Source organism: Oryx dammah, unplaced genomic scaffold (assembly GCF_014754425.2).
Source record: "Oryx dammah isolate SB20612 unplaced genomic scaffold, SCBI_Odam_1.1 HiC_scaffold_2, whole genome shotgun sequence".
Lineage (NCBI taxonomy): Eukaryota > Metazoa > Chordata > Mammalia > Artiodactyla > Bovidae > Oryx > Oryx dammah.
Window position 1 is genome coordinate 117340801 of NW_024070186.1, and position 72089 is coordinate 117412889.

Sequence of the window (72089 nt, forward strand, 5' to 3'; positions counted from 1 at the left end):
TTATGACCAACCTAGACAGCATATTCAAAAGCAGAGACATTACTTTGCAGACTAAGGTCCATCTAGTCAAGGCTATGGTTTTTCCTGTGGTCATGTATGGATGTGAGAGTTGGACTGTGAAGAAGGCAGAGCGCTGAAGGATTGATGCTTTTGAACTGTGGTGTTGAAGAAGACTCTTGAGAGTCCGTTGGACTGCAAGGAGATCCAACCAGTCCATTCTGAAGGAGATCAGCCCTGGGATTTCTTTGGAAGAAATGATGCTGAAGGTGAAACTCCAGTACTTTGGCCACCTCATGCGAAGAGTTGACTCCTTGGAAAAGACTCTGATGCTGGGAGGGATTGGGGGCAGGAGGAGAAGGGGATGACAGAGGATGAGATGGCTGGATGGCATCACTGACTCGATGGACATGAGTCTGATTGAACCCTGGGAGTTGGTGATGGATAGGAAGGCCTGGCGTGCTGCAATTCATGGGGTCACAAAGAGTCGGACACGACTGAGAGACTGAACTGAACTGAACTCAACTTAGAGTGGCCTTGGTGTGTGTTTTGGTGTTCTGGATCATTTACAGGACTGAAAACATCTTGATCTAGCAGCTTTAAGTGCCAGACTAGTTCCTTGCTGTAAAGGGAGCTTTCTCATTCTCAAGTGTAATATTTAGTTAATCATAAGGTAATAGATAAAAGTAGTCTGAAAAGCACACACATCCATACTGAGTGAATCATTAAATGAACTTTAAAAATAATTTTAAACACAGTAATTTATTTTATAGAGCCATTACATAGTATATGCTTTAGGCCAGGAACTTTCTAAATATTGTTTCATTCAAATTCCATAAAATAGGTATTACTACTGTCTCAATACTAAATATCAGGAAACTGAAGACAGAGAGATTAAATGGTTTGCCCAAAGATGCACAACTAGTAGGTAGTAAAGCTGAAATTTAAAACTGGGAAGCTGGCTTCAAAGTTTAAACTCATTACTACCATGTGGTGCTACTATTAAAAGCTAATTCTACTTTTCTAGACTGTAATTTTCATATTTTACATGTAGATTATGAGGAAAAATTTGACCCTACCACCAATCTACTGAAAATTTGTTTTCTTTTACCTATGACCACTCCCACCTCCTGCTCATCATTGATGTTCTAAACCTTAACACAATTCGGAGTGACTTGAAGAAATGAAATAGCACAGGCTACTCTGGGCTAAACTGTTGTATCAGCTATTAGTCAACACATAAGACGGAGGAATAGGGACAGGCCAAGCAGAGGACAGAAAAGAAACTGAGCTAAGAGAGATCAGCCTGAACTAACCCCATGAGAACAAAAGTTTGCATTACTAATTACTTCTACTTTTCAAGTTTTTCTCTTTTTGTTTTAATTTAAGGTTTCAATACAGCTATTCAGCCTTCAGTTCAGTTCAGTCACAAAGTTGTATCCGAATTTTTGTGACCCCATGCAATGCAGCACGCCAGGCCTCCCTGTCCATCATCAACTCCCAGAGTTTACTCAAACTCATATCCATTGAGTCGGTGATGCCATCCAACCATCTCATCCTCTGTCATCCCCTTCTCCTCTCACCTTCAAACTTTGCCAGCATCAGGGTCTTTTAAAATCAGTCAGCTCTTCACATCAGGTGGCCACGTGTTGGAGTTTCAGCTTCAGCATCAGTCCTTTCAATGAATATTCAGGACTGATTTCCTTTAGGATGGACTGGTTGGATCTCCTTTCAGTCTAAGGGACTCTCAGGAGTCTTCTCCAACACCACAGTTCAAAAGCATCAATTATTTGTGGCTCAGCTTTCTTTATAATCCATCTCTTACATCCATACATGACTATTGGAAAAACCATAGCCTTGACTAGACAGACCTTTGTTGGCAAAATAATGTCTCTGCTTTTTAATATGCTGTTTAGGTTGGTCACAACTTTCTTCCAAGGAGTAATGTCTTTTAATTTCATGGCTGCAGTCACCATCTGCAGTGATTTTGGAGCCCCCAAAATAAAGTCTGCAACTGTTTCCACTGTTTTGCCATCTATTTGCCATGAAGTGATGGGATCAGATGTCATGATCTTTGTTTTCTGAATGTTCAGCTTTAAGCCAACTTTTTCACTCTCCTCTTTCACTTTCATCAAGAGGTTTTTTAGTTCTTCTTCATGTTCTGCTCACGTTCTGCTGTAAGGGTGGTGCCATCTGCATATCTGAGGTTATTTATATTTCTCCCAGCAATCTTGATTCCAGCCTGTGCCTCCTCCAGCCCAGCATTTCTCATGATGTACTCTGAGTATAAGTTAAATAAGCAAGGTGACAATATATAGTCTTGACATACTCCTTTTCCTATTTGGAACCAGTCTGTTGTTCCATGTCCAGTTCTAACTATTGCTTCCTGACCCAAATATACATTTCTCAAGAGGCAGCTCTGGTTGTCTGGTATTCCCATGTCTTTCATAATTTTCCACAGTTTATTGTAATCCACACAGTCAAAGGCTTTGGCATAGTCAATAAAGCAGAAATAGATGTTTTTTTCTGGAACTCTCTTGCTTTTCCCACAATTCAGTGGATGTTGGCAATTTGATCTCCGGTTTCTTTGCCTTTTCTAAAACCAGGTTGAACATCTGGAAGTTCACAGTTCACGTATTATTGAAGCCTGGCTTGGAGAATTTTAAGCATTACTTTGTTAGTGTATGAAAAGAGTGCAATTGTGCGGTAGTTTGAGCATTCTTTGGCCTTGCCTTTCTTTGGGATTGGAATGAAAACTGACCTTTTCCAGTCCTGCGGCCACAGCTGAGTTTTCCAAATTTGCTGGCATATTGAGTGCAGCACTTTAAAACCATTTTTTCATTTCTTTTCTTTTTTCAACTGGAATTCCATCACCTCCACTAGCTTTGTTCACAGTGATGCTTCCTGAGGCCCATTTGACTTCACATTCCAGGATGTCTGGCCCTAGGTGAGTGATCTATCTGGGTTTTAAAGATCTTTTTTTGATAGTTCTTCTGTGTATTCTTGCCACCTCTTCTTAATATCTTCTGCTTCTGTTAAGTCCATACCATTTCTGTCCTTTATTGAGCCCATCTTTGCATGAAATGTTCCCTTGGTATCTCTAATGTTTTTGAAGAGATCTCTAGTCTTTCCCATTTTATTGCTTTCTTCTATGTCTTTGCACTGGTCACTGAGGAAGGCTTTCTTATCTCTTCTTGCTATTCTTTGGAACTCTGCATTCAAATGGATATATCTTTCCTTTTCTCCTTTGCTTTTCACTTCTCTTCTTTTCACAGCTATTTGTAAGGCCTCCTCAGACAGCCATTTTGCTTCTTTGCATTTCTATTTCTTGGGGATGATTTTGATCACTGTCACCTGTACAATGTCACAAACCTCTATCCATAGTTCATCAGGCACTCTGTCTATCAGATCTAGGCCCTTCAATCTATTTCTCACTTCCACTGTATAATCATAAGGGATTTGATTTGGGTCATACCTGAATGGTCTAGTGGTTTTCCCCACTTTCTTCACTTTAAGTCTGGATTTGGCAATAAGGATTTCATGATCTGAGCCACAGTCAGCTCTCGGTCTTGTTTTTGCTGACTGTATAGAGCTTCTCCATCTTTGGCTTCATAGAATATCAATCTGATTTCAGTGTGGACCATCTGGTGATGTCCATGTGTAGAGTTTTCTCCTGTGTTGTTGGAAGAGGGAGTTTGAAATTACCAGTGCTTTCTCTTGGCAGTATTCTATTAGCCTTTTCCCTGCTTCTTTCTGTACTCCAAGGCCAAATTTGCCTGTTATTCCAGGTTTTCTTGACTTCCTACTTTTGCATTCCAGTTCCCTGTAATGAAAAGGACATCTTTTTGGGGGTGTCACTTCTAGCAGGTCTTGTAGGTCTTCTGAGAACTGTTCAACTTCAGCTTCTTCAGCGTTACTGGTCAGGGCTTAGACTTGGATTACCGTGATATTGAATGGTTTGCCTTGGAAATGAACAGAGATCATTCTGTCGTTTTTGAGACTGCATCCAAGTACTGCATTTCAGACTATTTTGTTGACTATGATGGTTACTCCATTTCTTCTAAGGGTTTCTTGCCCACAGTAGTAGATATAATGGTCATCTGAGAAAATTCACCCATCCCAGTCCATTTTAGTTTGTTGATTACTAAAACACCGACGTTCATTCGTGCCATCTCCTGTTTGACCACCTCCAATTTGCCTTGATTCATGCACCTAAGATTCCAGGTTCCTATGCAATATTGTTCTTTACAGCATCAGACCTTGCTTCTATCACCAGTCACATCTACAACTGGGTGTTGTTTGGCTTTGGCCAGAACAAAATATCTCATACAGATAATTTGTCAAAAGAGTTACTCTGGGTTCAAGGTGGAGGTAGGGTTACTTTGCTGAACATGTCCATTCAACGTGTGGCTTTAAGATATTGCTGGAATACAGCATCCAGTAAGCAAAGGAAAATAAATAAATGTGGAATCTTTGTATGTCTTTATATTCTAAAATCAGAAGCAGTATTCTTTACTTCTGATGCTATTCCATTGGATAGAACAAGTATTGTCCTTAGACAAGAGCATGTAGGGCCTCTGCCTCAAGCCCTGCACCCCATGGGGCCCATGCTTTAGGGTGCCTTCTTCCTAATTATATAAGGCCCCTGGTTGCCTGGGACTGGCATGGAACTGGCCAGAAGTCCTGCCTAAGTGTATGGACATATATAGACTTTGATGTCTAAGTATACCTACACTAGGTCCTCTGTGAACTTTCATCTCCTGTTCTCACCTTGGGTCATCCTGTGATCCTCTACCTCATGTGCAAGGAAAACTAGATGCTGCAAAAAGCTCCAGGACTTAAGTCTATGAGATCATTCTAAATCCAGTGCCCAGGTTTTAGTTTCAGGAAGGCAGCCTGATGAGCAAATCATTCCCATTAGCTCTTGTGGTATTTCTTTGCAGGGTTGCCTAAAATTAAGGTGACTAAATTAGTTAGCATACTGATGCTGGCTGAATGTCACTCAGATTAGACACACGCTGAGTTAGAGATCTAGACCACCCATAGCTAGCACCACCTATAGTTCAGTTGGGCTGGAACCACAACATATGAGCCCATGCATCAGCTGTCATTGGTCCATATTGTGACTATGGTGCTGATGCTTGTCTGCAGCATCCACAGGTGGTAAGTAGTGGAAGAAGGTGTCTTTTATTCTGTAAGCCCCATTCTGATGGTACCTAGTACCACATGTCAGGCTAACCCTTAGGAGTCCCTACACCTATGTCTTTCAAATGATTTTGAGATTTTTATTCCACAATGACAATTTTGTTCCTATGATTGTTGTCTTCTTGCCTCCAATAGATATTGTGGCACTATGCTCATCCAAGCAGTCTTAAGCCCTGCCAGATGGACATTTCTCAGATAGATGTAGCTTCTTTTCTTGCTCTACCCATTGGTCCCTTATCTATCCTCTCCACTGGTGATAGTATATGGAAGCTAGTGATGTACTCAACATTCTAAGAGATCATACTCCAGGAATATAGTGATTATGATTTAAAGGGTTTAAGAGAAGGTATGGTTAGAAGATGTACTATTGTCCTTTCCAAATGGTAACTTCAAAATGATCAGAAAACGAATTATCTTTCATATTAGTCTACATTCCCTGGATAATGCTTGCATTTGTCATCATCACCAATGAAACACAATAAGAATTTCTGAGAAAGTCACTGAAAGCTGGTAGTCTCTAACAGGCTTCTCGGGTGAGGCAAGTGGTCCAGAGCCTGCCTTCCAATGCAGAAGATGCAAGAGACACGAGTTCAATTACTGGTTTGGGAAGATTCCTTGGAGGAGGGCATGGCAACCCACTCCAGTATTCTTGCATGGAGAATCTCCATGGACAGAGGAGCCTGGAGGGCTATAGTCCATAGAGTCACAAAGAGTCGGACATGACTGAAGTGACTTACCATGGCCATAGTGTCTAACAGCATGATGGATAATGCAGTGTTGTGAGTAAACACCGATGCTGAAGCTGAAGCTCCAATATTTAGCCACCCGAAGCAAAGAACTGACTCATTGGAAAAGACCCTGTTGCTGAGAAAGATTGAAGGCAGGAGGAGAAGGGGACAACTGAAGATGAGATGGTTGGATAGCATCACTGACTCGATGGACATGAGTTTGAGCAGACTCTGGGAGTTGGTGATGGACAGGCAAGCCTGGTGTGCTGCAGTCCATGGGGTCGCAAAGTGACAGACATAGCTGAGCGACTGAACTGAACTAGAGTAAAGATGTAATAGGCATTAAACAAATGGAGTTAGAAAAATCAGATGCAAGAGGAATATATATGGTTTAAAATACAAATAGGTTCTATAAAGCCATGGATCATTAGTAATTATACTGCTGCTAACTTTTTCTCACAATATGAGATAAGAAAATAGTCAGTAATGTCACATTTGACAATAAAGAGCCCAGAAGGGCCTCTTAATCTGAGCAAGAGGAGATGGTACCTGGACCTTGTAGAGATTCTTTCCATGCACTTATTGGACAATAAACCAACTCAGAAGTAACTATGCTCTACTTATTATTCTAAATTTTCACTGATAATTATCATATCTCACATAGGCCCATGGATTCAATAACACACTTTTTCTTTTTCTCATTAAACTTTTTTTTAATGGGTCTCAAATTCTGTAACAGATTTTTGGTCAAGTTGTTTTCATTAAAAAGTACTGATTTTAAAAACTAATAACTTAAACTGCCACACACAAAACATATATATGATCCACAAACCATTCTCCTTTCCTTCTGAAGGTTTTATGGTGCATTGTGATCATTAACCAGTCTTTTAAAATTAAACTTAAATGGCCAATTGAGACAAGCAGTTCTGAGACCGTTCTTCCACCACTGATTAAGACTGGGGTTGCAGGTATTGGGGATAATATTCATTTAGCTTTCTGAGCTTTCTGGGCAGACTTGGTGACCTTGCCAGCTCCAGCTGCCTTCTTATCCACAGCTTTGATGACACCCACAATGACTGTCTGTCTCATGTCACACACAGCAAAACGGCCCAGGGGAGGATAGTCAGAGAAGCTCTTGACACACATGGGCTTGCCAAGAACCATATCAACAATGGCAGCATCACCAGATTTCAAGAATTTAGGGCCATCTTTCAGCTTTTGCTAGAACGACAATCAATCTTCTCCTTCAGCTCAGCAAACTTGCAAGCAATGAGAGCCATGTGACAGTCCAGCACAGGCACATATCCAGCACTGATTTGGCCTGGATGGTTCAAAATAATCACCTGAGCTGTGAAGCCAGCTGCTTCCATTGGAGAGTCATTTTTGCTGTCAGCAGCCACATTGCCACGATGAACATCTTTGACAGATACATTCTTGACATTGAAGCCCAGATTGTCCCCAGGAAGGGCTTCACTCAGTGCTTTATGGTGTGTTTCTACAGACTTCACTTCAGCTGATACATTAACTGGAGCAAAGATGGCCACCATGCCAGGTTTGAGAATACTAATCTCCGCTCGACCCACAGGGACAGCACCAATATTACCAATTTTATAGACATCCTGGAGTGGCAAACACAAGGGTTTGTCAGTTGGGTGAACTGGTGGCAGAATGCAACCCAGAGCTTCATGCAGGATGATTCCACTGGCATTGACATTTTTATGGGTGACTTTCCATCCCTTGAACCATGGCATGTTAGCACTTGGCTCCAGCATGTTGTCATGATTCCAGCCAGAAACTGGCACAAATGCTACTGTGTTGGGGTTGTAGCCAATTTTCTTAATATAGGTGCTGACTTCTTTAACAATTTCCTCATATCTCTTCTGGCTGTGGAGCAGCTCAGTGGAATCCATTTTGTTAACTCCAGCAATTAGCTGTTTTACACCCAGAGCGGAAGCCAGAAGGACACGCTCACGGGTCTGCTGGTTCTTGGACATACCAGCTTCAAATGCACCAGCACCAGCAGCAACAATCAGTTCAACACAGTCAGCCTGGGATGTCATATTTTTAATGAAATCTCTGTGTCCTGGGGCATGAATGATAGTAACACAGGACTTGCTGTCCTCAAATTTCCACAGGGAGATATCAATGGTGATACCATGCTCACATTCAGCTTTCAGTTTGTTCAGGACCCAGGCATACTTGAAGGAGCCCTTTCCCATCTTGGCAGCCTCCTTCTTGAAGTTTTCAATTATTCTCTTGTTGATCCCACCACATTTGTAGATCAGATGGCTAGTTGTGGTAGACTTCCCTGAATCTACATGCCCAATGACAACGATGTTGTTGTGGGTTTTCCTTTCCCATTTTTGCTTAGGTTTAACAGTATTTTTCATGACACCTGTGTCCTGGAAGCAAACCCATTGCCAAAAAGTGTGCCAATAACACACTTTTAGTCAAATTGTTTAAATAGATAAGGGCCCCACAAAAATATTTCCCTGGGTATTTTTTTTTTTTCCCAACAGTGGCTATGACTAGAATTCATTCTCATGGACATACCTAATTACAAGGGTGAATGGAAATGTAGTTTTTAAAGTACTAAGTCAAGCAAGAATAGAAAGTATTTGTGTGGAGTGTGTATGTGTGCATGGCTAGTAATTCTATTACTGAGAGTTAGATGATGAATATGAACATGTAAGTTATTGAATATGTTACAGTGTAAAATGTGTTTTACAGAAAAAGTTGAAATGAGAGATGGGAGTGTCTAATCTATGTTAGACTCTTAATAATGCTTAATAGTGGGAGTAAAGCCATGTTCATCATAAGACTAGTTTTGATCTTGTTTTGCCCATAATGGATTACTTTCTTATTTTCATATAAACTTGTATCTATAATGAACTATTCTCTTCTTTTCTTACTTAATTTCAATTCATTGTTTAGAGTCCAGGACAATTAGCATTTATTCAATTAAGCTCTCTTTTCTCACTGATTATTCCCTCTAGTTTTTCTGAGCACTTTTGTTTATGCTTTAACTATTCTGCCTACCTCATTCTGTACTGCATCACACTGAATAGTGCATATTCCTTGAAGACAGGATTCATTATTTACTTTTTAATCTTTGAATCCCATAATGCTTACTGTTGACTTAAGTTTAGTAAGTTCTCTACAAATGTTTGCTGAACTGACTTTTAGGCCTGTTCACCTTGAAAATGAGGGGCTTCCCAGGTGGTGCCAGTGGTAAAGAACCTGCCTGCCAATATAAGAGAAATAAGAAATGTGAGTTCGATCCCTGGGTCCGGAAGATCCCCTGGAGGAGGACACGGCCACTCATTCCAGTATTCTTGTCTGGAGAACCCATGGATGGAGGAGGAGGCTGGCAGGCTATAGTCCATAGAGTTGCACAGAGTCACACATGACTGAAGTGACTTAGCACAGCACAGCACAGCACCTTGGAAAGGTAGCAAAGGCTCAGCAATTAGTAAGCAATTGTGTCTTAGGAAAATTCATACAACTGAGTTTTGGATGTTTTGTTGTAAAGATAAAATCATTTAGAATGAACTAATTTGAAATATTTCTTATGCGAGACAGCAAAAGAGACACAGATGTATAGAACAGACTTTTGGACTCTGTGGGAGAGGGAGAGGGTGGGATGATTTGGGAGAATGGCATTGAAACATGTATACTATCATGTAAGAAATGAATCACCAGTCTAGGTTCAATACAGGATACAGGATGCTTGGAGCTGGTGCACTGGGATGACCCAGAGAGATGATATGGGGAGAGAGCTGGGAGAGGGGTTCAGGATTGGGAACTCATGTACTCCTGTGGTGGATTCATGTCAATGTATGGCAAAACCAATACAGTATTGTAAAGTAAAATTTAAAAAAAATATATTTCTTTTTTTTTAATTGTCAGCTACCATGGAGTTAGCCAAGAAAAAATAATTTTTAATCCTTTGTTTTTCAAAGGCCTTTGCATTTAGGATTAACTGAATATAAAAAAAGAAAATCATAGAGAAAAAATACAGCAAAAATTTTATAGACATTTTTCTGATGCTTAGTACATAGTGGTGTATTATCAGCCTGGCCCATTACTTTAAATCACTAAAGAGCCATTAAAATTTTAATAAAATAAAATATCCCTATCTATCTACAAATAAAATTGCTGGGGAATTTATAAGGCACTTGAATTCTAATTTAGGAAAATTTATTTCAAAATGCCAAAATGATCACAGATCTTATAAAAGTATTTAGAAACACAAGGATGAGGATGGGAGCCTATCTTGTGAACAAGGAAGAAATTTCAGGTAAATACTGGAAAACTCATTTTCAAACCCTTTTGCCAGGACTGAATATAGAAGTTGTGACAGAGGTTTGAGGACCATGGGACAGCTAGAAATTCTGACTCTTTCCCTTTTCTTCAGCTTTCCCTATGAACTACAACTGGTAAAAGGGAAGGGGCATTAGCACTTAATCTGTAATTTCTGATGTCATAGGACACATAGTAGCTGACCCAGAGGGTGGTGTTCCCCAAGATGAGACCTACAGTTTCAAAATTAATGGCAAACTGGTCCACATGGGAAATTTCTTGGTAAGTTACCAAAAATCTCTCAGATGTAGCAAATTGCACTTCAACTCCAGTGTCAGAGGGTTTACTTGGAACAATGCACACAAGCCCTTTCATCCTGAAACAGAACTTCTCTGAAATATTTTACCAGGAAGCCAGTAGGATTTGGTCCATTGGTGAACTTAGATCACAGTTAACAGGAGCACCATCCTTTCCTTGGCTAACTTCTGCATTTATTATATTTTATTCAAGTGGTTATTATATTATTAATCTATTTGCCTTAAAGGGGGAGAACATTGAAGTATTACCACTCTATTCCTTTGTTTGATGGAGACTATGAAATGTTTTTTCCTTCTATCATCTCATCCTTAAATTATTGGCTATAGTATGACTACAACATGGACCCTAATGCCAATCTTCTCTATTACTTGGGAAGCCTACAATGCTCCATGCTCATTAGAATGTTTGATATTCCAAATAGCAGCCACTACTGAGGCTCACAGATAACTTCCAAGCTCAGCCCCTTCATTATCTCTGCTTAACATTTGGTGTCTCAGCTTGGTGCTATGTGGCTGGCATTTGTTTCTTTCCTTTTATAGCTATATGAAGTTTGTATGCATACCCAGAGACCTGCTAGCAGCAGACCTATTTTGAAAGAACAATAAAGTAAATAAATTCACTTTGATCTTTTTATACCATATTCAATGTACCATCTTAAGGTTGGTAGAAGAAGCAAAATCACAGACAGATATATCTTTTGAATTTCATGTTTATGAAATATGAAGATTGTGCCTTAGGGGGAGTGGTAAAATAGGTGGAAGGGCGGGGAGCTGATAAAGGAGAAGGCTGTTTAAGAAAATAGGGCTGGGGCTTCCTTGGTGCCTCAAGAGTAAAGAATCTGCCTGCCAATGAAAGAGACATGGGTTTAGGTTTGATCTCTGATCCAGATAGATACCACATGGCGTGAAGCAACTAAGCCCCTGCACCATAACCATTGAGCCTGTGCTCTAGAGCCTGGAGCTGCAACTATTGAACCCACGCATCCTAGAGCCTGAGCCCCACAACAAGAGAAGCCATGCAATGAGAAACCTGAGCACAGCAACTAGAGAGTAGCCCCCAGTCACCACAACTAGAGAAAAGTCAACATAGCAACAAAGACTCAGCACAGCCAAAAATAAATAAATAAATACAATTATAATTTTAGGTTTGATACAGGATACAGGATGCTTGGGGCTGGTGCACTGGATTGACCCAGAGAGATGATATGGGGAAGGTGGTGGGAGGGGGGTTCAGGATTGGGAACTCATATACACCCATGGTGGATTCATGTCAATGTATGGCAAAGCCAATACAGTATTGTAAAGAAAAAATAAATAAATAAAAAATAAAGAGCAAAAAAATAATAATAAAGAAAATTAAAAAGAAGAAAGTAGGACTGGAGAAAGAATTGGAGAAGACCCTGGTCAGCTGGTGATTGAAAGAAGGGTGTGTGACTTCTACAGCAGCAGTGGACTAAAGGAGGGGAAGTTTACCTAAAAAATCTCTATGTTACACCTGAGCTAGCAAGGAAATGTAACGTTTGAAGCTACATTTACTGAGCTAAAAGAGAAAAAAAAAAGAAGACAAAAATCTGAGTAAGATACTCCCTCTTTTTCTAGTAGGAACAAGATCAAAATATTACAAAAAGCAGAAATATTTACAGCAAAAAATATCAATAACTTGACTTAATGGAGATTTAAGTGCATATTTGCATTGTATAGATTAATAAAGTTTATAGTCACTTTCCAGAAAAAAAATATCACAACCTGGACCAGATAGTTTATTTTGCCAAATATGCTATATTTATTCAAATATATCTTTCTCTTGTGATTGTTACTAAAGACTGAAGTAACAATCAGTCCTTCCAAAGAACACCCAGGACTGAACTATTAAAATGAAGTATCATTTACTAATAAAAATATTGCCTCTCACTACATGGTTACTTTTCAATGATACTTTTCTAGAAAATTGTATCTACAAGTGCACATCTGAAAGAGAGGGTTAATTCAATTGCATCTGTTTCAGGCTGTGGACCATTTTTTCTGGAACTCCTAAAAATGGACGTTTGAAATACTGTTCACTGTATTTCAATATTAATGTTATTTAAAATATTTTGTTAAAATTGCAAGCCAGTTCAGCAGTATGAACTCACAGAAAAATTCATTCTTATTTTCTATTTCCTATTTCTGCTGCTGCTGCTGCTAAGTTAGTTCAGTCATGTCTGACTCTGTGCAATCCCACAGACAGCAGCCCACCAGGCTCCTCTGTCCCTGGGATTCTCCAAGCAAGAAGACTGGAGTGGGTTGCCATTTCCCTCTCCATATAGTACTAAATGTGTAATTTTGTGGGTATTACCCAAAAAAGGCATTAATTTAACACTTACTAAATTTGTACTAGTTTGGCTGACATTCAGTTCAGTTCAGATTAGTTGCTCAGTCGTGTCCGACTCTTTGTGACCCCATGAATCACAGCACGCCAGGCATCCCTATCCATCACCAACTCCCGGAGTTCACTCAAACTCATGTCCATCGAGTTGGTGATTCCATCCAGCCATCTCATCCTCTGTCATCCCCTTCTCCTCCTGCTCCCAAACTGTCCCAGCATCAGAGTCTTTTCCAATGAGTCAACTCTTTGCATGAGGTGGCCAAAGTACTGGAGTTTCAGCTTTAGCATCAGTCCTTCCAAAGAACACCCAGGACTGATCTCCTTTAGGATGGACTGGTTGGATCTCCTTGCAGTTCAAGGGACTCTCAAGAGTCTTCTCCAACACCACAGTTTAAAAGCATCAATTCTTCAGTGCTCAGTTTTCTTCACAGTCCAACTCTCACATCCACACATGATTACTGGAAAAACCATAGCCTTGACTAAACAGACCTTTGTTGACAAAGTAATGTCTCTGCTTTTTAATATGCTATCTAGGTTGGTCATAACTTTTCTTCCAAGGAGTAAGTGTCTTTTAATTTCATGGCTGCAGTCACCATCTGCAGTGATTTTGGAGCCCAAAAATATAAAGTCTGACACTGTTTCCACTGTTTCCCCATCTATTTCCCATGAAGTGATGGAACCAGATGCCATGATCTTCGTTTTCTGAATGTTGAGCTTTAAGCCAACTTTTTCACTCTCCTCTTTCACTTTCATCAAGAGGCTTTGTAGTTACTCTTCACTTTATGCCATAAGGCTGGTGTCATCTGACTATCTGAGGTAATTGATATTTCTCCTGGCAATCTCGATTCCAGCTTGTGCTTCTTCCAGTCCAGCGTTTCTCATTATGTACTCTGCACATAAGTTAAATAAGCAGGGTGACAGTATACAGCCTTGACGTACTCCTTTTCCTATTTGGAACCAGTCTATTGCTCCATGTCCAGTTCTAACTATGGCTTCCTGACCTGCATACAATTTTCTTAAGAGGCAGGTCAGGTGGTCTGGTATTCCCATCTCTCTCAGAATTTTCCACAGTTTATTGTGAGCCACACAAAGGCTTTGGCATAGTCAATAAGGCAGAAATCGATGTTTTTCTGGAACTCTCTTGCTTTTTCAGTGATCCAGCGGATGTTGGCAATTTGATCTCTGGTTTCTCTGCCTTTCTAAAACCAGCTTGAACATCTGGAAGTTCACGCTTCATGTATTGCTGAAGCCTGGCTTGGAGAATTTTGAGCATTACTTTACGAACGTGTGAGATGAGTACAATTGTGTGGTAGTTTGAGCATTCTTTGGCATTGCCTTTTTTTGGGATTGGAATGAAAACTGACCTTTTCCAGTCCTGTGGCCACTGCTGAGTTTTCCAAATGTGCTGGCATATTGAGTGCAGCACTTTCACAGCATCATCTTTCAGGATTTGAAATAGCTCAACTGGAATTCCATCACCTCCACTAGCTTTGTTCGTAGTGATGCTTTCTAAGGCCCACTTGACTTCACATTCCAGGATGTCTGGCTCTAGGTGAGTGATCACACCATCGTGATTATCTGGGTCATGAAGATCTTTTTTGTACAGTGCTTCTGTGTATTCTTGCCACCTCTTTTTAATATCTTCTGCTTCTGTTAGGTCCATACCATTTCTGTCTTTTATTGAGCCCGTCTTTGCATGAAATGTTCCCTTGGTATCTCTAATTTTCTTGAAGAGATCTCTAGTCTTTCCCATTCTGTTGTTTTCCTCTATTTCTTTGCACTGATCACTGAGGAAGGCTTTCTTATCTCTTCTTGCTATTCTTTGGAACTCTGCATTCAGATGCTTATATCTTTCCCTTTCTCTTTTGCTTTTCACTTCTCTTCTTTTCACAGCTATTTGTAAGGCCTCCTCAGACAGCCATTTTGCTGTTTTGCATTTCTTTTCCTTGGGGATGGTCTTGATCCCTGTCTCCTGTACAATGTCGTGAACCTCTGTCCATAGTTCATCAGGCACTCTATCTATCAGATCTAGTCCCTTAAATCTATTTCCCACTTCCACTGTATAATCATAAGGGATTTGATTTAGGTCATACCTGAATGGTCTAGTGGTTTTCCCCACTTTCTTCAGTTTAAGTCTGAATTTGGCAATATGGAGTTCATGATCTGAGCCACAGTCAGCTCCCAGTCTTATTTTTGCTGAGTGTATAGAGCTTCTCCATCTTTGGCTACAAAGAATATAATCAATCTGATTTCGGTGTTGACCATCTGGTGATGTCCATGTGAAGTTTAAATCATTATAACAAGGCTCAAACACATTTTTATTAATCACAATAGGAACCATTACAATCAATACATTTCTACCAATGTGAAATAAATTTATTCATTCCTGTAGGATAAAAATCTGTGTTTCAGGATTCGACAGACTCTTGCAAAGCATTTTCTGCCTCCTGCCATTTGTGGAAGCATTTTCCCTGCAAAGAGTTGCCAAGATGCTTGAAGAAGTGGTAGTCGATTGGTGAGACGTCTGGTTAATATGGCGGAGAAGGGAAAACTTCACAGCCCAATTCGATCAACTTTTGAAGCGCTGGTTGTGCTATGTGCAGTCAGGCATTGTCATGGAGAAGAATTGGGCCCATACTATTGACCAATGCCATCCACAGGGGTTGCAGTTTTCAGTGTATCTCACTGATCTGCAGAGCATACTTCTCAGATGTAAAGGTTTCCCTGGGGTTCAGAAAGCTGTAGTTGATCAGACTTGCAGCAGATGACCCAGCAGTGACCATGTGTGAGTTTGATGCAAGTTTGGCTTCGGGAAGTGCTTTGGAGCTTTTTAGTCCAACCACTGAGCTGGTCATTGCTGGTTATCAAAAATCCACTTTTTATCACATGTCATAATCTGATCTAGAAATGGTTTATTGTTTTTGCGTAGAATAAGAGAAGACAAAATAATAACTTTTTTTGAGGTTTCTGTCAGCTCATGAGGCACCCACTTACTGAACTTTTTCACCTTTTCAATTTGCTTCAAATGCTGGGTTCTTTGGCATCTTCTCTTGTAGTTATAAGAGGATCAACTTCAATGATCCTTTCAGTTGGTCATTGTCAACTTCCAATGGCTGGCCACAATGCTCCTCATCTTCAAGTCTCTCATCTTCTTTGCCAAAACTTATTGAACCACCAGAGCCCTGTACATTCACTAGCAGTTTCTGGGCCAAATGAGTTATTGATGTTGTGAGTTGTATCTGCTGCTTTATGATCCATTTGAACTCAAATAAAATAAGAAAACTGCTCAAATTTGTTTTTTGTCTAACTTCATTTCCTTAGAATAAAACAAATATAAAATAAACAGCAAGTAATGTTATTAGCAGAAATTAAATAAATTAAGCAAGAAATGTGCATTAAAATGATGTATAACATAACCGTATTTATTTATGAATGTATTCCAATATCAAAAGGCAAAGTTCAGCACTTCAAAACTGCAATTACTTTTGCATTAACCTAATAAATACTTCCCAGGTGGTGCTAATGGTTAAGAACCCACCTGCCAATGCAGGAGACATAAGAGATGTGGGTTCGATCCCCAGGTCAGAAATATCCCCTGGAGAAGGGAATGGCAACCCATTCCAGTATTCTTGCCTGGTGAATCCCATGGACAGAGAAGCCTGGCAGGCTATAGTCCATAGAGTTGCAAAGAGTCAGACAAGACCGAAGTGACTTAGCACACAATAAATGCCTAGAAAAACTATAACATGTGTATATATGCATATATATATTAATTCCCTATGTAATTGCATTTTCTGAACTGTGTGGCTTTATAGAAGATGAAAAACAAAAAATGTGAAATTTTTAATACACTCTATTGTATGCAGCAGTTTTGAGTTCACAGCATAGTAAATTATAGAGATTTAGAAATTATAGCGATAATTCAATATAATTATAGAAATTATAGAGATTTCTATATACCCACCCTGTTTTCCCTACATATGCATAGCCTTCTTCAATATCAAAATTCCACATTAGAGTGGTACATTTGTTACAGTTGATGAACTTACATTGACATATCATCACCCAAAGTCCACAGTTCACAACAGGGTTCACTGTTAGTTTTGTACATTCTGTGGGTTTGGACAAATGTTTAACATGTGTACACCAATATAGTACCAAAGTAGTTTTACTATTCTAAAAGCCCTCTGTGTCCTGCCTATTTATCCCTCCCTCCCTCGCAGCTAAGCTCTGACTACCACTAACCCTTTTACTGTTTCTACAGCTTTGCCTTTTCCCAAATGTTTTATAGTTGATATCATACACTATGTACCTTTTCAGACTGGTTTTAATTACTTAGTAATGTACCTACGAATCTTCCATATCTTTTCATGGCTTGAAGCACATTTATTTCAGCTCAAAAAATCATTCCATTGTATATTTCCAGGGGCACAACTGCTGCATTATATGGTAAGAGTATATTTAGATTGTAAGAAACAGCGGGACTCTCCTCTAAAGGGGCTGTATCATTTTGTATTTCCAACAGCAATAAATAAGAGTTACCATTGCTCCCCACTCTTGCTAGCATTTGGTGTTGTTAGTGTTTTGGATTATAGTCATTCTAATAGATGTGTTGTGATATCTCCGCTGTGTTTCAATTTTTAATTCCTTGATGGCATATGATACTGAGTATCTTTTCATAAGCTCATTTGCCATCTGCATATTTGCTTTGGTGTGTTGTCTATTCAGATCTTTGTTGTTGTCATTTAGTTGCTAAGTCATGTCCAACTGTTTGCAACCCCAAGGATTGCAGCCCACCAGGCCCCTCTGTTCATGAGATTCTTCAGGCAAGATACTGGAGTGGGTTTCCATTTCCTTTTCCAGTTCAGATCATAGGTCAATTTTAAATTGGATTATTTCTTTCTTATTCAATTTTAACAGTTCTTTGTATATTTTGCATAGCAGCCCTTTATCAAATAGCTCTTTTGAAATATTTTCTCCCAAACTTTGGCTTTTGTTCTCATACCCTCTCTTGAAGAGAGGGTATGTTAAATGTTAATTAAGTCCACCTTATCAATTCATTTCTCCATGGATTGTGCTTTTTGTGATGTATCAAGAAGAGGCATCGCCATACTTATAGGATCACAACTAACTGTGTGGATCACAACAAACTGTGTGGATCACAACAAACAGTGGAAAATTCTTAAAGAGATGCATTACCTACCTTACCGTACCCTACCTGCCTCCTGAGGAATCTGTATGCAGATCAAGAAGCAAAAGTTAGAACTGAACATAGAACAACATACTGGTTCCAAATTGGAAAAGGAGTACGTCAAGGCTGTATATTGTCACCCTGCTTATATGCAGAGTACATGATGCAAAATGCATGATGGAAGCATCAAGCTTCCAGCACAAGTTGGAATCAAGATTGCCGGGAGAAATATCAGTAACCTCAGATATGCAGATAACACCACCCTTATGGCAGAAAGTGAAGAAGAACTAAAGAGCCTCTTGATGAAAGTGAAAGAGGAGAGGAGAAAAGCTGGCTTAAAACTCAACATTCAGAAAACTAAGATCATGGCATCCGGTATCATCAGTTCATGGCAAATAGATGAAGAAACAATAGAAACAGTGAGACCATTTTTTTGATCTTCAAAATCACTGCAGGTGGTGACTGCAGCCATGAAATTAAGAGACGTTTTCTCCTTGGAAGAAAAGCTATGACCAACCTAGATGGTATATTAACAGCAGAGACAGTACTTTGCCAACAAATGTCCGTGTAATCAAAACTATGGTTTTTCCAGTAATCATGTATGGATGTCAGAGTTGGGCCATAAAGAAAGTGGAGCATTGAAGAACTGATCCTTTTGAACTGTGGTATTGGAGAAGACTCTTGAGAGTCCCTGGGACTGCAAGGAGATCCACCCAGTCCATTCTAAAGGAAATCGGTCCTGGGTGTTCATTGGAAGGACTGATGCTAAAGCTGAAACTCCAGTACTTTGGCCACCTCATGCAAAGAGTTGACTCATTGGAAAAGACTCTGATGCTGGGAGGGATTGGGGGCAGGAGAAAAAGGGGAGGACAGAGGATGAGATGGCTGGATGGCATCACCGACTCGATGGATGTGAGTTTGAGTGAACTCCGGGAGTTGGTGATGGACAGTGAGGCCCAGCGTGCTGTGATTCATGGGGTCGCAGAGTTGGACACTACTGAGTGACTGAACTGAACTGAACTGAACTGACCGAGTTTAAATTGAGTTGTTTGTTGTGTAATCATCAGCTCTGAGCTTAAAGAAAAAAAATATATTTTATGTGACTAATAAAAGTGGGGGGGAAGGAGTTTCTCCTTTCCTCCTCTTTGAGAACCCCAGAATCCTATCTTCACTTCAAGAGCCCCAGACCCCTTTCTCCTCAGGTACCCTAGACTTCTTATCAACCTGCCTAGGAATTGACTCTATCAGTCACAAAGAGTCAGATACGACTGAGTAATTGAACTGAACTGATACTCACAGGAAAAACTTTGGGTCAGACCTAGGGTTTTTTCCCAAATTCACCTGTTCTTTGCACATTGATGTCCATTTGTTCCAGCATTATTTGCTAAAAAATAAAATAAAATAATTGCTCTATTGTTTGCTTTGGCTTTTTTGTCAAAAATCAGTTGACCATATTTATGTGGGGCTATTCCCATGCATTCTATTCTATTCTGTAGATTTACAGGCTTCCCCACTGGTTCAGTGGTAAAGAATCTGTCTGCAATGCAGGAGATGCAAGAAACATACTTTCAATACCTGAGTCAGGAAGATCCTCTAGAGAAGGACATAGCAGCCCACTCCATTATTCTTGCCAGGAAAATCCCATGGTCAGAGCCTGGCAGGCTATGGTCCATAGGGTTGCAAAAAGTAGGACATGACTGAAGTGACTGAACACAGCACATCTGTCTATTATTTAACCAGTATCACACTGTCTTGATAACTAGCTTTATGTTAAGTCTTAAGGTCTAGCAGTGTCAGTTATCTGATTTTGTTCTTCTCCTTCAAAATTGTAGTGGCTACTCTGGGTCTCTTGCTGTTCTATAACAAGTTTAGAAGCCAGCTGAGTTCAGTTCAGTCGCTGAGCTGTGTCTCACTCTTTGTGACCCCCATGGACTGCAGTATGCCAGGTTTCCCTGTCCATCACCAACTCCTAAAGCTTGCTCAAACTCATGTCCATCAAGTCGGTGATGCCATCCAACCATCTCGTCCTCTATTGTCCCCTTCTCCTCCTGCCTTCAATCTTTCCCAGCATCTGGGTCTTTTCCAGTGAGTCAGTTCTTTGCATCATGTGGCCAAATTTCAGCTTCAGCATCAGTCCTTCCAATGAATATTCAGGACTGATTTACTTCCGGATTGACTGGTTTGATCTCCTTGCAGTCCAAGGGACTCTCAAGAGTCTTCTACAACACCACACTTTGAAAACATCAATTCTTTGGTGCTCAGTTTTCTTTATGGTCCAACTCTTACATCTATATATGACTACTGGAAAAACTATAGCTTTGACTGTATGGAATTTTGATGCAAAGTGATGTCTCTGCTTTTTAATATGCTTTCTAGGTTAGGCATAGCTTTCCTTCCAAGAAGCAAGTGCCTTTTCATTTCATAGCTGCAGTCACCATCTGCAGTGATTTTGGAGTCCAAGAAAATAAAGTCTCTCACTGCTTCCACTGTTTCCCCATCTATTTGCCGTGAAGTGATGGGACTGGACGCCAGGATCTTAGTTTTTTGAATGTTGAGTTTTAAGCCAACTTTTTCACTTTCCTCTTTCACTTTCATCAAGAGGTTCTTTACTTCCTCTTCACTTTCTGCCATAAAGGTGGTGTCATCTGCATATCTGAGGTTATTGAATTTCTCCTGGCACTCTTGATTTCAGCTTGTGCTTCATCCAACTCGTCATTTTGCATAATGTAATCTGCATGCAAGTTACATATGCAGGGTGACAATATACAGCCTTGACGTACTCTTTTCCCAATTTGGAACCAGTTCATTGTTCCATGCCCAATTCTAACTGTTGCTCCTTGACCTGTATACAGATTTCTCAGGAAAGTTTAGAAGTAGTGCATCAGTACAGTTTAAAAGCTTAGAAGTAGTACATCAGTATCCACAAAATAACCTAACCGAATTTTAGGTTATTGCATTGAATCTATAGATTTCCTGTGGGTAAAACTTACATTTCAAGTCTTTCTATTTGTGAAAATTGAATATTTCTCCATTAATTGATTCTTTGATATATCTCTTTAGAGTTTTGTAATTTTCCTCCTACAGATCTTAAATATGCTTAATTATACTCACACCTGAGTGTTTTGGGATTCTCATATAAATAGTATTACATTTTAATATAAAATTCCACTTGCTCATTGCTCATACATAGAAAAATGATCAACTGTTGTATATCAACCTTATATCCTTCAGTTTTGGTATGACTACTCATTATTTTGAGTAGTCATTTTGTTCATTCTTTTAGGTTTTCTATGTATTCAAGCAGGTTATCTGAAAACAATGAGAATTTCTTTCCCCAGTCTGCATATATTCTGTTTCCTTTTTCTGTCTTATTGCATTTTCCAGGAGTATTAATACAATGTTGAAAAGCAATGGTGACAAAGGACACCCCTGCCTTGTTCCAAATCTTAGTGGGAAAATTACAAATTTCTTACCATTCAGTATGATGTTACCTTTAAGTATTTTGTAGAGGATCTTTATCAAGTTGAGGAAATCCCCCTCTATTACTAGTTTGCAGAGTTTTTATTATGAATGGTATTAGATTTTTTCAAATGATTTTTCTATACATATTGATATGATTATGTAATTTTCTTCATTATCCTTTTATGTAATAGATTACATTAATTGGTTTTAAAATGCTGAACCAAGACTGCAATACCTGGGACAAATCCACTTGAGCATTGTGCATAATTTTTATATACATTGTTAAATTTTATTTGTTAATGTTTCATTGGGAATTTTTATATCAATGTTCATGTGAAATATTATTATGTAGTCTTCTTATAATGCCTTTGTTTTGGTATTAGGGTAATTCTGACTTCATAGAATTGGCTTCCCTGGTGGTTCAGATGGTAAAGTATGTGCCTGCAATGCAGGAGACCCAGGTTTGATCCTTGGATTGGGAAGATTCCCTGGAGAAAGGAATGGGTATCCACTCCAGTATTCTTGCCTGGAGAATTCCATGGACAGAGAAGCAGACTACAGTCCTTGGATGGCAAAGAGTCAGACATGACTGAGTGACTAACACAGGGAGGGACTTCATAGAATGAAGTAGGGACTATTCACTCTGCTAAGATGAAGACAGCATTAGAGTATTAAGAATGGAGATTTTATCATTCAAAAGTATTTGTATTTTTCTATTTGATCAAAGTTTGTGGCTAATAAACCTGGATTAAAGTCAGAAAATTATGTTCTTGGATTCTTCCCTTCTCAAGTTTTCTATAGTAAGAAAACAGCAAATCACCCCTTCCATATAGGTGAGCCCTGGTTTTAAAAATCACATGAGTGATCATAAAAGGATTATTTTTTTCTTTATACACTTCATGTCATTCACTAAATGACACATACTTGATAACCATAAACTTTTATAGAAGACTCTTTTTTATGTTCAGCTCATACTGAATATCAAAATATTAAAACTATCTTTGCAAGAAGTTTTAAAAAAAAATTGTTATGTAACAAAACAATGTGGGCTTTCCTGGTGACTCTCTGGTAAAGAACCTGCCTGCCAATGCAGGAGACAATAGTTTCATTCCTGGGTTGGGAAGATCCCCTGGAGAAGGAAATGGCACTCCACTCCACTCCAGTATTCTTGAGGGAAATTCCATGGACAGAGGAGTCTGACGAGTTACAGTCCATGCAGTCACAAAAGTGTCAGACAGAACTTAACGACTAAACAAATAAAAATTAGGTGTTTTTATAGCACAAAATAATTTCCTTCTGCTTGTTTTCATTTGTTCCCTGAGATATTTTCCCTGCCCTTTTTGAACATATTAATTAAAAATTTAGGTTATCGTTTTAGATCCTGTAGCTAATGGCAACATCTTATAAAACTGAATTTAATTAATGATCATAACTTCTCTAACTACTGGGTGATTCCTGGACAAGAATTAGAGAAATCAGGGACCCTCAGGGAGAAAACCAAAAATAAAAACTTTAAAGAAAGTCTTTTAGGGAAGCAATATTAAGACAATAAGTCCTGATTGTTTAGAAAGAGTCTTAAAGTTGGGTTCCAAGGATATTAAGTCATTACAATTTTTTCTTATATTAGCATGAATTTAGAGTATGATACATTTCACAGGGCTAAAGGAGTTAGACTATCACAGTTATTTCCACAGCACGTGAACACACATGTGTGCATACTAACATGTACCCACATATACATATATCACACACATTCCATGAAAATTTCCATTCATATCCTCTTTAGTCCCCCTTAGGAAGGAGCACTGAGTGCCTTAATGAAACCAAACCTGGAACTTCTAAGTTTGGCTATGCTAAGTTCACGCCATGCTGGGAGAGAAATCTGTAGCTTACATAGCAGCACTGACCAACAGAACTTTCTGTGATGATGGAAACATTATGTTATGCATAAATATTACATATATATGTTATAATTATGTATATGTACATATATTATATGTATATATGATACATTGTATATATATAATATATATATTATATATACCATATTATTATATATACCATATGGTATAATATATATATGTAATATTTAATATTATAGCACTAGCTGTATGTGGCTAATGGAGTATGTGGAGTGTGACTAAGAATGACAGAAATAGAGCTTAAGTTTCACTTAATTATATTAATTTAAATGAAAATTTATAAAGTGTCTAGCAGTTACCATATTGACAGAATAATATATAGACTCTATACTTTCTTCATGATTTTCCCAGGAGTGAGTTCCTGCTTTACTGCTCTATCACATGGTACTTAACTCTGGCTACAAATTATAGTAGCCGAGGGAGTTTTAAAAACATCAAATTTTTAGCTTCACGGCGATTTTATTGGGAATCTAAGGCTCAGAATAATTGCTGCAGCCCAAGTGTGGACTCACAAATCTTTCCTTATCTCTATTAGTACAGGTGCAACCATTTAAACTAGAAGCTATTCAAAGCCTTGTGATAACAGGATGAGAATAGGCTGAGAAGATGCATTTATCCCAATCACTGATTCTCAAAATGTGTTCACTGGGATCCTAGATCCATAGAAGAGAGGAGAAATTTTGCTATCAAATAATCTGAGATATTTTACAGAAAATTTCAAATAAAGAAGTCAAACTTCTTTATTATAGAATTTCTCAGAAAGTTTAAATACTAATGTATCAACCATTTCTAAGAAGAATAAGGATTCCCCTGGTGGCTCAGATGGTAAAGAATCTGCCTGCAATGCAGGAAATCTGGGTTTTATCCATGGATCCCCTGGAGAAGAGATGGCTACCTACTCCAGTATTCTTGCCTGGGAAATACCACGGACAGAGGAGCTTGATAGGCTAGAGTCCATAGGGTCGCAAAAAGTCAGACACATCTGAGTGACTAACACACTTTTCAAGAAGGATAAGGTGTACCAAGGTGGCTTTTTTCTTACAATTTCCTTGGCCAGGATTTACTTCTTCTAGAGTAGTGTTTCACTGATTATATCTTGAAAACAAAAAAATATTGGTAAAGTGGCTTATGAAGTAAATAAATTCTCCTATTACCAAACTGAAAGATCAAAGTCTGATTTTACTAAGAGAATGGGCAAATTTGCTCACCATATTTATGCTAATTTCATTTTAGCTAATTTCCTCAGTAGACACTGACTGATTATATTCAAATGCTTGGTTTCAAGTCCAGGTTCTAGAGTTCAGTTCAGTTCAGTCTCTCAGTTGTGTCCGACTCTTTGCGACCCCATTAACCACAGCATGCCAGGCCTCCCTGTCCATCACCAACTCCCGGAGTCCACCCAGACCCATGTCCATTGAGTCAGAAATGGCCAAAATTGAAGTTCTGTTTCTACCATACTCAAGAAACTATAAGTGATCTGAAATTTTACTCTGCTTGCAAGCTAACAACTTAGCCTGTCACAGTATCATCATTAGTGGAGAAAGACATGAAACTATTGAGTCAAAGACAGAGGATTTCTTATTGCAAAGCACAGAAGGCATCATGAACTTCATGTTCAATTTTTTCCTCTTCACCCTGGGCCCAGAATGCCATGCTGAGAGGTACAAATAGATGCTATATAAACAGTAGGTTCACATCATAGTGAGGAACTCGGAGCTTAAGAAGTCCCTATCTTATGAGTTGTTGGTGTCAACCTGCCCCAGAAGTTCCCTGTAGAGAGACATTATCATAATTTTCCTAGCCTGAAAACAAATCTTTTGCTCTGGAAGAAGATGTTGCTATTTCTATCTTCCAAGGCTGTTTGCTATACCAATGTCCTTGAATAGACTGTTGCTATTGTTCAGTTGCTCAGTCATGTCCAGCCCTTTGCTATCCCATGGACTTTGCACATCAGGCTTCCTTGTCCTTCACTGTCTCCCGAAGTTTGCTTAAATTCATGTCCATTGAGTTGGTGATGCCATCCAACCATCTCATCCTCTGTCACCTCCTTCTCCTCCTGCCTGCAATCTTTCCCAGCATCAGAGTCTTCTCCATTGAGTTGACTCTTCATATCAGGTGGCCAAAGTATTGGAGTTTCAGCTTCAGCAGCAGTCTTTCCAATGAATACTCAGGGTTTATTTCCTTCAGGATTGACTGTTTTGATCTCCTTACTGTACAAACTACTCTCAAGAGTCTTCTCCAACACCACAGTTTAAAAGCATCAATTCTTCAGTGCTCAGCTTTCTTTATGATCCAACTCTCACATCTATACATGACTACTGGAAAAACCATAGCTTTGACTGTATGGACCTTTGTCAGCAAAGGGATGTCTCTCCTTTTTAACATGCTGTCTAGGTTTGTCATAGCTTAAATGGCAACCCACTCCAGTATTCTTGCCTGGAAAATCCCATGGATGGAGAAACCTGGTAGGCTACAATCCATGGGGTCACAAAGAGTCGGACATGCCTGAGCGACTTCACTTTCACTTTCTTCTTCCAAAGAGTAAGCGTCTTTTAATTTCATGGTTGCAGTCACCATTTGCAGTGATTCTGGAGACCAAGAAAATAAAGTCTGTCACTGTTTCCATTGTCTTCCCATCTATTTTCCATGAAGTGGTAGAACTGGATTCCATGATCTTAGCTTTATCAATGTTGAGTTTTAAGCCAACTTTTTCACTCTCCTCTTTCACCTTCATCAAGAAGCTTTTCAGTTTCTCTTTGCTTTCTGCCATTAGGGTGGTGCCATCCTTGAACAGATAGTTTGGAACAAAAAATATCCATGTTTCTCCATAAAAAGTGCAGAGATTCAGAAGGACCATGGAGAGCTGCTTTCCAACATTATTCACTGGCTGCAATACCTCTCCAAATTTCAATAAAATAATCACTGAAATAGCAATCACATCTGCTTTACAGAATTTTTCAATATATTAAATTGTTCCAGTGCTTCAAAGTACATCTAGCTCAACAAAAAAATTAAATTTGTGTATAAATCTATAAAAAGTCTTCCTATTTTGCTCAATGGTATCATTTTATTCATTATCAAACACATATTATTTATATTTATTAGCTACGGTAAACTGTTACTTTCTTATTGCATAAAAACAGCATCAATGCAGAAACCCTCCTCTCTTTCTCTTTTCTTTCAATTCTTTCCCAGATATGATCCATAACCCTCGAACCTTACATATAGCTCTGGCATCAGAAAGATAGAACACATCCACTGCGGTTTTACTCATTTTGTGAAGTCAACACTTGTTCTTGGATATCAAAGCCTATCGTGCCCAGATCCATGATGAGGCCCTGGCATTTCCAGCTGACCTTTGAAATTTTTAGAATTAAAAGTATCAACATGAAAAAACAAACAATGTCTTTCTTTCTCAAACACTTTAGTCACAGCAACTTCTGCTATGATTTCAAGAACATGCATCTGAATCCAGTTTCAACACTGAAATTTTGTTTTATTTATACCTTTATTCTTAAGAGAGTATAGGAACTCTCTAATGGGATCTGAAAGGGAATTGTCATAAATAAGGTGTAAAAGCATATCCAGGTTAATATCTTAAAATGTTTTCTATTGTATATGGAAAGGATCTGGAGATAGAGAACTTACCCTGCATTGTCTGAGTGGAACCACTGTAATCACAAGGGTCCTTATAAGAGGGAAGCTAAAGGGGAAATGCTGGAAGAAAAAAAAAGGCAAGATGATCACAGAAGCAGAGAGAGAGGGGGAGTGTCCATTGCTGGCTTTAAAAATGCAAAATGGTGCCATGAACCAAAGAATACAGTTGTCTCACAGAAGCTTATAAACAAACAAAAAAAAAAAAAAGGCAAGGAAATGGGTTGTCCCCTAGAACTTCCAGAAGGAACATAACCCTCCAGTTTAACCTCTGTAACTGTAAGATAGTAAATTTGTGTTAAGCTCCTAATGTGTGGAATTCATTAAAGTAGCGGTAAAAACAAATATAGCATGCTTGTTTTGTAAAACTCTGGCCAAGAACATAATAATGCCATGGTAGTTGTGCTTTAAAATCTTACATTACATAGTCTATAGAAGAGAAATGGGGAAAGGAGCAAAGCATCTGGATATTCTAAGCTTAAAAATCTGTTGTGGCAGATAGGAGAATGGATCACTCCAATCCTATTCAAGATAGGACTTGTGGCAAGTGTCATTGCCCTGACACAAGCTGGCAGTCTCAGTCTTCAACCATTCACTGAAGCTGTGCTGGTTTGGCCTGATAGAGGACAGAACTACCCTGGTCCTCGCCATGATTCAGACATTTGAAACATACAATGTAAATAACAGATATAAGGACTGAGGCATTGGATATTGTCACCAAGTTGCGTTTATACCTGCAGGCAGATAACAAAAAGTTGAAGGCAAGTACTAAGAACTGAAAACTTGGTGTGAGAACCAGAGTCTCTGGGAATACTAAGATGCTTTATCTTACACAGCAGAAAAATAGAAAAAGGTGAAGGTTAGTATAAGAATTTTTGTCAAAGTGGCTGAATTTCAAAGATCTTTGAAACAACTGAGGTAGGTCTGTTATGCCAAAGTTAGGACCCAAATTAGGAAAAATTGGGCCTTTGACACATTATTTGAGAACATCTGTGTGACTGTCTCCAAAGACTCTGACTCCTCATATTTTTCTAAACCACTTGAAACAAAGAACTGATCTATCCTGCTTCTCTCTGTTTAGAGTTGGCACTTACTTCAGGAAGAAAATGCAGATACTGTTTCTCACAAGGCATAGTTGCTACCTTATGGAAATACCCCCACCTTTTCTCCTGCAAACTAGTGGTGAGAGTTAAGTGGTTGCATAACCCAGCCATGCCATGCTGGGACTAATAGGAAAGCAGAGAGACCAGATCCTAAAGTCAGTGCTGGAAAAAGAAAGCATTTATTACTAGGAACAGTGAAACAGGGATCTGAGGGTGCCTGATGGAAGGAACTGAAGCATTCTGTTGACTCAAGGCACCATCTCAGTAAACAGGATTTAACTCCCTGACAAGATTCTCCAGGGCACACTGCAAATTTGCTGGATCTAGAAACTTAGAAAATGTAATGGCCCACACTGAGAGAGATTAAAATGCCTACATTGCCAGCATAGATAGGAAAGGGATTAAAGGTCAAGGAAAGTGGGCACACTTGAAGGGCTTACAACATGGCTCAGTGGTAAAAAATTTGCCTTTCAATGCCAGTCACGTGGGTTCAGTTCCTGAGCTGCAAAAATCCTCTGGAGAACAAAATGGTAACCCCCATGTTCTTGCCTGGAAAATCCCATGGACAGAAGCATCTAGTGGAGCTACAGTCCAGGGGATCACAAAAAAGTCAGACACAACCTAGCGACTAAACAACAACAAAGTTATGTGAGGTCACTCATAGAATTATGAGAACATTCAAAGAATTTTATTCCATGGCCTCCAAATTGCACGATTCACAAAGTCTATCAGAAACACACTCATGAGAAAAATACTTCATGGCAGGACAGTTAGGAACTTCAGTTGCAGCCCCCTCCTCTCCAGGTCAGGGCTAATGGTAGACAGGCTGCCACATGCTTGGCTTGCTGAAACCAATGAGAACAATGGTATGATCCCAAAGAAGCAGGGCCCAGGTATCTATGTTGAAAATGAAAGTTTATCAGTTGTGTACCACTCTTTGTGACCCCATAAACTATACAGTCCATGGAATTCTCCAGGCCAGGATACTGGAGTGGGTAGCCTTTCCCTTCTCCAGGGGATCCAGGGATCCCCAGGGATCAAACCCAGGTCTCCCACATTGCAGGCAGATTCTTTACCAGTTACGCCAACAGGGAAGCCCAAGAATACTGAAGTGGGTAGCCTATCCCTTCTCCAGCAGATCTTCCCAACCCCAGAAATCAAACCAGAGCCTTCCGCATTGCAGGCAGATTCTTTACCAACTGAGCTACCAGGGAAGATTGAAGATCACAGACAGATTGGAGAGGATCCCTTGGTTAAGGGCACCTAACACATACAGAGCCATGGGGATGTTTCAAGGGCCATGGTGTCCCTAGAGGTCAAATAAATGGCAGCTAACAAATGTACCACTAAAATGTGTGTTTGGGGGGGAGGGTGTAGATGATGAGCCAAAAGCTGAAAGCAGTCACTCCAATAAAAACTAAAATACTTTGTCCAGTTTCCAAATCTGAGATGGTTTTCAAACCTGGGCCAGAACATGCTGACTGGTTAGATGACCTGAATCCCAGAGGAAGGACCCAAAATACCATATCCAACATATACTGTTATGATTCCCCCAGACCTTCCTCAAAGGGAAGGCTACCTATGGCTACTTATTGTAGTGATTATAGCCTGGGTTAAGAAGCGTTTCAGAGAATATTGGACACAGTTTCCAATTGACATTGATACTTGCAGACTTCAAGATTTATCATGGCCCCTGGTAAGAATGGGAACATGTATCAAATAATAAATGAAGTCTTGGTCTAATTCCAGCCTACCATAGGTGACTTGGGTCTATAAATCCAAGCTTTGATTATTTGTATGGTCCCCAGATGCATTTGGGGGGGATTTACACAGTTGGTAGTTTTAGTAATGCTTACATTGGATTCTTGGGCAAGGGGGTAAAAGTTATAACAGTGGTGAGGGCCAAGGGTAAGCCTCTGAAACTGCCTCTATGATTACGATTGAATAGCATTGGAAAAGGCAATGGCAACCTACTCCAGTGTTCTTGCCTGGAGAATCCCAGGGATGGGGGAGCCTGGTGGGCTGCCATCTATGGGATCACACAGAGTTGGACACGACTGAAGCGACTTAGCAGCAGCAGCAGCAGTATCACTTCTGGGAGAATAAGCTGCAGAGAAAAAGTAGAGATGAATAATATGCCATAATGTTTCAAAAGTATAAAGGAATTGATTTTTATCATATTTCTTTTTTAAATTGAAGTATAGTTAGTTGATTTATAATATTAGGTTAGGTGTACAACACAGTACTTCAATATTTTCATAGATAAACTACATTCAAAGTTATTATAAAATATTGGCTATACTCCCTGTGCTCTACAATATATCCTGGTAGCTTATTTCATGCATAGTTTTTGTCTTTTAATACGCTATCCCTATTTTTCCCCTTCCTACTTCCTTCTTCCCACTAGTAACCACTAGTTTGATCTCTATATTTGTGAGTCTGTTTTATTATATTCATTCATTTGTTCTGTTTTTTAGATTCCACATGTAAGTTATAACACATAGATTTGTCTTTTTCGTTCTGATTTATTTCCCTAGGAATAATATCCTCTCCACCTATTCATGTTGTTGAAAATGGCAGAATTTCATTTTTCATGCTGAGTAATTTTCCACTGCAGATGGAGACTGCATCCATGAAATTAAAAGACACTTATTCCTTGGAAGCAAAGTTATGACCAACCTAAACAGCACATTAAAAAGCAGAGATATTACTTTGCTAACAAAGCTTCGTCTAGTCAAAGCTATGGTTTTTCCAGTAGTCATGTATGGATATGAGAGTTGGACTATAAAGAAAGCTGAGTGCCAGAGAATTGATGCGTTTGAACTGTGGTGTTGGAGAAGACTCTTGAGTGTCCCTTGAACTGCAAGGAGATCCAACCAGTCCATCCTAAAGGAAATCAGCCTTGACTGTTCATTGGAAGGACTGATGCTGAAGCTGAAACTCCAATACTTTGGCCACCTGATGCAAAAAGCTGACTCATTTGAAAAGACCCTGATTCTGGGAAAGATTGAAGGTAAGAGGAGAAGGGAATGACAGAGGGTGAGATGGTTGGATGGCATCACCGACTCAATGGATATGAGTTTGATTAAGCTCCAGGAGCTGGTGATGGACAGGGAGGCCTGGCATCCTGCAGTCCATGGGGTTGCAAAGAGTCGGACACGACTGAGTGACTGAACTGAATTTTCCATTATATATATGTTTATACCCAATACTTTGGCCACCTGATGTGAAGAGCTAACTCACTGGAAAAGACTCTGATGCTGAGAAAGATTGGAGGCAGCAGGAGATGGGTATGACAGAGGATGAGATTGTTGGATGGCATCACTGATACAATGGATGAGTTTGAGCCAACTCTGGGAGATGGTGAAGGAAAGGGAAGCCTGGCATGCTCCAGTCAATGGGGTCACAAAGAATTGGCAACAACTTAGTGACTGAACAATACAATACAATATATACAATATAATATATACAATACAATCACTCTTTATCCATTCATCTGCTAATAGACACTTAGATTACTTCTATATCTTGTCTATGACCATTGGGGTGCACATGTATATATTTTCAAATTACTGCCTTTGTTCTCTTCAGATATTTACCAAGGAGTGGAATTGTTGGATCATATGGTATTCTATTTTTAGTTTATTGAGGAACCTCCGTACTGTTTCTCACAGTGGTGGCACCAATTTACATTCCCACCAATAGTATATGAGTGTTCTTTTTTTTCTCTCCACACCCTCAGCAACATTTATTATTTGTAGACAGTTTCATGATAGCCATTTTAACAGGTGTGAGGTGATATCTCATTGTGGTTTTAACCCATAAATCTGAACTCTTCCAAAATTGAATTGACCATGAAGAGTCAGTATAGACCACCACAAAATCAATTAAATTGTAGGTTTAATCACAACTGAACTGTCAGATCTGATTAGTACTGTTACTAGGGCAGATTAATAGAGCCTCAGAAACCTACTAAGCAGTCAATGATTTAGAGTTTCCTTGTTTATCAGGAAAGAAAATCAAGAACAATTCATATTCACTTAGAATGTACCACAACATTTATTAGCTTTGCCCCATGGCTAAACACTCTATCCTCTTAATATATCACCAAAAGATATTTTCACAAAATATCATGTTGATTCATTATAATAATAATTAGGCAAGATGAGCAAGAGGTGTCTATGTGATCATTTTAAATGACATTAGCTCCTAAAGGTGGGAGGTAAACTACATGATGAATTAGGAATCTATTACTTCAGCAAGAAGGGAAAAAAATTAGAAGACCAATAGCCAGGGGCATGCCAATCCCTCCACTTCAAAACAAAAGACACTTTGGTGTATCTTTCATCCCTTTGTACCAAAAATGAAGCTCACTGCTCAGAAGGCCTCTAAAATTCTACAAATACCATATTCCACACCTAGAAATGGTCTTCTGGCCCAGAAATAGGGTGATATAGGAGGCTGCCAGTTTGAATGAGACCTGAAGCAAAGAAGGTCTGGCACTACTAGATCATGCTGCACTGCAAGCAGTCCTGCCACTCAGGCCATATGATCCAGCACACCATACTGTGTTAGAGATTTCAGTGGTGGAAAATATTCAGTGTGGACTTTATGGAGAGTACCACTGGAAAAATCACAAATGGAGCCCTGGGTTCCTGGACTAAAACCATGTCAACTCTAGCAGAGAATTACATATGTTTCAAAATATAGCTACTGGCATGCTGCTGGGCCCTGGTAAAATTGGAATTTGGGGGCCATAAATAAACAGGGAGCCTACTTTACATTGAAAAAGGCATGCAGAAGGAACTCCATAAACATGGAATCTACAAGTCACATTCACCTTCAACAAGATAGCAGCCTGATAGAACATTAGAATTACCTGATGTAGGTATAGCTGAAGTACCATCTGAGAGTATATAACTGAATGAATTGGGTAAGCAGTCATAACTATGAATGAACAGCAATTCTGACCTGAAAAGAGTCAGAATCTTAAGGAATGCTGCCAAAGGTTCAGAATCAAGGAATGAGGTCTGGATCATTCTATTAGGTAAGCTATCAAGATTAACAGAAGTTTGGCAAGGAAAATTTATTGTAGATAGTAGTGAGTGCCAGTTCCAGTCTTGAGACTAAATGCAGGAGGGTCTTTGACCCTCTTATTCCAAGTTATCTCTCAGGAAAAAAATCTCATCAGTGCTTGAATAAGCTGCTCATTGAATCTGTGTGGAGAGGTTATGCTACATAGCCCAAAGAGTGGACTGTGGCAGAAATGAGCCACACAGATCCTTGCTTGTAATGAATGTTGATTAGCTGGTGGCCTCTAGCTGTTAACTCATTCAAAATATTCATCTCAGATTTCAAAGCAAAGTTCTTCCTGCTTTAGAGTGACTTTCAACCAATGATTGTTTAAGGTGGTGCTCATTTAACAGCAATTCTGATTTGAACCTAGCCATTCCCTCTCCACACAGGACTCCTCTAATTCGCAACCCCCGCTCTGTTGTTCCACATTTGGCTAAAAAAGACTTTGCAGAGTCAACAACAAGGTCTGACGATTATCTCATCCTGTCCTGCTTCCCCTCCTTTCCTTCCATGGGTGTTATTCATAAAATCTTTCACACACCTAAATTTATCTTGTCATCTGCTTCCCAGAGAATCCAGCTTGCCTCAACTAGCCAGTCTTCATACATTCTCTGATGTCATTAAGAAAAGATCTTTTAAAAGATTTTATTAATATCATAACACTTTGCAACTAGATTAATAGGAAGTGATATGGGAATGATGATTTTTTATATCCTGATAAAGCAAGACATTCTAGACAGTCTTGTGATTGATAACTATATTGTCACAGAGGATGAAAGATATCAAAAGGAAGACTTATGACTGAATAGTCAAGCTACTAGTTTTCAATTTACTATGTAAAAGTGCCATAATCACATAACCTTGTATCAACAGCTATCTTCTAGTAAAGAAGAGAAAAAAAATGTGCTCATGATTAACACCTACAAATCGAGAGAGGTTTAAGTTTTAAGCACAACAAAGATAGAGGAAAAATATATTCTGATCTTTATCTTGATTTTGTGAATCATTTTAAACAGAAATGCATGATTTCCAAATAAGGGAAATACAAATTAATACAAAAAATAATTTTGAGATAATAAAATAGCTCTTAATATTGAGTATTAGACAATATAAAATTGATTTGAAATATGCTAGGATCTAGTGCTTATTCTTCCTGTGAAAAGAAAAGAAAATTTCTTTTGTTCTCTTGAGGTTATGATGAGTAGAATTTATTATACTCAGAAAGAATGCATGTTCACAGAAATTACACCCTTTATAATTTTGTTGCACATTTTATTACCATGCCTTCAGTGGTATTTATCATTTCTTGGACAATTGGCAGTTAAAAAGGTTCAAACATTAACATTTTAATTCATCTACAGACTTATTTCAGAAATGAGCTATATGCAATGTGGGTTCTCTATTACATCTTCCCTTGAGCAAATATCATTGTCAACAAGTAACTATCTTTTATGGTTTTACCTCTTCTTGAGAATGGATATTTGGCATCTGATTATTTCAACAGAGAGATTTTATTTGAAAAATTAGAGTTGTCAGTATTGACATCATCAAAGGAGTGAATTAAATTAGGTTTTGAACATGAGTTTAGTCACACTAATTTTAGGATAGTCAAAAATTTTATTCACTATTACATTTAAAAGTGAACATAATCCAGTGCGAGAACAAAGTTGTAAAGGTCAATATATTAATAAAAAGAAATTTTCCTTTACTTGAGTATATTCTTTAAGACATTCAATCTTTTTGAATTTGACAGCTTCTACATTAGAAATGTAAACTTTACATGACAGGCTTGCCATAGATTAACTATTTTTGTTCACCAGCTTCCTATTAGTTCATTATAGTTTGCATTTGTAACAAAAGATTAAAGGTGTTGGATCCATTTATTCAGAACCAGACAAAAAAGTAAAGTGGTAATTTATTTAAGAAGTAAACTCTAGTAGAAAATGGTTATTTAAGGGGGCTATTGATCAACTCACTCTCTACCTCAGAGAAGGCAGAATTATTAATACACAGGGTAGTTCACTAAACTCAGAAAGTAATTAAATCCTAGAATTGGAAAGTGGTAGAATCTCTCTCCTTAGAAACCTTTGAGACTAGAGTAGATATTTTCCTTTGGGTGTCTTTTAGCTCTATAATTCTTTGATGCTGAGATGACTGTGGTATTTCTTTTTTGAGATCATTTTAGCAGTCTCCATCTACTGCAACTGATAGGAATGCAGCTTTTTAAAGTTAATTAATAGATTTTCTCAAAGCAGTTTTAGATTTACAGAAAAATTAAGCAGAAAGTACAGAGAGTTCTTGGACTTCTCAGGTGCCTCAGTGGTAAAAAAAAATCCACTTACCAATGCAGGAGACATGGGTTTAATCCCTGGGTCAGGAAGATCCCCTGGAGAAGGAAATGACAGTCTACTCCAGTATTCTTGCCTGGGAAATCCAATGGATAGAAGAGCCTGGCGGTCTACAGTCCATAGCATCACAAAAGACTTGAACATGACTTAGCCACAACAACAGCAACAACAGAGTTCTTATATGGCCCATCTTCTCTACTGGCTGTGCAGTTTCCCCTATTACCATCTTAAATTAGTGTGGTACATTTGTTACAACTGATGAACAAATATTGATACATTATTACTAATTGAAGTCCTTAGTTTACATTAGGGTTCAGTTCTATAGGTTTTAACAAATGCATAATGTCATGGACTCACCCTTAAAGTTTCTTACAGAACAGTTTCACTACCTTAAAAATCCCCTGCATGCCACATATTTGTTCCCTCTCTGGCGATCATTTTTTTTACTGCTTCTATAAGTTTTCTTTTCCTATAATACCATATAGTTGAATTCATATCACATTGTCATTTTTAGACCAGCACTACCTTTCCAGGGCTGAATCCCCCATCCTTATTTTGGGTATTAGGGCACCTCTCAAACAGAAAGTCAAAAATATTAAAGAGTTTTTGCTTCATTGCATTAATGATTCAGGATAATAATGATAATAAAGAGCATTACATTCTACATAGATGAACAAATACGAGTTTGAATTACAACCTACATCAAAGTATGGCTTTTATACACAAGTGTACATTTTTGTGGCTTTCCAGGTGGCTCAGTGGTAAAGAATCTGCCTACTAATGCAGGAGACACAGGAGATGCAGGTTCAATCCCTGGGTCGGGAAGATTTCCTGGAGTAGAAAATGGCAGTATTCTTGCTCCATGGGCAGAGGAACCTGATGGGGTAGAGTCCATGGGTCACAAAGCATCAGACACAAATGACCATGCATGCACATACATTTTCCCTTGATATATTTAAGCTGCTAAGGATTGCTTTTGACTTTTTAGTATCTAACATCTGTGTGAAAACAGATTCAATTTTTCTATTGAATTTATATACAACCTGAAGCAAAATATTGCTAATATATCAGCTACTTTGTGCATGATCTTTCTCAGGTTTGCTCCCTGTAGTGGAAATCAGCATCAACTTATTGTTCCGGTTCCCTTTAAATATTCTTCTTTTCTTACAATTGTTCTAATAAAAAATAAGGGACCCTTTTGTCTCCTGATTTTTGATGATGATGTCAGTTGATGACTCTCATGTCTACAGAAGTGAATCACAAAATTTATGTTGTTCTCTAGTCATGAGACCAGAAGAGGAAATCTATGATCATCAGCAATGAAGTTAATTTTTCACTCTAGAATCACTAAAGTCGCAATATCTTTATCATTTTAAAAATACAGTACAGTGTACAACATATAGAAGTATTGTGAGTACTAATTTACATTCCTGGTGGTTAAGTAGAATAGCTGCAGAAAGGCAGAATGATACTTATTCCTCTCAAGCCCATTCCTTAAAAGGTTCTCCAGAAATTATGGAGATTTTAGACTGAAAAGTAAAGTTCTTTTGAAAAAAAAAAACATCCTATACTTTCCATTCCTGCAGTGAATAAAGCCAAACACTTCTTGGCACACAAATGGCAGCAGGGAAGGGAAGATGAAGCAAACTGGAATAGGATGTAACAGACCCATGTAAAAAACTAAGTACATGAAAGTTATACTGTTTCTTAGAAAATATAAACATCAACTGTAAATTCCCTGAAGAGATACTTGCAGTTGGCCCAGTTACTCCTATCTTGTCATAGAACTAAAAGACACTTTTGGCTATGATAAGTAGAATATTGTGTGATCCATAGAAGAATGGGAGCTAGCCAGTAAGTATTTCTAACAGGTAGAAGAAAAAAAAATAGCCAATCATTTATTTCTCTCTTTGCTAGTTATGTTTTTAATACTATTATGTGTCTATATAAAATTTTACTTTTAATATTTTCATTAACTTTATAAAGAAGGCCCTAGTATTATACCCATTTTACAGGTGACGAAACTGCTTTCATTTACATTTTTTCAGGGACAGTCCAAGAGAGAAGTGGTATTCAAATTAAAAACAATCTCAGGCTAGAGGCTGCACACTTAGGCACTACAGTGTTGCCTATCTTTTCTTTACTGCATTATCTTCTTTGTTAAATAGATTAATATATTTCAGAAATATATACATATTTAAAACCGATATGGATCTTTAAAAGAGGGTTATGTGCTGTCTTAGTTGCTCAGTCGTGTCTGACTCTTTGCAACCCTATGGACTGTAACCCACCAGGCTCCTCTGTCCACGGGGATTCTCCAGGCAAGAATACCGGAATGAATTGCCATGCCCTCCTCCAGGGGGTCTTCCCAACCCAGGGATAAAACCCAGGTTTCCCACATTGCAGGTGGATTCTTTAGTATCTGAGCCACCAGCGAAGCCCAAAAGAGTGTTATAGAAGTATTTAATTTCAAAGCAGATGAGGTAAACTGATATGATCAAAGGATTAATATGTCCTCTTAAAATTCAGGTCTCATTGTCGTGCCATACATTTTTCATAGGATCTCCTCTCTAGAAGATCAATAAAGCACCCATTCTACTTATCATAAAGTTATTCCTTATTTTAAAGGGCATTAGTTAGACACATTAGTTAGGGCATTAGTCTTTCTCAGTAGCTCAGTTGGTAAAGAATGTGCCTGCCCTGCAGGAGACCTGGGTTCAATCCCTGGATCGGGAAGATCCTCTGGAAAGGGAAATGCCCACTCCAGTATTATTGCCTGGAAAATCGCATGGACAGAGGAACCTGGTGGGCTATACTAATGGGGTCCCAAGAGTTAGACATGACTTGGCAACTAAACCACCACAGTTAGTCACATAATGCTTAAAACTCAGATGGAATTTTGTTAACTATCTGCTTCTCTCCAAGGTAGTGATTTAGAAAAATCTTTTAAATTGCTATTTGTAGAAGGATTAAAAAATTAATGAGAAGTGAATCTCTGAAGGTTCTTGACATCTCAAACTGAAATTCTTTTAAAAATGTATTTTATTTATTTTTTTTTCTGCAGAATTTATCATTCTCCCTCTTTCTTTTTCAGCTACAAATGTTAGAAATTTCTGTGATCTATACAAATTTTATGACAACAGATCACCGGAATATACAGTACCAAATGTCAAGGAGCTACACAGTCCCAAGGCCTGATTCCTCCCTTCAATGAATTGATCATTCATTTAGCGAGATGGTACATATGTAAACAAAAATGAAAGTGACAACAAAAAGAAGACACAAGAAATAAATTTTTATTCATAATTAGGGGCGACAAATTTTTTTCTGTAGAGATCCAGATGCTATATATTTTAGGGTATATGGGCTTTATATTGTCTCTTTCTTATATTCAACTTTTTATATCTCTTTAAAAATATAAAAAACATTATTAGCTTCTGGGATATTGACTAAAAAAACATTGGCAGATCAGATTGGCCTATGGGTCATAGTTTTGCCAATGTCTGACCTATAACAATATGTTTAGAACAGTGCATTTCTACTATCAACAATGAAGCTCGAGACAATGAACTAATAATTAAAGATCTTCACTTGTACATATACAACACATGAGACGTATGTATTAATAATAAAATCTTTCCCATCTAATGTTAGGGTACAGTCAAGCTAAACTCTCTAATATGACCTTATGAAATAAAAAGCTAGTGAAGAAAATCTCTAAGTGTGTACACACATGTACATATTCAACTTGTCACAAAACCTCAGGACAAAAGTCTTCTTTCTTTTTATTCCATAAGAAATGTTCTATTCCAATATTCTTGCTCATAAATTTTCCACTCACTAGAGTACTACTTCTGTGATATTGTTCTGATTTACCAGTCCACCCCTTATTAGAAATAAGAAACTAGAAATTATCAAAAATCTTTAATAAAGACTTCAATAATAGCCACAAAAAGTAGAGTAAAAATAGAAAAAGAAAATAAAGTTTTACAAATTTAAATAAAGCTGCACTATAAATTGTTTGTTGTTGTTTAGTCTCTAAGTCAGGTCTGACTCTTTGTGACCCTATATTCTATAGTCTGCCAGACTCCTCTGTCCATGGGATTTCCCAGGCAAAATTACCACAGTGGGTTTCCATTTCCTTCTCTGGGGGATTTTCCTGATGCAGGGATCAAATATGCATCTCCTAAATTGGCAGGTGTTTTTGTTGTTGTTGTTGTTGTTGTTTTACCACTGAGCCACCAGGGAGGCTCTCCTATAAATTACAATAAAATAATACTGAATGTTCATATTGATGACTTTGTTCTAAAGTGAAATTATGTTCATTAGCTTTTTTAAAAATATAGGAGAGTGTCCAATAATGTTCAGAAAGACTTCAATTAAAAGAATTATGACATTTGGAGTTATTATATAATAAACCCAGAGATAATCTTTGAATCCTCATCTCTCTACATTCACATAGTCAAATGTGTTGCCAAGGTCCTTCCAAACACATTTTTGAATCAATTTTCTCTTTTCCATTTCCACCAATACGTTTAGATTTTCTCTTAGGGAACAGTTAGAACTGTTTTTTTTAATGATTATCTGACTAGAGTCTCTCTGAGACTCTAATTTTTCTTCCATTTACCTATCTGAATTAAATATCTAAAACAAAGATCTGATCTGGTTGTTTCTCATCTTAAGTACTTTCAATGGCTCTGCATTTTCTACAGGATCAAGTGCAATCTTCCTAGTATACATTCAAACCTGGCCCAACCCATCTCCCTTGGCATGGTCCCCACCAATCTTCTTATAAAGGCTCTGAACCAGGCAGCTTCAGTTCTTCCCACAAGCGCCCCCTGCTTTTCCCTGTCTGCTAAATTTCATTTCCTGCTTCCCTGCCTGTAATTCATCTAGTGAGTCATCTTTCAACACATGACTGTCATCTTATATTTTTGAAAGCTTTTTTGACAGCCCTAGATTGAAACCATTATTATCTCCTTTCTCTCCTATAATAGTTTGTTTGTACAATTAGGGCAGCCATTTGTCAAACTCTCTTTTATTTATTTGTATACACATCTCCCTCACCAGACTATGAGGTCTTCTATGAGATTATCTATTTTTACCTTCAGGTTTCTAGCACAGTCCTGGCACAAAGTAAGCATTTTAATCAATGATATTGGATTGAATTAATTGGTGTGTCTGGATGCTTATAACCAGGACAAAGTGTGTGTCTGTGTAGAACAGAAATCTGATTAGGTGTTAGACTTATGGACCAAAGCAAAATTTGTTACTCAAAATAATAATTTTCTGCTGATCAAATAAAACTGAAATTACATATTGAGACTTTAATCATTTTAGGTTAGAAACTTCATCTCATTAAAATACAAATCCCTCTAAGAGTGGAGTGATATGTTAAACTCTTATTAGGGATTTAGTCCAGAGAGTCAATCACATAATATACATTGTAGGGGAAAGGTAAAAACTGGGAGAGTTCTAGGCTCCTTTTTAAAGTTGATTATAATGGTTAATCTTATGTGCCAACTTGGCTAAGCCATGGGACTCAGACCTTTGGTCAAAAACTAGTCTTGATGTTTCTGTGAAGGTTTTTTTTTTTTTTTTAATGAGATTAACATTTAAATCAGTGAACTTTTAGTACAGGAGATTACTCTCCATAATGTGGGTATACATCAATCAGTTGAAGGCCTTAAAAGAAAAAAAAAATCTGATGTTCCCTGAAAAAGAGGGAATTCTGCCTCAGTGGACTGGGGCTGCAATGTCATTTCTTCTTTGGGTCTCCAGTCTGCTGCCTGAGCTGCAGGGTTCGGACTTGCCAGCCTTCAAGATAATGTAAAGGGGAAAGTAGGTTATTAAATACTCAAAATACTTTTTTTTAATAGTCACCATTAAAGCTGGTCATGCACAAGGCTGATTTCTAACACAGGACTTTCGAAAGCAAATGTGGAACTTCAAAATAAAGCAAATGTCAAGTATTATAATATAAATCTCAGATAACATTTTGCCTTGTTTTACAGTTTCTCTTCAGAACAATTGGCCTATACATATTATGTCATTTTTCTTCCAAGTAAAATTTTGATATTGTTATGTGGTCAATTTATAGTCAAGGCTATGGTTTTTCCAGTGGTCATGTATGGATGTGAGAGTTGGACTGTGAAGAAGGCTGAGCACTGAAGAATTGATGCTTTTGAACTGTGGTGTTGGAGAAGACTCTTGAGAGTCCCTTGGACTGCAAAGAGATCCAACCAGTCCATTCTGAAGGAGATCAGCCCTGGGATTTCTTTGGAAGGAATGATGCTAAAGCTGAAACTCCAGTACTTTGGCCACCTCATGCAAAGAGTTGACTCATTGGAAAAGACTCTGATGCTGGGAGGGATTGGGGGCAGGAGGAGAAGGGAACAACAGAGGATGAGATGGCTGGATGGCATCACCGACTCAATGGATGTGAGTTTAAGTGAACTCTGGAAGTTGGTGATGGACAGGGAGGCCTGGCGTGCTGTGATTCATAGGGTCGCAAAGAGTCGGACATGACTGAGTGACTGAACTGACTGAAGGGAGAATTACACAATTTATAAGCTGTATTCTCAAACTGGTTAGGTGGCATCCTGTTGATAATGTCATTAACATTTATTATTTTCTTTCTAATATCCTACAAATCTCTTAGGTTCCAGTATTGTTTATTTTTCTAGTAACTGCTTTAGCAGAAACTAGCTTATATGTACTTAATTTATTTTAACCAAAGATCATTCAAAATGAGATACTTTCTCAGAATCAGTATTTTCGGTTATAATTTTTTTATCAGGAAATAAGAATGTCTTTACAGTTTAGTGAGAGTATCAAGTTAGTTTCATTTGCAAAAGCAAATCAAACAGTAGTTATAATCATAGGAACATAGTACTTTTCTTAGTATATAATTCTTCTAGAAGACCTGTGCTTTCCATATACAATTATCTGTAGCCTCATCAGAGCTAACATAGTTCCATTACTGAAATAATTTACATTTTCCTTTTCAGTCTATTTCCATCATTCACACAACCTTAGAAGTAAAGTATCTCATAGCATCGTCTAGTTCATTTTCCAAATTCCCACACTCTGGCAATGAAATTACCCAAGACTCTGACTACTCATCTCATTTTAGAGTCATCCTAAAGCAAGGGTTTCCCAAGCTTGATAAGACTGTATATCATCCATCTAATAGCCCTACAAATCTTTAGAGCATGAGATGAAATGTATGTGTAGATCTGTATGCACCTGTATAAACATATGCACTTTAAACTTGTTAATGCAAATTTAACAGATATAAATGGAAGTTTCCCATTAATTATTTTTGTTTTTTGCCATGATAATAAAAAATGTGACAACTTTCTGATATAGACAGTCTCTCAGCAATATCTGTTACCAATATCACGCATAAAATGCTTGAACATTTCCTGTGAAAAGAAGCTCATTGCCTCACAGGAAGGTTAAGAAGGCTGAACTGTCCTTAGAGCTTTAGAAAATTGTGTCATATATTAAGTATAATGGTTTAACCCTATACCCTACATTGACCACTCCCAAACTGTTCTGTAACCATTGTAATTCTCTTGAGTTAATCTACCATGCCCACAAAGGATTACACTGGAATCATTTAGAATTCCTAAGCAAATAATTTTGGAAACTGGTTCAAATTTCCATTCCATAAGCCAGGCTGTATTCATTTCTATAGCCTTTGTAATTGAATTTCAAGTTTTTAATTTTTCGCTTCTACTGCCATCTTATCTATAGAATTATCTACCTGGTATAGGTTCTCTATCTTAGTTCTTGATCTGCAGCATTCTGCCTTGACTGGCAGACAAGTCAGGGTTCAGCTTTAGGAAACAGAATAGACTGCAGGTACTTTCAAAGAATGGGGCTTAATAGTGTATTAAGTACTTATAAAATTATTAGAAGACCTGGAGCACAGAATTTTACTCTAGTCTTAGCTTTTCAAGGAGCTGCAATTTCTATCATAATCAGGGAGGTGGGGAATCAAGTGGTCAATACTAGAACTTGGGTTCAGGATCAAAACCCCATCTGTGTTGTATTACTAAGTTTGGGCTAAATCATGTTGCAATAAAAAGACAACCTAAAAATCTCATTAGGTTAAAATGATAAAATCTTATTTCTTACTCATACAAAGTTCACTCTAGATCATGGAAATTCTCCCAGATTGTGATCTCTGATGAGATGTCTCACTCATAGTTCCATTTTTATATAAATATGAACATACATGAACCCCATGACAGGGGGAAAAACAGATTAAAAAATAATTCAGCAGTTCTTAAATTTCTCCCCAAAATTATATGTGGTGTATTTTACTCATCAGCCAAAGCAAGTCATATGAATATGTCTAACTTCTAGTTGGCAGGGAAATTTATCCACACCTTGGCCCTGGAAGGAAAATGTTTAACAATATTGGTGAACAGTACTAATGACTAACATAGTATGCCCTTTTAATGCCCCCAAATCTAAATTAATTTCAGCATTTAAGCTGACAGTCAAGAGCTTCTTGGCATTCATGATAGTCTCTACATCGGGTCCAGATATAGTTGCTCTTGATCCCATGCTTTTATAAACTAAAAGGCAAATGGTGCGCCCAAACACCCAATTTGTAGGAATGGACAAGATTATTTCAATGAACACTTCCATTCTGAGAGGAGAAGAATAGGATACACACAGAAGATAGTCTCCTGTAGCAATTTAGAATTCCCAATGGACTTTCTACTCTGAGGGTGGGCGATATTCCTTCATTACGCCCTTCCTCTGCTCAGGAGAAATAGGTCCTCCTCCTGACTCTGCGGTCACTGAGAAATTCTTCCTTTGCCATTTTCCTTCTCAGAACTGGAGTCACAACTAGGAACTGGGGAAATATACTTTCTTTATGGCTGAGCAATTTTCTCAGACCAGTTCCTGCTTATACTAGTTTGTGAGCCAAAGTTTCACTTTAATTCTTCAGCTAGAGATTACTTTTGATTTAGATTTTATTCCTTTTGATAGAAAACCTCTTGAAAAAATTTAATAGACTATTTGAGTCCAATCAAAAACAAGTGATAATAGTCAAATGCACAGTTCCTCTTAGAACATTGTTTTAAAATTTGTAGTATTTATTTAATGTCTGTCCCATGACCATCTCTCTCTTTTGACCAGTTGTGATTCTATGTGCTTTGATTGTGGTAGTTCTGTAATTGAGACATACCTTAATCTCTTTTCCATGAGACATTTTAACTAATTAAAAGATTTACTCAGCCACAATTTTAATTGGATCTTAAACCTGAGATAGATTAATCTATTCAGAGATTAAAATAACAGATGTGATGGCCAGTTAATTTGACTTATGTGATTCAAAGCCTCCTTTAGTTTTTACATGTACTGTGAAGGGCTAAGAAAAGTTCTTCCAATACCACAAACCCCCAAGTTTATCTCTCTTCCATTTTATTCTTGCTTGTTAAACTGTCCAATTCTTTTCTGAACTTACTTCTTTCATATAATACCTTCCAACTACAGTCAATAGTAATCAATACACACAACCCATGTTCACTTTGCTATCATCTTCGTCTAGACCTGAAAGGTCATTAAGTATATGATATCCTTCCCTATTAACTCAGAAGTCCATTTAACAAATTATTTCCAGCAATAAATAGCATAGACTGTTAGTTTTTGGACTCCAGTCTTCTCAACAATTCTGCCCAAGTCAATGTTACCTATCTCAGGCTTTGTTATTACATTCCAAGCCCAATGTCAATTTCTGCAGTGTTGAGATTAGTCTAGGTCTTGCTATAGTAACAAATAATTCCAAAATCATGATGATATAAAACAATGGGGAAAAAAATCCAGAACAAAAATGATGATATATTTCTTACCAGACAAGATCTACTGCAAATCTGGAAGAATCACTAGGGCAACTGTCATACATGTGACGGATAAACATTCTAACTACTTTGCAACACACAGTTCCACCTTTGCTGTGACCAAAAGAAGAGAAAAAATAAGGAACTACATACCAGTTTGTATATGCTTCAACATGGGAGTGATATATATCCCACTTCCTTCACATTCTATTGAGCAAAGCATGTAACATAACTTTGCCTGTTTCGAATGGGTGAACTATTGGTGTTCAGCATGAATGAATAATACAACTGTGACACAGGAGTAAGGGAGCTCTTCCTGTTGCCTCTGTAACTGCTCTTTGCTGCAGTAGTCTCTGAAAACTTGAGCCCAAAACAGCCCATCTGTTTTTGCTTGCTAAGTCACCTTGGAAATGTCTGACTCTTTGAGACCCTATGGACTGCAGCTAACCAGTCTCTCCTGTCCAAGGGATTCTCCAGGCAAAAATACTGGAGTGGGTTTCCATGTCCTCCTCCAGGGATCTTCCCAACCCAGGGATTAAACCCAAGCCTCTTAGGTCTCCTGCATTGGCAGGTGGGTTCTTTAAAACTAACCCCAGCTTGGAAGCACTTTTGGGGCACATACAATTTTAAAGAATAAACAAAATAATCCAATATCTGCAGTAGGAAGATGGCATTTTCTTTAATTTTGCCCTCAAAATTTTACATATAACAACTTTATTTGAGGGAATCTTATCTGAAAGAGAAGCTGAGAACAGTGGGATTTAGCTTCCTAAAACCTGAAGTCTAGGACAGAAGAACTTTGGACTGGAAGCTGACTGCCAAACCACCATTTGATTACCCCATGTTTTGTGATTTCTGTCCTCTAGCATCTAGAGTTCCATAGCTCTGTTTAATCTCATCACCACCTGATAGGGAAAAGCATGTGACAAACAAGTCTAATTCCTTTTCTCTAAAAACTTTTCAGATATTTGGCTCCCTCAAGATTCCCTTTGCTCACAGCTCAACATTCTCAATTACTTTCACTGCTTCTCATACATTTCTTCAGCATTTTGTTTATCCAAATCTGAATCCATATAGCTTTTCAGTAACATCCATCTTAAGAGGAGGAACCAAACTTAAAAATTTTTTGAGGGAAACAATTCATAAAGAGAAGTATACAAAGTTTTCTACTCATTACCTGAAATCTGTAAGTTATATTATTTGTTCTGGATATAGAAGGTGAAGGTGAAGTTGCTTAGTCATGTCCAACTCTTTGCGACCTCGTGGACTGTAGCCTACCACGCTCTTCTGTCCCTGGGATTTTCCAGGCAAGAGTACTAGAGTGGGTTGCCATTTTCTTCTCCAGTCTGGAAATAGGACTAGTCCTCAATTAAATACCCTTGTTTATACTATTTTATCTTCTACTTCATGGGGAAAAATGAAAATCTTTGAGAAGCCTGGAGTGGGATGAGGGGTATAATGGGCTATAACACCAACCTCTATCTTCTGCCATCCGTATTATCACATCATCATTAGGCTGCCTTTTAGTTTCTCTGGAGTTGGAGAGAAGTATGAAGAGGAGACAAGTTTGAGGTCAGGAGAGGTCATAGTTGCCTGACACCAAATTTTGTCTGGCTGGGATATTGTTTTTACTTGACTCTCTCTGGGCTTTCTGAGTATTCAGAGTATTTAGCTGAGCATCTCCTTACATGACTGCAGAGATTTCTCTCTTTTATCACGGGGGATCTCTTCCCTGTAGTTCACTAATTCAGACATTTACTGTGACTGGAAGTGTGACACCTTCTTCAGTCCTGGTTTTCTGAAATCTGCACTATAAATCTCTACCTGTTGGAATTCATTTGCTGTTTTAATCTGATCTCTTCATCAAAGCTACTTAAAAAACTCAAAGCTGATTATTTTCCCAAATGACCCATATCTGGACTATGAGAAACACTCTCACTTCCTCAACAAATTCTGGGAGGGCAGATGATTCATGATATTATTTCTTTCCCCTTCCCTTTCCTTAGCAGAATAGCTAGTTAGCAATCATTTCTCACCCTTACGCTTTTCCAGTGTCAGGCTCACTTAGTATTTGACCCGTAAAGATTCAAAGAGTTACAGGAAATTTCTCTAAATGGTCAATTTTAAGATCCTATTGCTATGCACAAGTGAAGACAAAAAAGAAGGCCAGGGCCAGGTGGCAACAGACTAAGTAATGCACAAAGTAGTTTTTATCCTCAATTTGGAGTAAGCATATCATACTTGAATGCCTTGAATTTTTCTTATAGTCTCTCCTGCAGTCTCTCTGACTATAAGATTCAGCAAATCCTTTCCCTGTTTGTTTTTGTTTTTAATTTCTCTCAAATTTTCATTTACATGTCTAACTATGGTCAGAATGTTCTTTATAATTTTTCCAAGAGCTTTTCCATGGATAAGCCATATTCTTTCAAAAATTTTCATCACTGCAGCCTACCAGACTCCTCCATCCATGGAATTTTCCAGGCAAGAGTATTGGAGTGGGTTGCCATTTTCTTCTCCAGGGGATCTTCCTGACCCAGGGATTAAACCCAGGTCTCCTGCATTGCAGGCAGATGCTTTACCCTCTGAGCTACCAGGGAAACCCAATTATGCACAGGTAACAAATAGTTCAAGGATGTGCCTCATCACAGTGTGAAACACGCTGATCTAAGGATTCAGTACCACTTCAATTTAACTTTCCTTTAACGTCACAAGGTAAAATTGAATTAATTCCTAAAGACAAACATGCATGAAGCCATGCATGTGTGCCCAGTAACCTCATAAGACATTTACTAGGGATTTCATGAAATTTTAGAGCTACTCACTTCTTGAGGACCACCCCCCAAAACAATCTCAGACTGTTAATGAAGACCATCAGTGTTTGAAGATTGGTTATGCTAACGTAACAGAAAAAAAAAAAAAAAAACTTTTATGAAGATCAAGAAATCTCTCACTTTGCCCTTGAATTTAAAACATTATTACAATTAATTGTGTTTAAAAGAAATGGAGAAAAAATAGAATTCAAATTATTATTAGGTAGGATGACATGTTTAAATTTTGTTTCCAACAGCAATTTCATAAAAAGCCTGGAGACACAGTTAATGAGCTAAAAATGCATCTAAAAACTTGGCAGCCTTCAAGATTTGTAGTCCGTGTACCTTATAACTTGGAGAAGGAAATGGCAACCCACTCCAGTGTTCTTGCCTGGAGAATCCCAGGGACGGGGGAGCCTGGTGGGCTGCCATCTATGGGGTCACACAGAGTTGGAAACAACTGAAGCAACTTAGCAGCAGCAGCAGCAGCAGTACCTTATAACTAAAAGAAAACACCAGTTATCTCAGATTGTTCTGATTTTAAAGTTAAATAGAAGCTAGGAAAATACGAACCAGCCACTTGATTATTGGAAGTAATTTATTTAACCTTAAAAATGCCATGCTGCTTTGAGAAAACAGCAGTAGCACATCCCACATGAAAATTATTAAGATATTTCTTTTCTAATGTAATTGTTACTGTCTTCTCTGATTTCAGCCACAGCTCCAAATCTCTCTGACTCTGATTTATGTGGAGGCTAACCTGAGACTAACCCTGTCAGCCTTAACTCTAAGCCAGCCTTTAAGATTTTGAGGCTCTGATCTGTTACATTCCCAAGACCAAAAGTTTAACTGAGGACCAGTTTTCTCTGACAAGTGATGAAGCCATGGTCTTTTCAGGTTATGCCAAATCCAAGGTTTGGCACAAATAGATAAAGAAAACACAATATGAACTAAGGTGACAACTTAAGTAGAAAACTCTGTATACAAGAAAGCCAGAGAAGACAAAGGAAAGGAGAAAAAACACAGGTTGCCTAGAAGCAATCAATTCTTATTTTTATAGAGCTTAAAGTCTAGAAGAGTAATTAGCATCAGGGCCAGATCAATTTTCCTAGACACAGTATTTTATTAGATTGCTACACAGCAGCATACTAATTAAAACTGATTGCTCTAATTAGAACACCATTAATAACAAGAAAGGCAATGTCAGATGTATCACTATATCCACAGTACCTTGACTCATCAAATGCTCCTACACTCAAGCAGTTGCTTTTCTTGTCTTTTTTTTTTTTTAACTAAAGAAAGGAAGAGAACAAATGTGGTACAGGGGTGATGTGAAGGGAGAGTAAGCTCTGTAGGACTGTAGCAATGAGGACCTTCAAAAAAGAATTAGTAAAGTCCAAACACTAGAGACATTTTCAGTAAATAAGCATTTCAAAAACTAAGACTTAACTAAGAACCTAAATTCTCTGGACACTGGTTGTTATTGTTGAGTTGCTAACTCGTGTCCGACTCTTTGTGACCCCATAGACTACAGCACACTAGGCTTCCTTGTCCTTCACTGTCTCCCAGAGTTCCTCAGATTCATGTCAATTGAGTCAGTGATGTCATCCAACCATCTCATTCTCTACCACCCCCTTCTCTTCTGCCCTCAATCTTCCCCAGCATCAGGGTCTTTTCCAGTGAGTCAGTTCTTCACATCAAGTGGCCAAAGTATTGGAGTTTTAGCTTCAGCATCAGTCCTTCCAATGAATATTCAGGGATGATTTCCTTTAGGATTGACCATTTGATCTCGCTGCTGTCCAAGGCTCTCAAAAGCCTTCTCCAGCACAGTTAGAAAGGATTAATTCTTTGGCGGCAGCCTCTCATGGTCCAACTCTCACATCCATACACGACTAATGGAAAAACCACAACTTTGACTATACGAACCTTTGTTGGGAAAGTGATGTCTCTGCTTTTTAATACATTGTCTAGGTTTGTCATAGCTTTTCTTCCAAGAAGCAAGAGTCTTAAATTTTTATGTCTGCAGTCATTATCCTCAGTGATTTTGGAGTCCAGGAAAATAAAGTCTGTCACTGTTTATACATTTTCCCCATCTGGTTGGCATGAAGTGATGGGACCAGATGCCATGAACTTCCTTTTTTGAATGTTGAGTTTCAAGCCAGCTCTTTCACTCTCTTTTTTTGCCCTCATCAACAGACTCTTTAGTTCCTCTTTGCTTTCTGCCTTTAGAATGGTATCATCTGTATATCTGAGGTTGTTGATATTCCTCCCAGCAATCTTGATTCCTGGTTGAGCTTCATCTAGCTCAACATTTCACATGATGTACTCTGCATTGAAGTTGAATAAGCAGGGTGACAATATACAGCCTTGAAGTACTCCTTTCCCAATTTTGAACCAGTCCATAGCTCCATGTCTGATTCTAACTGTTCCTCCTTCAATTTAAGACAGGATTTTGAAATAAGGAGCTCATGATCTGAGCCACGGTGGCTCCAAGTCTTGTTTTGCTGATTGTATGGAGCTTCTCCATCATTGGCTGCAAAGAATGTAATCAATCTGATTTTAGTATTGACCACTTGGTAATGTCCATGGGTAGAGTCATCTCTTGTATTATAGGAAGAGGCTGTTTCCTATGACCAGTGTGTTCTCTTGGCAAAACTCAGTTAGCCTTTGCCCTGTTTCATTTTGTACTCCAAGGCCAACTTGCCTGTTACTTCAGGTATCTCTTGACTTCCTACTTTTGCATTCCAGTCTCCTATGGTGAAAGGATATCTTATTTTGTTGTTAGTTCTATAAAATCTTATAGGTCAACACAGAACTGGTCAACTTCAGCTTCTTCCCAACAGTGGCTGGGGCATAGACTTGGATTACTGTGATGCTGCATGATTTGCCTTGGAAATGAATCAAAATCATTCTATTGTTTTTGAGATTGCACCCAAGTACTTCATTTTATAGTGCTCCATTTACTGTGATGACTACCCCATTTCTTCTAAGGGGTTCTTTCCCACAGTTTATGTAATGGTTATCTGATTTAATTCACCCATTCCTGTTTATTTTACTTTGCTGATTCCTAAAATGTCAAAGTTCACTTTTGTCACCTCCTATTTGACTATGTCAAACACCTTCTTCAAACAACGCAACAGAAGACTCTACACATGGACATCACCAGATGGTCAACACTGAAATTAGATTGATTATATTCTTTGCAGCCAAAGATGGAGAAGCTCTATACAGTCAGCAAAAACAAGATTGGGAGCTGACTTTGGCTCAGATCATGAAATCCTTATTGCCAAATTCAGACTTAAATCGAAGAAAGTAGGGAAAACCACTAGACCATTCTGGTATGACCTAAATAAAATCCCTTATGATTATACAGTGGAAGTGAGAAATAGATTGAAGGGACTAGATCTGATAGACAGAGTGCCTGATGAACTATGGATGGAGGTTTGTGACATTGTACAGAAGACAGGAATCAAAATCATCCTCAAGAAAAAGAAATGCAAAAAGGAAAAATGACTGTCTGAGGAGGCCTTACAAATAGCTGTGAAAAGAAGGGAAGCGAAAAGCAAAGGAAAAAAAGAAAGATATATCCGTTTGAATGCAGAGTTCCAAAGAATAGCAAGGAGAGAAAAGAAAGCCTTCCTCAGTGATCAATGCAAATAAATAGAGGAAAACAATAGAATCAGAAAGACTAGAGATCTCTTCAAGAAAATTAGAGATACCAAAGGAACGTTTCATGGAAAGATGGGCTCAATAAAGGACAGAAATTGTATGGACCTAACAGAAGCAGAAGATATGAAGAAGAGGTGGCAAGAATACACAGAAGAACTGTACAAAAAAGAGCTTCACGACCCAGATAATCACAATGGTGTGACCACTCACCTAAGGCCAGACATCCTGATATGTGAAGTCAAGTGGGCCTTAGAAAGCATCACTACGAACAAAGCTAGTGGAGGTGATGGCATTCCAGTTGAGCTATTTCAAATCCTGAAAGATGCTGCTGTGAAAGTGCTGCACTCAATATGCCAGCAAATTTGGAAAACAGCAGTGGCCACAGGACTGGAAAAGGTCAGTTTTCATTCCAATCTCAAAGAAAGGCAATGCCAAAGAATGCTCAGACTACCACACAATTGCACTCATCTCACATGCTAGTAAAGTAATGCTCAAAATTCTCCAAGCCAGGCTTCAGCAATATGGGAACCATGAACTTCCTGATGTTCAAGCTGGTTTTAGAAAAGGTAGAGGAACCAGAGATCAAATTGCTGACATCTGCTGGATCAACGAAAAAGCAAGAGAGTTTCAGAAAAACATCTATTTCTGCTTGATTGACTATGACAAAGCCTTTGACTGTGTGGATCACAACAAACTGGAAAATTCTGAAAGAGATGGGAATACCAGACCACCTAACCTGCCTCTTGAGAAACCTGTATGAAGGTCAGGAAGCAATAGTTAGAACTGGACATGGAACAACAGACTGGTTCCAAATAGAAAAAGGAGTACATCGAGGCTATATATTGTCACCCAGCTTATTTAACTTATATGCAGAGTACATCATGAGTACATCATGAGAAACGCTGGAAGAACCACAAGCTGGAATCAAGATTGCTTGGAGAAATATCAATAACTTCAGATATGCAGATGACACCACCCTTATGGCAGAAAGTGAAGAGGAACTACAAAGCCCCTTGATGAAAGTGAAAGAGGAGAGTGAAAAAGTTGGCTTAAACTCAACATTCAGAAAACGAAGATCATGGCATCTGGTCCCATCACTTCATGGCAAATAGATGGGGAAACAGTGGAAACAGTGTCGGACTTTATATTTTTGGGCTCCAAAATCACTGCAGATGGTGATTGCAGCCATGAAAATAAAAGATGCTTACTCCTTGGAATAAAGGTTATGACCAACCTAGATAGCATATTAAAAAGCAGAGATATGTTTTGCCAACCTTTGACTTTGCCAACAAAGGTCCATCTAGTCAAGGCTATGGTTTTTCCAGCGGTCATGTATGGATGTGAGTGTTGGACTGTAAAGAAGGCTTCGCGCCAAATAATTGATGCTTTTGAACTGTGCTGCTCGAGAAAACTCTTGCAAGTCCCTTGAACTGCAACGAGATCCAACGAGTCCATCCTAAAGGAGACCAGTCCTGGGTGTTCATTGGAAGGACTGATGCTGAGGCTGAAACTCCAATACTTTGGCCACCTCATGCAAAGAGAGTTGACTCATTGGAAAAGACCCTGATGCTGGGAGGGATTGGGGACAGGAGGAGAAGTGGATGACAGAGGATGAGATGGCTGGATGGCATCACCAATTGGATGTACATGAGTTTGCATGAACTCCCAGAGTGGGTCATTTACAGGAAGGTCTGACATGCTGCAATTCATGGGGTCGCAAAGAGGCGGACACGACTGAACAACTGCACTGAACTGAATTTACCTTGATTCATGAACCTAACATTCCAGGTTCCTAGACAATATTGTTTTCACAGCATCAAACTTTACTTTCACCAACAGATACATCCACAACTGAATGTCATTCTGCTTTGGCCCAGCCATTTCATTCTTTCAGAGCTATTAGTGATTGTCATCTGCTCTTTCCCACCCAGTAGCATTTTGGATACCTTCTGACCTGGGATGCTCATCTTCCAGCATCTTTTCTTTTTACCTTTTTATACTGTTCATGGGGTTCTTGAAGCAAGAATATGGACATGCTTTGCCATTCCTTTCTCCAGAGGACTACATTTTTTTTGGAACTCCCCACCATGACCCATGCATCTTGGGTGGCCCTGCATGGCATGGTTCATAGCTTCATTGAGTTACACAAAGCTGTGATTCACGTGATCATTTTATTTAGCTTTCTATGATTGTGGCTTTTGTTCTGGAGCCTGTAGAATTGTATTTCTTGCTTCTTCTGTTTGCTCTCTGAGAGAGGAGAATAAGAAGCCTATGCAAGCTTTCTGATGACAACCAAGATGGCAGAGTAGACAGACGTGCTCTCATCTTCTCCTGCAAGAACACCAAAATTGGAACTAGCTTTTGAACAACAATTGACTGGAAGATGTTGGAACCTACCAAAGAAAGATTCACTACATCTAATGTCAAATGAGAGGCCACAACAAGATGCTTGGAGAGATGTAATCAGGTTGAAATAAAATTCCACACACCCCAGGTGAATGACTCACAAGCTGGAGAATAAAAATATCAGAGAAGTTCTCACACTTTTGCAGAAATTCTAGGCCCCATATCAGACTTCCCAACCTGGGGATCAAGCAAAGGGATTGGGAATACCCAGGGAAACTGACTTTGAAGGACAGCAGAATTTGAATACGGAACTTCCAGAGGACTGAAGGAAACAGAGACTTTTGGAGGGCACAAACAAAACCTTGTGTGCACCAGGACCCAGGGGAAAGGAGCAATGACCCCACAAGAGACTGAGCCAGACCTGCCTGTGAGTGTTTAAGGGTTTCCTGCAGAGGCCTGGATAGACAGTTGAATTAAAGATTTACTGAGCATGGCCCTGCCCACCAGAGCAAGACCCAATTTTCCCCACAGCCAGTCTCTCCCATCAGGAAACTTGTACAAGATTCGTATCCTCATCCATCAGTGGATACCTGTAGGACAATAATAAATTCTAAATATCATTCTGAAATAAATTAATTTTATTTATTTTCTAAATAGTGTGATAAAAAGACAAAGATGAAATTAAAGTAGTTTTTTTCCCAATTAAATAATATACTCATAGTTTTATACAGACTGTTATTTCAGATTCTAATTTTGAAAAAAATATTCAAGTTCTGTTTTCTCTTAACACTTAGAAACCTCTCTTCCCTCTACCAAAAACAACAACAACAACAACAAATACACATATATGAGAATACAACTGGGGAGACTCATACCAACAGGCTATATTTATTAATTATTGAATACATTCTTACTGAGTCTGTCCATCTGCCAAACACTATTCCAGGTGACAGAGATGCAACCTGTGTCAAATGTATATTCATAGGAGGAGCAACAGTGAAATAAAAGCAGTAAGCAAACAAACAAACCAAAAAATTCACATGTAAGCCCTTTTTCTTGACTAAATTCTGTTTCAGCAGCCCCTAAGAAGGACCTGGATTTCCTTGAACTCCTGTACTCCCTCCACTTCTGTCTTTCCATCTGTTATGTGGTCTCTCATGGTTTGGAGATAGATATGGGTTATTAACCAGGATCTATGCATTTCCAAGCTGCAGTCCATGGGGTCGCAAAGAGTCAGACACAACTGAGTAACTGAACTGACCTGAACTTATGCATTTCCATATCTTATTGAGTGATCAGTTCAGTTCAGTTCAGTCACTCAGTCATGTCTGACTCTTTACAACCCCATGGACTGCAGCACACCAGCCTTCCCTGTCCATCACCAACTCCTGGAGCTTACTCAAACTCATGTCCATTTGAGTAGGTAATACCATCCAAACATCTCATCCTCTGTCTTCCACTTCTTTTCCTGCCTTCAATCTTTCCCAGAATCAGGGTCTTTTCCAGAGTCAGTTCTTTGCATCAATTGTCCAAAGTATTGAAATTTCAGCTTCAGCATCAGTCCTTCCAATGAACAGTCAAGACTGACTTCCTTTAGGATGGACTGGTTGGATCTCCTTGCTGTCCAAAGACTCTCAAGAGTCTTCTCCAACACCACAAAAGCATCAATTCTTTGGTGTTCAGTTTTCTTTATAGTCCAACTCTCACATCCATACATGACCACTGGAAAAACCATAGCTTTGACTAGACGGACCTTTGTTGGTAAAGTAATGTCTCTGCTTTTTAATATGTGGTCTAGGTTGGTAACTTTTATTCCAAGGAGCAAGCATCTTTTAATTTCATGGCTTCAATCACCATCTGCAGTGATTTTGGAGCCCAAAAAAATAAAGTCTCTCACTGTTTCCATTGTTTCCCCATCTATTTGCCATGAAGTGATGGGACCAGATGCCATGATCTTAGTTTTCTGAATGTTGAGATATATGCCAACTTTTTCACTCTCCTCTTTCACTTTCATCAAGAGGCTCTTTAGTTCTTCTTTGCTTTTGGCCATAACGGTGATGTCATCTGCATATCTGAGGTTATTGATATTTCTTCTGGCTATCTTGATTTCAGCTTGTGTTTCCTCCAGCCCTGCATTTCTCCTGATGTCCTCTGCATATAAGTTAAATAAGCAAGGTGACAATATACAGCCTTGATGTACTCATTTCCAGATTTGGAACCAGTCTGTTGTTCCATGTCCAGTTCTAACTGCTGCTTCCTGACCTGCATACAGATTTCTCAAGAAGCAGGTCAGGTGGCCTGGTATTCCCATCTCTTTCAGAATTTTCCACAATTTGTTGTGATCCACACAGTCAAAGGCTTTGGCATAGACAATAAAGCAGAAGTAGATGTTTTTCTCTCTTGCTTTTTTGATGATCTGATGGATCTTGGCAATTTGATCCTCCAACATTTCTCTAAGACTTACTACACTAACTTCCTGGCCAGTTGTACCAATGTCTCTTGGGTACCTAGAACTCTCAGTCATTAGCATTTTAAGGACACCCTAATTTCCACAATTGCTATATATTTGTACTACATTATACACCCTATCTCTGCCCTCCTTTTTACCTTTATTAAAAATAATTTCTTTGTATTGAGCACGCTGAGGTATATACACCACACCATTCTACAAGTTTCAAAAGCTCAGCCTAGAGGTTTTCTGCATTTTTTTCTGTCCATTTTTAAATTGTCTTCAGGAAAGGGAGAGTGGGGATATTTTAAGTTTCCTCCTAAATCACTGCACACCATTCATTCTCAATAAATTTCTCTCCTACAGGTTTGGTCACTTTTCTTTTTTCAGATGACAAGATGGGCTTTATAATTCACTACTTGAAATGTTTTTATATAATGTATACTATAAATATGTGTCTTATATGTTTCAGAAAGTCTCAATTTCCTATGTATATGTGTGTCAAGATCTGTGTGTTAAATAGAGTATTCTAACCATGTAAAAGAAAAACTCCAAATATCAATGGCTTAACTCAAGTAAAACAGATTTATTTATTTATTTATTTATTTATTTTTGTGTGTGTGTGTGTGTTACATTCCTGTCTAGGTTGGATAATGAGGAATAGGAAAGAAAAGGGATTTTGCTAAGCAGTTATTCAGATTTCATAGTTTATTCCACCCTGTGGTGCCACCATCCTCAACTCCAACCCTGGGTATACAGAATGGAGGGATAGGTGGTGGGTAATATCTGACAGATTTTTACATGTCAGGCCCAGAAGCAGCATACCACATTTCTACCCACATTACATTTGCCAAGCTCAGAAACATGTTTCCAATTAAACCAAAAGACAAATACCCTTTGTTTACATGGCTAGAAAGGAGAGGGAAACCACGCAAGCACTAGATTTCTCTGCCACATTCTATCATCAAATATATTTTTGCTCTTTTCATTCCACGCATAGAATACTGTCTTTCCCTTACCCAAAGAAAAAAATTCCACATTTTACTTCACCTTTGCATTCAGCTGAAAACCCAGAAAATTTAGATGTGTTATTCCATCATCTATAATGCTGGTTATCTGCTCTCCCTGCAACCCCACATTGAAATTTTAGTGACAGGTTAGGAATAAGATACCCTTAGGATATTACTGAAACTAGGATTGAGTGAACTTTGTCTGGTACTTCTAAGACTGATAAGTTATTTGGTTTAAGTTATTCCATGAACTCCCTGATGTTCAAGCTGGTTTTAGAAAAGGCAGAGGAACCAGAGATCAAATTGCCAACATCTGCTGGATCATGGAAAAAGCAAGACAGTTCCAGAAAAACATCTACTTCTGCTTTACTGACTATGCCAAAGCCTTTGACTGTGTGGATCACACTAAACTGTGGAAAATTCTGAGAGATGGGAATATCAGACCACCTGCCTTGCCTCTTGAGAAATCTGTATGCAGGTCAGGAAGCAACAATTAAAACTGGACATGGAACAACAGACTGTTTCCAAATAGGAAAAGGAGTAAGTCAAGGCTGTATATTGTCACCCTGCTTATTTAACTTATATGCAGAGTACATCATGAGAAACGCTGGACTGGAAGAAACACAAGCTGGAATCAAGATTGCCAGGAGAAATATCAATAACCTCAGATATGCAGATGACACCACCCTTATGGCAGAAAGTGAAGAGGAACTAAAAAGCCTCTTGATGAAAGTAAGAGAGGAGAGTGAAAAAGTTGGCTTAAAGCTCAACATTCAGAAAACGAAGATCATGGCATCTGGTCCCACCACTTCATGAGAAAAGGATGGGGAAACAGTGGAAACAGTGTCAGACTTTATTTTTGGGGGGTTCCAAAATCACTGCAGATGGTGATAGCAGCCATGAAATTAAAAGACGCTTACTCTTTGGAAGAAAAGTTATGACCAACCTAGATAGCATATTCAAAATCAGAGACATTAGTTTGGTGACTAAGGTCCATCTAGTCAAGGCTATGGTTTTTCCAGTAGTCATATATGGATGTGAGAGTTGGACTGTGAAGAAGGCTGAGCACTGAAGAATTGATGCTTTTGAACTGTGGTGTTGGAGAAGACTCTTGAGAGTCCCTTGGGCTGCAGGGAGATCCAGCCAATCCATTCTGAAGGAGATCAGCCATGGGATTTCTTTGGAAGGAATGATGCTGAAGCTGAAACTCCAGTACTCTGGCCACCTCATGTGAAGAGTTGACTCATTGGAAAAGACTCTGATGCTGGGAAGGATTGGGGGCAGGAGGAGAAGGGGACGACAGAGGATGAGATGGCTGGATGGCATCACTGACTCGATGGATGTGAGTCTGGGTGAACTCCGGGAGATGGTGATGGACAGGGAGGCCTGGCGTGCTGCAATTCACGGGGTCGCAAAGAGTCGGACACAACTGAACGACTGAACTGAACTGAACTGAACTGATGTACCTGAAAAACATCTGAACTTCTTTTTAGACACAAGAATTAAATTTTCTTTATATTTTCTTCTTTGCATCTATGCCTCTCTCTCATTTGGCTGGAAATAATATTGATGTTATAAGGTGTGAACAAGAGAAAGCTACCTTTCATGTAATCTTTGACCCATGTCTGGGTCTTTATGAATCTTTAATGGTGAAAATGTTCCCCACTCTATTGCCTACTATACAATATTTAGAAGACAGTTTCCTTTATTTTTGCTTTCAAACCATTCAATTTGTAATTCTCTTCTGTAGGCACTGCTTGTTGAAAAACTGCTAAAAAGCCAATATCAATAGTCACTAACTCTTTTTTCCCAGTCAATTTCTTTAGAGATGCTAGCTCAATAGGTGTATAGATTGTATTTCAGTTCAGTTCAGTCGCTCAGTCGTGTCTGACTCTTTGCAACCCCATGAATCGCAGCACATCAGGCCTCCCTGTCCATCACCAACTCCCAGAGTTCACTCAGACTCACGTCCATCTAGTCAGTGATGCCATCCAGCCATCTCATCCTCTGTCGTCCCCTTCTCTTCCTGCCCCAAATCCCTCCCAGCATCAGAGTCTTTTCCAATGAGTCAACTCTTCACATGAGGTGGCCAAAGTACTGGAGTTTCAGCTTTAGCATCATTCCTTCCAAAGAAATCCCAGGGCTGATCTCCTTCAGAATGGACTGGTTGGATCTCCTTGCAGTCCAAGGGACTCTCAAGAGTCTTCTCCAACACCACAGTTCAAAAGCATCAATTCTTTGGCTCTCAGCCTTCTTCACAGTCCAACTCTCACATCCATACATGACTACTGGAAAAACCATAGCCTTGACCAGACGGACCTTAGTCAGCAAAATAATGTCTCTGCTTTTGAATATGCTATGTAGGTTGGTCAAAACTTTTCTTCCAAGAAGTAAGTGTCTTTTAATTTCATGATTGCAGTCACCATCTGCAGTGATTTTGGAGCCCCCCAAAATAAAGTCTGACAATCTTTCCACTGTTTCCCCATCTATTTCCCATGAAGTGATGGGACTTGATACCATGATCTTCGTTTTCTGAATGTTGAGCTTTAAGTCAACTTTTTCACTCTCCTCTCTTACTTTCATCAAGAGGCTTTTTAGTTCCTCTTCACTTTCTGCCATAAGGGTGGTGTCATCTGCATATCTGAGGTTATTGAGATTTCTCCCAGCAATCTTGATTCCAGCTTGTGCTTCTTCCAGTCCAGCGTTTCTCATGATGTACTCTGCATATAAGTTAAATAAGCAGGGTGACAATATACAGCCTTGACTTACTCCTTTCCCTATTTGGAAACAGTCTGTTGTTCTATGTCCGGTTCTAAGTGTTGCTTCCTGACCTGCATACAGGTTTCTCAAGAGGCAGGTCAGGTGGTCTGGTATGCCCATCTCTCAGAATTTTCCACAGTTTAATGTGATCCACACAGTCAAAGGCTCTGGCATAGTCAATAAAGCAGAAATAGATGTTTTTCTGAAACTCTCTTGCTTTTTCCATGATCCAGCGGATGTTGGCAATTTGATCTCTGGTTCCTCTGCCTTTTCTAAAACCATCTTGAACATCAAGAAGTTTACGGTTCACATATTGCTGAAGCCTGGTTTGGAGAATTTTGAGCATTACTTTACTAGCATGTGAGATGAGTGCAATTGTGCGGTAGTTTGAGCATTCTTTGGCATTGCCTTTCTTTGGGATTGGAATGAAAACTGACCTTTTCCAGTCCTGTGGCCACTGCTGAGTTTCCCAAATTTGCTGGCATATTGAGTGCAGCACTTTCACAGAAGCATCTTTCAGGATTTGAAATAGCTCAACTGTAATTTCATCACCTCTGCTAGCTTTGTTTGTAGTGATGCTTTCTAAGGCCCACTTGACTTCACATTCCAGGATGCTGGCTCTAGGTGAGTGACCACACCATCGAGATTATCTGGGTCATGATGATCTTTCTTGTACAGTTCTTCTGTGTATTCTTGCCACCTGTTAACCAAATTTTCAGAAACTGAAACTTGATTGAAATAAAGAGGCATTTATTTAAGTTTGTTAGGGTTGCTGCTTGGGAGACACAGATTCAAGAAGCACTTGAGTTGTGTTCCTCCAGACTACAAAATTGGAGGAGGGTCATAAAGACAAGGGCTTCCCTGTTGGCTCAGCTAGTAATGAATCTGCCTGTAATGCAGGAGACTCGGGTTTGATCCCTGGTTTGGGAAGATCTCCTAGTGAGGGCATGACCACTCACTCTAGTATACTGGCCTGGAGAATCCCCAAGGACAGAGGAGCCTGATGGGCTATAGCCCATGGGGTTGCAAAGAGTCGGACACAATGGAACAACTAAGCATAGCACGTCACTGTGTTTTCCCTCTGTGTTTTGCTCTGTTAGACAATTATGCCAACACCATATGGTTTGAGGGTTTCTTATAGTAGCACCCTACTTTAGGATTTTAGTTTTAGTATTATCTGTATGCTGTTATATCAAGTAGCCCCCAAAGCTCAGAAACCTATATCACCGATGGTTTGCCTTATGATCATATCTTTATTTTGCCTTTTTCTTTTCACACATAGAAAATTCTTTCTGAAGGAGATGATCCCAAATTCCATCTTTGCTTCCAGCTGAAAGACTATATTAGAGGTGTTCTATTGTTCAGTCATATCTATTGGGTCAGATGTGGCTCTTTTTGGTACAGCATCTTCCAAAAAGAATCAGTTAGGTAGGGGTGGGCCACAGTGTTCCATAGAATCATTTAGGAACCCTGGCATTTTATTTTTGGTCACTATGATTTTCAATGTTGTCTCCATACTTGCCATGCAATAGGAAAGTGGAATAGAATTTTAAACATAGGGTTTTTATGAGGCTTGAGGTAGTCTGTAGCATTTTATACATCTTTCACTGGCTATAACTCAGTTTTGTATTGCTCATCTAAAGAATATGAGAAACATTAAGGAGCACTTAACATAGTAAGATGAGAAAAAACACAGTCTGATGAGCATTGCTTGTCTTATTAGGTCATAAATGTAAGCATTTTCTATTTCAACAAACACAGATGTACATTTCAAAAATATGTATTGTCTTCTGATGAAACACAAGATAGCATTTGGGAAAAAAATGGAGTCAAATTGAAAAATGAATTTATCAGACAGCCCCTTCATGGATCCTATGTCTCCAATAAAATTTTACTCAAATTAATTTTTTTTATTATTCTCATAGCAGCATGAGGGTGTTTTAGAATTTTTATCATAGTGCTTCTAACCCAAAATATGATTCTTTAAAAATTGTACCAGATAGCTTCAAGAGAAGCAACACTGAAAACAATCAGAGTGGAAAAAGTGATGAAAAATTTGAATGGGTTTGTTTCCTGATGGAGCTTGTGTCAGCTCTCATAGAAAGGAGTGTGGTTATGTTGGAAATAGACTGAAATACACTGAAAGCAGACTGCTAGCTTGAGTAAAACCCAGCAAATTAAAGAAGGGTTTGTGCAATATTGAAGAAATCTTGGTCAAAGCTTAAATAAGAATAGGTGTGTGTGATGAGGCAGGAGGGTCCAGGATTTATTTATGACCCAAAGGTTAAGTCCTTGAGACATCAAAAAAATTAAAACTTAACTTAGATCTCGAACGACTGTTCATTAACAAGAGACCACAATTGATCTGACATCTGGAAGGGTTCAAATTTTTACTCTTTATTTCCATATTGTTTCCTTAGTAAATCTCACATCAGCAGATGCCAACTCATATGTTCATAGGCATTTTACTATGCTCCACAGTTCTATTATCTCTTTTAAGGATAACAAGGTGTACTTATTTGTTGCTTGATGTCTCTGGAATCCATTTTCTCAAATTGGTCATCCAGAGATTCATCCTTTCCTGGAGTCAAGGCTGGAGAGGGTTATATTCTCAATGTTATGGTTATCAGTGGGGCTTCCAAAAAAGATGTAGATGCTAATATTTCATTTCTAAATTTCTATATAGCAGTATATCATTTTAATATTATACTTTTGCCACCATAGGAAGCCATTACAAATTCTTCATGAAATATTTTTTCAGTAAATTAAGGTCCTTATCTACAAAATTCTCATCTATCTTGCCAGCAACTGAGTGAAAAACAGCACCCAAGTCCATGAGTTTATAGCTCTTTCTTCAGCCCAGGAGATCTTTCTGTGTAGTGGAGATAAGTGGGCCTTCTAAGGATAGATATGTTTTATTCAAATCAATGACATATCTCTGTATTTCATTTACCCTGCTTTCTCAGAGTCAGATAGCTACATTCAAGACTCTGAATCTAGCAATTCAGTAAGTTGATGGGAATAAAATGGAGAGTTAAGCACAGCAGTTTCATGTGACATTCACACAATATTATTAGTAGGAATTTCAAGGACCTCATAGGATACTACCTGCGAAGGGTTATTTGAAAATAAGGTTGAATTGTTCTACAGAACACTTCCAAGACTCATGTAAGCATGATATGTATTTAATATTGTATAGATAGAAAGATCTCATTTACCCTTGCACTTTATTTCTCCTCTAATCTTGAATGTTTATAGTCACAGAGAATATATAGAAACTTTATATTTTAACTTTTTCCCTAATAATTATGAGTTCACTTGATAATAAATCCTGGTGTACCATTAGGAACCTGGCACTCTAAAGCACATAACTGACAAGTATTTTTACACATAAAATTTATTTAGATAAGATGGAATATAGGACAACAGAAAATAATCAATTTTTAAAAGTTTATCTGTACCTTTCTTTTTCCATTAAACACCTTCAAAATTGTGTTTTATATATATAATTAGGACAATGTTTTATATCCTATAGTAAGCTTTCAAGTTTTAAAATGCATCTATGACTTACTTACCCTTGCATCTTTTTAAATGCCTAGTTTAGTGCCTGGAATATAGTAATGCTCAATTAAATTATAATTAAAGGAAAATTATGGCAGGAAAGAAGGAAAAGGAAGGGGATATTAGAGGAGTTGAAGAGAATAAGAAAATGAAGAAAAGCTTTTAAAATAGAAAAAAAAATTTCTTTAAATATATTTATTTTAAAATTATTATTTACTTTCTTTCTACCACAAAGTTAGTCATTTCTGAACTTTACAAGTATGGTGTTATCCTAAACATCTGGGTCTAATTTTAAAAAGAAAATTACGTGGTACTCTAGTATTTCATAGTTGCTAAATTAGTCCAAATATAAATTTTAAAAAAGCAACTCAACAGTGATTTTATAAGGTTTTCAAATGCAATTTGTGGGCCAAGGGATTCTTACCAAAATCAACTGTAATTGTAAATCATTTTCACTATCAGATTTTTCAACAGAACAAAGATAAATGCTAAAATGTATGTAATGTTTGAAGGAAATCAATGATTTGAAATCATGGTTCACCAGCTAAAAACAAATATTTGTCTAATAGACATCTCAAATTTACATTTCTAAGGTAAACTGTGGATTTTTTCTCAATATTCTGGATTTACTCAGAATATTGAAAATCACAATTGATGGCAAAAATACACAGCTTCTCAAAAATGTTGACCTTAATTTTAAATGTGTACCAGTGTTTCCTCCTCTTGCTGCTGTCTCATTATTTACAGGTTCCTTCAAATCAGTAGTTGTCATGTTTAGAATTATGCTTTAATTCTCACAGGAAAATTTAATAAATTATGTATAATAGTATAATATATACACTTTTATATATGCATTTTTAATTTCTCCACTCTGTCAAATGCTTGTAATCAGGATTTGGAATTTAGAAGACTGTACAAATTTTTCAAGAAAGGTCAGGAAAATGTTCTTGTTTGAATACTTCTAGTTGAATTACTTTATCTGCTGCTGCTGCTGCTGCTGCTAAGTCATTTCAGTCGTGTCTGACTCTGTGGAACCCCATAGACGGCAGCCCACCTGGCTCCCCAGTCCCTGGGATTCTCCAGGCAAGAACACTGGAGTGGGTTGCCATTTCCTTCTCCAATGCATGAAAGTGAAAAGTGAAAGTGAAGTCGCTCAGTCATGTCCGACTCTTGGCGATCCCATGGACTGCAGCCTACCAGGCTCCTCCATCCATGGGATTTTCCAGGCAAGGGTACTGGAGTGGGCTGCCATTGCCTTTATCTAGTCATCTCCAAATATTAAATATCTAATATGTGTTATTTAATGTACAAGATTGAAGATGAAATAGCAAATAAGATAGACATTGTATAGATGATGATGGAGCTTACATTTTAGCTGGAAAGACTACCAGTTAATCAAGAAAATGCAATGAGGTATGAGAGAAATATGTTTGGAAAGTGCTGTATGTTTTAAGAACATAAATTAGAAGTTTGGTACTAAGCCCATGCTCAGTCACTCAGTAGTGTCCTCTTCATATTAAAATAAAATACAAGCAATTAGCACTTACATAGGCTGGTGATACTATTAGGCATTTATATGATTAAGTATAGAAATTTGAATTAAATCAAGTGCAGTAGAGGAACGCTACTTTCTGTGCTTTTATAACACTGAATATTTCTCAGGCAGTGTGTGTTTCAGTTTTCTATGAGAATCAAATAAAAAAATTTCTTTTTTACTTTAAAATGATACCACTCCCAAATGATTAACTTACATTTCATTACTAAATAACTATCCAGTAATAGAGTTGGGTGGATTGCCTATACATAGAGCATGGTAATAATGTTCAAGACAGTCAGAATCAATAAAAAAAAAAAAAGAAGAAGAATCTGGGAACTTCTCCAGTGGTCCAATGGCTAAGACTATGAGCAACCAAAGTAGGAGTTCTGGGTTCGATCCCTGGTCAGGGAATTATATCCCACATGTTGCAACTAAAAATTCCTGCATGCCACAACTAAGATGGAAGATCCCGAATGCCACAACTAAGACCTGGCTAAAGTAAAATAAAGTAAAAATAAAAATTTAAAATATATATATCTTTTTAAAAAATCTCAAAGTACTTCTGATCTACAGAATAATACCACAGCTTTAAATGTGAGGACTTCCCTGGTGGCTCAGATGGTAAAGCATCTGTCTACAGTGTGGGAGACCCGGGTTCAATCCCTGGGTTGAGAAGATACCCTGGAGAAGGAAATGGCAATCCACTCCAGTACTATTGCCTAGAAAATCCCATGGACAGAGGAGCCTGGTAGGCTACAGCCCATGGGGTTGCAAAGAGTCGGACACGACTTCACGACTTCACTTTCACTTTTAAGAGTGAAAGCATACTTGTGACAACCTATAATGGATATAATCTGCAAAAACATTGAATCACTATGCTGTACATCTGAAACTAACACAACATTGTAAATGACCTTCAGTAAAAAAAAGAGTAAAAGCAATATTTAAACATATGAATTATTTAAAGATTAATAAAATTGATATTTAACTTTTACTGAAGCATAACATACACCTAAAAAAAAGTACAAAGTTATGTTTTCAACTCAAGTGAAAGTGAAAGTTGCTCAGTCATGTCCAACTCTTTGAGACATAGGAATTCTCCAGACCAGAATACTGGAATGGGCAGCCATTCCCTTCTCCAGAGTATCTTCCCAAACCAGGGATTGAACCCAGGCCTCCCGCATTGCAGGTGGATTCTTTACCAGCTGAGTCACCAGGGAAGCCCAAGAATACTGGAGTGGGTAGCCTATCTCTTCTCCAGCAGATCTTCCCGACCCAGGAATTGAACTCAAGAGCTTTGCACTAAGTGAACATCCCCATGAAAATAGCACTCACATGAAGAAATATGTGACTGGTAACTAAAAACCCCCATGTATTACCCTGAAGTCACTCTTTCACCCAGAGGAAGCCAGTGTCATTACTTCTATGAGAAGAGTTTGATCTTTGCCTATTTTGGTACTTCAAGAAAAAGTAGATGAGTCCTTTAGCATATATATCTTTTTGTCTTGCTTCTTGGGCTCAAATCAATTTTTTGTGTGTTTTTCAAATGTTGCTACTGTATCAATAGTTCATCCTCATTGCTGTTTTAGTGTTCATTTTACTAACTACAATATAATTTATCTATTGTACTGTTGACGAACATCTGGGTTCTTTCCAGTTCTGATTCTTATAAATAGTATTTCTAAGAACATTATAATGCATGCATTTGGTGAATAAATATACACATTTCTGTTAGGTATGTATCCCTAAGAGGGAAAATGTTGCTAATAGACTATGATGGTGGCAGTAGATTCTTTCAGGCAATAATGAAGCATACCGAGGGCCTTTATCTCTGACTGAATCCTCTATTCCATTTTCAAAACTTTCAGAAGCTTTTGAGTATACACAGCTTGAGTATGACCCAAGGCTAAACAGGAACTTTTCCAAATCCTGGCAGAAGTCTGGATTTAAATCAGAACCAGAATCACCTCCAGGTGGCAGGACATAAAGGCAATGTTTAATAAAACTTCTCCCTAAGTTATTTGACATTTTGTCAGATATCAGAGTCCAGGAAGCAACACAGGGAATATAAAAGGCTAAATCAAAGAAATTTTGTGTTTTTAAACTTTAGGAAAAGAAAATCAAATAAGTTACTAAATCACTTGAGCCCCCGGGCCAAGCTCTGGATAGAAACTTGAAAAGGTTAGTGCATTTTCTTTACAGTTTTTAAAGGCACATTGATTGACGATTAATCGTTCACAATCAAAGTACTTATTTCATGAATAGACAACCATCACTGGGAAGGGCTTTCTATATCTCTTAAAAAGAATCAAAAGAGAGACTAAGGAATTCACATTCTGAAAATGATTACAGTGTTTTCTTTGGACACACAGGATGTACATAGAAGTAGTTTGAAATACTGAAGGAAATTACTTGGACATTTTTAGATTTTAAATGGTGACCAGGGAGTAGTAGCTTTTGTTCAGTTTCATCAGTGTTTGCAGGATCCACACCAGTAAAACACAAAAGAAAAATAAGGAGTTGTTTAAAAAAATCATCTGGCAGAAAAAATGAGAAACACTGTATGGGATACTTTTCCTTTAATTTCACTCATCAGTATCTAAACCTCTTCTCTATATTTTTGTGTTGTTGTTTAATCACTAAGTCCAGTCCAACTCTTTGCGACCCCATAGACTGTAGCCCACCAGTATCCCCTGTTCGTGGGATTTTCCAGGCAAGAATCCTGGAGTGGGTTGCCATTTCCTTATCTATGTTTGGGGGACTTTGTAAGTCTACATGAGAGGTAAAGCTTATGATAGAAACTGAAAATTCTGAATAGTCACTTTTCCCAGTCTCCTCTGTAGCATTAGTGTGAACATAAGACCTAGATCTTCCAGTAAAATCTAAAAGTCTATCCTGTACTGTGAATTAGGAACAATGACTTAGTGCTTCCTAAATGCTACCCACAGTGGTAAAAACAGCAACAAATTTCCCAAAGAAGGACTGGGAGTTTTGCCATCACAACATACAGGGTCCAGTGTGGACAGTGGAAGTGTTATCAAGTTAGGGTGTGTCTTGCTACTAAAGAACTGCACCCTCACTATACTAGGTCTGCAGTTTAATTTGAGGTACACCCAGGCTGCTCAGTCTTTTAGAATCTTCTTTGGGCTACAACATATTATTTTGATAAATTAATTTTCTAGTAAACACAGCCAAAGCCATTTCTGTGTGGCTTGCAACTGAGAACCATGGGGTGAGGGTAGTCAAATTCTGATGACTCTCTTTCAAAATATACAAATTATTTGGGAGATAAATCTTAATTTCATAATTCAAAACAATTTTAATTTTTCCAAAGAGTAATGGGTTGTATTATTTCTGCCTGCTCTAGCCCTTAATCAAACACTAAATAAAAGTTGATGATAAACATAATGTGATTATAGGCTAGAAGTTTTATCTCAAGTATCTTCTGAACCAAATATTATTTAGACATTAGAATAATATTTTTCATTGATTAAAAAATAGGTAGACTGAAGTCTTGAGTGTATCTCAATACATTTATTTTTTTTTTAATTAAAGAGCAGTCAGAGAATAGTAGCACCAGAAAAAAACACTTATTTTCAATACTATTACTTAACAAGAGAGCCACAAAACTCTGTCAGCTATAAATGACTGTTCTGTTACCAAAGGAAAACTGTATGTTAATAAGTTTATGTTTATAAAGTTTAGAATGTTTTCTAGAAGGGCATTCTATAAAAATTGCTCTCTAGTGAAGTTAAAGAATGCCAGGAACAAAAATCTTCTTCCTAAGGCAAAGTAATTCTCCTGAGTAAATAAAAATACCTACGGCAGTGAAGACAAATTATGATGACATTTTATAACACAGAGAAGCTTCCTTTAAAATATAAGATTTGCACAAACCCTTTAGAAAGCCACTGAAAAGGTCAACTTTTTGTCATTCAGTGGTTTTTAGCTACAGAGCAGTGACAAATTGGTATGTTGTAATCAGTCATAGGGATGTATTACAGGTAATTTGTTACAAACAATATTTAAGGTACCACAGTTTGTGAATGATCCACTTTTTATGAATTACAGTCTGGTCAAGGTTATCCCAATAAATAACATCACTCTCACTTACATCTCAAACACCATCTAGAGAAGGACTATGTCTTTCATGGGTATTTTATTCTTCATATGTGGCATTGGGGAAGGAATGTTGAGAACTATGGGATTTTAGTACTATTTAATAGATAAAAGATGTTAGGGAAGTTAAGAATCTATCTAAATCTCTTAAATTTTAGAAGTTAAAAGGAGTAAAATATACATCCCAAAATGTGCCACATTGTCCTGTGGGTTATTTTGAGCTAAAGACAATCAAAACCAAGCAGACTCAGGAAAAGCTTTTTATCTTCCCCCTTAACTGCTTAAAAGAATTCAGAAAGGAAGTATATATCAGGAAGAGAACTATTACCAGAAATAACTTTCTATATCTAAAAGACTTATCTGTATAGCAAAGACAAATTATTTATCTAACATTCACTCTTCTCATCTTCCTGTGAATTGTCTTCTTTCCCTTTGAACCTCAAGACCTCATCCCTTTCCTTAACTCAGGATGGTTTATAAAATTCAATTGCCTGACTGCCTTGGAATCTCATATCTTTGTGGGGCTTGTGGACATATGAAATAAAATGATTTTTTTCTTTTTACTCTCTTTTATGTCAATTTAATTATTAAGCCTGCCAAATAACCACAATAAACTGTGGAAAATTCTGAAAGAGATGGGAATACCAGACCACCTGACCTGCCTCTTGAGAAATATGTATGCAGGTCAGGAAGCAACAGTTAGAACTGGACATGGAACAACAGACTGGTTCCAAATAGGAAAAGGAGTATGTCAAGGCTGTTTATTGTCACCCTTCTTATTTAACTTATACTCAGAGTACATCATGAGAAATGCTGGGCTGGAGGAAGCACAAGCTGGAATCAAGATTGCCAGGAGAAATATCAATAACCTCAGATATGGAGATGACACCACACTTATAGCAGAAAGTGGAGAAGAACGAAAGAGCCTCTTGATGAGCGTGAAAGAGGAGAGTGAAAAAGTTTGCTTAAAGCTCAATATTCAGAAAACTAAGATAATGGCATCTGGTCCCATCACATCACTTCATGGCAAATAGATGGGGAAACAGTGGAAATAGCATCAGACTTTATTTGGGGGGGCTGCAAAAATCACTGCAGATGGTGATTGAAGCCATGAAATTGAAAGATACTTACTCCTTGGAAGGAAAGCTATGATCAACCTAGACAGCATATTAAAAAACAGAGATATTACTTTGCCAATGAAGGTCTGTTTAGTCAAGGCTATGGTTTATTCCAGTGGTCATGTATGGATGTGAGAGTTGGACTATAAAGAAAGCTGAGCACAGAAGAATTGATGCTTTTGAACTGTGGTGCTGAAGACTCTTGAGAGTCCCTTGGACTGCAAGGAGATCCAACCAGTCCATCCTAAAGGAAGTCAGTCCTGCATGTTAATTGGAAGGACTGATGCTGAAGCTGAAACACCAATACTTTGCCCACCTGATGCAAAAAGCTGACTCATTTGAAAAGACCCTGATGCTGGGAAAGATTGAGGGCAGGAGGAGAAGGGGACAACAGAGGATGAGATGGTTGGATGGTATCACTGACTCGATAGACATGGGTTTGGGTGGACTCTGGGAGTTGGTGATGGACAGGGAGGCCTGCTGTGCTGCAGTTCATGGGATCACAAAGAGTCAGACATGACTGAGAGACTGAACTGAACTGAAATAACCTAGAAGAAGGGAAATTTTTTCCTCCCCAATTAAGAATTGAAAATAAAATTTAAAATAAATTTTGATAAGGTATTAAAATGTAGTTCCATGTAACAAAAATGAAGGGGAAATAGTCTAAAGATATTTTCCCTAAACTGTAAATTTAAAAATTGCCAAAATGAAAGGCTGAACAAACAAAACATTATTTCATAATTAAGTTTATTTAACTTAGCTTTGTCAAACTCATAATCGAGTTTATTTAACTTAGTTTTGTAAAGACCTGAAACAAATTGATAATATGACAGAATCTGATGAGTTATTGGATTAATTATAAGCATAAAAAAGAAAAGTATGACAAAGCCTAAAATTAATTAAAATTATTATAAAATGATTGCATAATTTTTATGTATTAGTAAATTATTAACTTTCTGGCTATGATCATCAACAAATACCTCTAGAACTTATTCAACTCTTTTATCTAGTTATTTTTAAGTATGACTCTTGCCCCCACATCAAACAGTTAATAACTGGATTATGGAATTTATATCAAATAATAAAATAAAAGCCAGAGAGAAATTAGGAGCAAACCAAAAACCTTTGGACAATGTTACTGTCAAAGATAAGCATTAAATACATTGATAAATTTCAA

At 38.1% G+C, this 72089-nt stretch overlaps 1 long non-coding RNA gene across 1 annotated transcript; it reads left to right on the top strand.

Annotated features, from left to right (window-relative positions):
• Positions 1–6863: 6863 nt before the first annotated feature.
• Positions 6864–23373, top strand: LOC120853101. The gene is made up of 3 exons (XR_005718707.1): positions 6864–6948; positions 18835–18841; positions 23364–23373. It is a non-coding gene; the product is annotated as an uncharacterized LOC120853101 (long non-coding RNA).
• Positions 23374–72089: the final 48716 nt, after the last annotated feature.